The sequence below is a fragment of the Ursus arctos genome, unplaced genomic scaffold (genome assembly GCF_023065955.2).
Source record: "Ursus arctos isolate Adak ecotype North America unplaced genomic scaffold, UrsArc2.0 scaffold_9, whole genome shotgun sequence".
Lineage (NCBI taxonomy): Eukaryota > Metazoa > Chordata > Mammalia > Carnivora > Ursidae > Ursus > Ursus arctos.
The window spans coordinates 24,788,241-24,860,329 of record NW_026623111.1 but is presented as its reverse complement, the minus strand read 5'-3'; the positions used below and the strand labels follow the sequence as shown (position 1 = coordinate 24,860,329).

Sequence of the window (72,089 nt, the reverse complement as noted above, 5' to 3'; positions counted from 1 at the left end):
TGGATCACGCCCTGAGCTGAAGGCAGACACTTAACGACTGAGCCACCCAGGCGCCCCATGTACATATAATTTCTCACTTGGTTTTACATATCCTAATGTTATACTCAAATCTCCTTCATGAGAAAGCATGGTCTCCTTTATCTTACCACCCTTTCAAGGGAACTCAGTAAGTTTATTTATTTATTTATTTATTTATTTATTTATTCGACAGAGATAGAAACAGCCAGCGAGAGAGGGAACACAAGCAGGGGGAGTGGGAGAGGAAGAAGCAGGCTCATAGTGGAAGAGCCCGATGCGGGGCTCGATCCCACAACGCCAGGATCATGCCCTGAGCCGAAGGCAGACGTTTAACCGCTGTGCCACCCAGGCGCCCTATCAGTAAGTTTAGATACTGTAATATGAAGTAAGGATCAAAGGTTTATTCCCTAAATACTCTGGAATATGTAATAATAATAGCTGATTAGACACCTAACATGTGCTAATAAGCACATAGGTCCACATACTTTCAACCACTCTTCAATTCTCAGAAAACTTTATGAAATTTAAATTGTTTTTATGTTTGGGTCTTGGGTTAGATTGATGTTATTTAAATACATTATTCAAAATGCATTACTTAAAACTATGCTTGACAATGAAGCAAATAGAGTCTTCAGGATTTCTACATGCAAAAAAATGAATGTAGATACTAATCTTACATCTGCCACAAAAATTAACTCAAAAGGGATCATAAACTAAACTCAAAAGTATAAAACTTCTAGAAAATAACAAAAAATCTAGATGGTCATGGGCATGGTGTTGCCTTTCTGATACAACACCAAAGACACAATTCATGAAAGAAATAACTGATAAACTGCACTTAATTAAATTTAAAAACTTTCACAAAAGAGGATATCAAGAGAATGAGATAAGTGGTTGACTGGGAGAAAAAATTCGCAAAAGACATGTCCGATAAGGGACTGTTATCCAAAATACAGGAAGAACTCTTAAAACTCAATAGTAAGAAAACAAACAACCTAATTAAAAAACAGACGAAAGAACTTCACAGGTAACTCACCAAAGAAGATATACAGGTGGCAAGTAAGCATGTGTAAAGATGTTCCACACCATCTGTGATCAAGGAAAGCAAATAAAACAACAGGGAGATACCACTACACACATATTTGAATGGTCAAAATCCAGCACACTGACAACACCAAATGTTGGCAAGAATGTGGGGCAGTGGGAACCCCCATCTACAACGAGAGCTCTCTTCAACAGGAATTCTTATTGCTGGTGGAAATCAGAAATTGCTTCCACCACTTCGGAAGACAGTTTAGCAATTTGTTACAAAACAAAACATACCCTTCCCATAGATCCAGCAATCGTGTTTCTTGCTGCTTACCCAAAGAAGTTGAAAACACGCATCCACACAAAACCTACATGCACATGTTTATAGCACCTTTATTTATAATTGTCAAAACTTGGAGGCAACCAAGATGTCCTTCAGTAAGTGAATGCATAAATCAACTGTGGAAAACCCAAACAATGGAATATTATTCAGCACTAAAAAGAAATGAGCTACGGAGCCAAGAAAAGACACGGAGGAATATTAAATACATATTGCTAACTGAAAAAAGCCCAATCTGAAAATGCCACATACTGTATGATTCCATCTATATGACATTCTAGAAAAGGTAAAACTATGGAGAAAATAAAAAGATCAGTGGTTGGGGGGAACAGGGGCTGGTGAGGAGGAGAGTTGAATAGATGGAACATAGAGGATTTATAGAATGGTGAAAATAATCTTTGATATTATAATGATGGATAAATGTAGTTATACTTTTGTCCTAGAATGTACAACACCAAGAATGAACTGTAATGCAAACTATGAACTTGAGGATGATTATGATACGTCAATGTAGGTTCATCCCAAAGTACCGTTCTGGTGAATAATGTTGGTAATGGTGAAGTCTATATGCATGTGTGGGGGCAAGGAATATATGGGGAGTCTCTACACCATCCTGTCAGTTTACTTGCAAACCTTAAACTGCTCTAAAAAATAAAGTTAACTTAAAAAAAAATCCTCCATTCTTGGAAATGTATGTTAAAAAGGTTTTACAGTGGTACTAAACAAGATTGGTATGTCATGATTTTGTATATATATATTTTTTAATTAACTAAATTAAGCCTAGGTTACAAAGTTTGAGAGCTAACTTGCAGATAAGAAAATAAAACAGCAATAAAAACAACACAACAATTGACATGTCTTGGAATATTGAATGAGAAAGAAAGGAAAACTAGAATATTAAGGGACTGGTAGGAAACAGATTGGTCCAGAAACAAAAAGTCTCTATGAAGTAAAAAGGTAGATGTTTGCATTTAAAAGGGGAAACGGAGGGCCAAAAAAGTATGAGATCAGATGATGCAATTTTATAGTATTTTATTTGTGGTAATTTCTGGATTATGACAAAGTTTTAAGTTGTGGCCATGAAGTATATTAGGATGTATGTGGTATGAAGCTTAAAGCTATTGGGGTTGAGGAAAAAACATTACCAAACCTGTGAATTAAATATTAATTATAAAAAATAATTAAACCTAGGATAATGGTAGAACTAACGGTAGCTATAAAGCAAGGACTTAGTCTTCAGTGAGTAACTGAGAGTTGATAACAAAGAATGGAAGAAAGTAGTATGACCAGATGATCTGAATTCGATATTGTTTTTATTCAAGAATGAAAAATTAATAGTTGGGAATAATAACTGTCATGGACATCTGTTTTTGATGGTTTCATCCCTGACATCAGTGGGGAGTACAGTGGATTTTGCAGAGGCTTGGATTGCATAAGAAAAGGGTGGACAGAATATTCATTGTAGTTAATTTGCAGTGGAGTTTGCTGACCAATCAAAAAGTGTGGATTTCAGAGAGGGAACAGCAGTGAGAGTAAAAATTAAAGGAATATAAGGTATGGCTTCAAAGACAATAGATTGTTAAATTGTTTTAGCATCTCAGTGTAGTGACAGTTGACAGAGGTAATAAGTGTGTTGGAATTAGTGAATATCAAAATATTTATAGGAACTTGGTACAAAAGTCCATGCAAGCTGATAACAACACAACCAGAGGCATTGGTGCTGTTGGAGGGTAAATAATGGTTTGTGCTTATTAACCAGTTGCTTACACTTTCATGTAAAAGTCAATCTCCTTTTAACTATTTTTTTTAAAATACATTTATTTTGGGGGTGCCTGGCTGGCTCAGTTGGTAGAGCATTGGACTCTTGATCTCAGGGTTGGGAGTTCAAGTCCCACGCTGGATGTAGAGATTTCTTAAAAATAAGATGTTTAAAAAAATAAAATAAAATACATTTATTCCAAGAGGAAGAGTGCTCAGAGAACAATAATCTTTAATTTTTCTTGTTTTGTCTATAAGATATCCTTAAAAAAATTTTTTTCAGGAGGAAGCATATTTTTCTTTATCGTTTTCATTCTGCCATAGCTGTTTTAAAACATTGATTTCTCTACTGGTCCTGTAAATCACCCAGAAGCAGCTTATATTTGTGTGACTCTAAGCTACATATGTTTCTCATTATTATGTAGTAACCCTGATCTGACTTTTTCTGATAAGACTAAATTGAATTGATGTGATAAAAACATGCTCCTTTCCTGGAAATAGTCATTATTCATAGACAGCATTCCAGTATCACATACCAAACAAATGTGGAAACAAACCCTGTATTCCACACTAGGCAATTTTGGGGAAAACAACACTCACAGTTACAGTATTGTTGCTAGTCAGAAATATCAGCAGTTTTTTCTTCTTTTTTCTCTGGTGCTGTTTTATTTGTTCTCATAGACATCCTTTGGTAAGGCCATGGAAGTTTAGAGTGGGACAGACATGGGCTTTTCAGTTGAGCAGCCTCAACTCCTCTTGCTTGTCATTGATTGGCATTTATCGGTGGTTTGGGGCTGTCATCAGACCCTTGACTGTTAACTACCTGGCTGTAGCACCTCTCATAGTACCAGCTCACATGGCCAGAATGAGGAGTAAATCAAATATCTACCTTTCCTCCTATCTTCTTCCTTCATTTTCCAGTGTAGGACAGTGAAGCTGTTTTTCCAGAGTCATAACTATCAGGTCATAGAACTGAGATTTAAAAAAACAAAACAAAATCTACATCCAATGCACTTTCCAATATAATATAGATTTTTTCATCTTTTCAGAAAATGTTTAGGGGCAGCTGGGTGGCGCAGTCCTTAAGCATCTGCCTTCAGCTCAGGGCATGATCCCAGCGTTCTGGGATCAAGCCCCACATCAGCCTCCTCTGCTAGGAGCCTGCTTCTTCCTCTCCCACTCCCCCTGCCTGTGTTCCCTCTCTCGCTGGCTGTCTCTCTCTGTCAAATAAATAAATAAAATCTTTAAAAAAATGTTTAAAATATAATTGCTTTACTTAAGAAAATAAAAAGAAATCTGATGAGAGCTATAATCATTCAGTTTTTAATCTTAGAAAATTTTTTAAATTAAATAATAGGAGAAATTAGCAATCTTGAGAATGGTATTATCCTTACTCTGCCGTTTTATAGTATTTATGTACATTGCAAATATCAATTTCCCTTTCCCTCTCTTTCCTATATATGATTAAATAATATTCAAGAAACACAGAGGTATGTTCTTGCTGTTGCTAAGATTTAAAGATCAGCTGTTGAAATGATTACTTATTAATTTATTCATCCTTTATTTTCTTAATTTGTGTATTTTTCTTTATTTTTTGCTAAAGATTGGATATATTTAAGATGTACAACATGATGATTTGATATACATATTCATGGTGAAATGATTACTATAGTCAAGCTAATTAACGTATCATATCCTCACGTAGTTGCTATTATGTGTGTGTGATGAGAGCACCAGAAATCTACTCTCTTGGCAAATTTCCAGTATTCAGTACAGTATTAACTATCGTCATCATGCTGTATAAAAGTTCTATAGATTTAACCATCCTATATTACTGCAACTTTATACCCTTTGACCAACATCTCCCCATTTCTCCCATCTCCCTGGCCCACTTCTGCTCTCAGCTTCTATGTATTCAAGGAAATTCTGCCATTTGCAACAACATGAATGAAGGTGTTGGGGGACATTATGCTAAGTGAGATAAACCAGCCACAAAAAGAAAAACAACAACAACAGTAACAACAAAAACCCTTCATGATCTCACTTATACACGTTCACAAAAGTTCATTTTCTTTATCCAAAACTAAATTGAGTGCTAAGGGAGTGCCTAGGTGGCTTAGGTGGTTAAGCCTCTGCCTTTGGCTCAGGTATGACCTCCTGGTCCTGGGAGCATGCTTCACATTGTCGTGAAGGTCCCAGCTCAGCAGGGAGCCTGCTTCTCCCTCTCCCTCTGCCTCCCCTCCTGCTTGTGCGCGCGCTCTCTCTCAAATGAATAAATAAAAAATCTTAAAAAAAATAAACTGAGGGATAGAATAAGAGGAAGACACTGATTTCTAAGATATATGGTAAAAAAAAAAAGGTAAGAGTATGTATGTATTGGGAAATTTATGCCCATTACAAATACAATTTGTTTTCTATTCTTGTCTAGGTGTCTAGGATCTAAATCCTTTATTCTCTTGCATCTTAGAATAGTAGGAAACTGAAAGCAGTTACTAGAGGGAATTCAAGTGATACGTTTTATAGAATTGTAACCAGTAAAAACTCTTTCTAAATCCTTCTGAAAGGACTGCTTTTGCACATCCTAGGGAGCAGTGAGGGAGGAAGATGAAGGGGACACGGAGTAGTGGGAGGCTGCACTCTGTAGGAAGAGCTGCTTGTAGAGTCCACCCAGATGACCTCTCTTCAATTGTTCCTATTTGGGATTCACTGAATGTTAGACTGCTTATATACCATCTAGAGGGGAGACATACAGTTGGGACAGTGGTGCTAAGAAGTACCTTGCAAACTTATTTTGCTAAAAGTGAAATAAAGAATTTCCTATTGGGGTGGGTGGTGGAAGAATAGTAGGAAACAGAAATTGCAAAGGTAATTTGCAATTGTTCCTTGTTCCTTCTATTACTATAACCAATGTCTATTGGCCTGTCTCCTAGTCAGTTTCTCCAGATTCCAATTTGTCTTATTTTCTCTACTCTAACAATAACCTGCATTTACACTTTGATAAATAATCTTCTAGAAATGAGAGTAAGGCACTAGAAGAGATTCCTGCACCAGCATACAATTAACTACTTGAATATCTTCAATTCTAAAGAGATCCTTGCCGAGTATAATCAGAGAAATGTAAAGCTCTTTTATCATGTGGTGACAATTTTTTAAGTGCTCACTGGGTTACAGGCATATGTTCCTGAAATGAGCAATTCATCGTTAAGAATTAATCGTCTAAATGATTCTGCATTGGTTCATTCCCAGTTAGCTGCAGCCTTTCCTCTCCACAGAGAGGATACAAACTCCACTTGGTTTTATTTACTTCAGAGGTAACAAAGACTGAAGTGTCTCTGTTTTGAAGTTTTGTACCCATGTATTCAATTCCAACCATGTGATTGTCATTTTGTGTTAACTAAAGAAATTTATGCCATAAAGTTATAGGACTTTTAAACAAGTAATTAATTGGCGAAATGCCACTTGCATGTGCATACCCTAATTTCGTGAAGTCGATCTGAAAACTTCATTTGCCTTGAAACCATTTCAAGACTCATTAATAATGAGCTTTCATGAATATGTGAAGATGATACATTGGAGCCTGCTGCAGCTCTGCACTGGTTATGGAGTTTTACCACACATCCTCATTGACAATGGAGATCTTTTAATTTATTCTTAGTCTTTTTTGTGTTGAACATTAACTATTTAACATGCAGTTTATTAGATACATTATTATTTTTGATTTTTAAAAGTATATGTGTATATTCATATGCATATGTGTATATAGAAATATAATGTACATCAAAAACTATCAATACTTTTATCAGCATACACCGATCAGAGATAATTATTTTCTGTATTTCTGTATTTTGTTATCTTTACAAAACTAAAAGATTCACCTGTGTACTGATTGTTAGAAATGTGGCAAGGATTCAGAAACACGAATTGTTATCACCCTTGAGGTTACAAGATAAGGAAGATGCCCTGAAATAACAGTAATAAGATGGTAGAAATAATAAATGTGTGTTTCTCTATTGCTTTTGAATTGACAGGTTTACTCATAAAAGCATTTAGAAAGGCAGCGTTGTCACCATTTTGCAGATAAGGACCCTCATCTTGATTTTCTTATATGAATAAGTGATAAGATTGAACCCATACATTCCAACTATAAATCCACTGTAATTAATTTTAACAACCCTAAATGCTTACCTTTTTAAGACTGAGAATAAATGTCTAAGAGCAGGTAAAAAAAAAAAAAATGTTAGAAGCTCAATCATCAGAGAAGAATATTTGGGCAAATTGACACTCAACCCCTAGCACAGCCAGGATCCAGATAGCTTGGAATTCAGAAGGGTGGGCTTTCTGGGCAAGAGACAGGACACCAGGAAAAGCAAAAAACTATGGGGAAAAAAGATGATCATGGAACAGCTAAAGATGTAGGAAAGTGTAGAAAATAAAATTTGGTTAAATAAGTGTCTAAATCATACTCACCTGACTATGCTTTTCATATTTGTTTGTTAAACAAACCAGGATAAAAAAAAGGAAAAAAATGATGAAAACTGAAGAGAAATGTGGTTAGATAACTAAGATAGAGCATCTGTTTCTTCAACAATACATTTGCATAATTTATGATGAAAAATTAGTAGATTTTTATTGTGTATTTACTATTTGCTTGTCAGTGTGCTAAGAACTTTACACACATTGTTTTATTTAAATACTGTAACACCTCATGGAAGTACATATTATTGTCTCCATTTTTAGATGACAAAAATAAATTTCAGAGCTTAAGTAACCTGAGAATAGTGTCATTTAGGTAGTGGCAGAGCCAGACTTTGACACTGAATCCCCAAATTCAAAGCCCAAATGGTTATTATTCCTTTAACTTTTAGTATAAGGACCCTAACATTCAGGAAGTTTGAACCAATGAGCTAATCCTTTCATAGTTACAAAATCTCATTGCTCAGGGGTGCCTGTGTGGCTCAGTTGGTTAAGCGGCTGGCTCTTGATTTCAGCTCAGGTCATGATCTCAGGGTCATAGGACAGAGCCCCTCGTCAGGCATCAGGCTCCCCGCTCCAAGGGGAGTCTGCTTGAGGATTCTCTCTCTCCCTCTCCCTTTACCCCTCCCATGTTCACACTTGCTCGCTCTCACTGTATAAAATAAATAAATCTTAAAAAAAACAAGATTCTTTCCCCCTCCCCCTGCTTGAAGAAGCTCTCTCTGTCTCAAAAAAGGGAGTACTTATTACTAGCTCAACTTTGTAAATGTCATCTGTGTATATGCTAATGAAGCAAGCTATATATCACCTTTCTTGCTATGCAATCCTGACAAAAACCTTAATTAGAAAGACATACAAATGTTCTCTCTTACTAATTATCCAAAATTTGCTCTCTCACAAGCATTTGCTAGTCATACTTGCTATTACATGGAAGTCAGATATCTTGGTTTGTGAAAATTCAATTACTGCTGTGTTACTCAGGATGAGGAAATTTTTTTGTTTTTGTGTTTCCAACATGCACCGTCTACTTCAGTCATAGCTATAGAAATCTAATGCCTTCAAGCTATGGCAAAAGAGCCTGCACAGGGGATACTAGAAAAGAGCAGTTGTGGTCTCTGTTCTTTGGTCAACATACAGAGCCCTCTGACGTCATGCGACTGGGAACAGTTTGCATGTTATGTATCGCACAAAATAATGGCAGCTTGAAATTAAAACACATTCTGAACATTGTAATTTCAAGTTTATGAATGTTAAATTACTACCGTTATAAAAGTACTAATCTCTACATTTGAAAATGATGCTTAATAACATTAAAAAAAAAAATCCTGTCTGGTTATATTATTTTCCAGTGATCAGGAAGTTTAAACTTTTCTGATATATAGAATTTTACAAATTACAGAAGCCTTCACCACACCTTATCGATCCAACTTTTTTGTACTAAACAAGGCAGGCAATAACATACAACTTCTTATTTGACCATTTACTACTAAAGGAAGAAGAAAAGGGTGGTATATTTTAGTGCATTAAGAAATACAGCCCAGGAAAATAACAGAAGAGATAGGGATGTATAGGAGGCTGCCAGCTTAAATAAGGTGGTCAGGGAGGCACTGTTTATAAAGGAAGATTTAAGGGCAGACCTGAAGGAGGGAGAGGACAAGCCAAGAGCCCTGGGGGGAAGATTCCAGACCATAAACAGCCACGATGCTAGTGTGGTTACCAAGGAGTAAGTAAGGGGTTTTCTGTAGATGATGACAGACACATGGGGCAGGACAGTCAGGTAAGGGCTGGGAATAAGTTTGAGGGATCTTGGTTTTTAATCTGTATAATGTAGCCACAAATCAGAGGACTCCGAATGGGTGGCAAGCATGTTAAAACACTTTTAAAAGAAACTGCTGGGAGCTGTGTCGTGAATTGCCTGTAGAGGGCAGATAAAAGGCGGACACAGTAAATCAGTTCTGAGCCAATTACAAAATACCTGGCAAAAGATAAAAGCCACCTTGAAACATAATTTGATGATTTTAAGTGTTAATCTTTGCACTTAAAAATGAGAAATGGGTGGACTCTGGCTTTATTTCCTTGGTAGAACAAAAAAGCTTTTCTGACAGATTGGATACAAAGACACTAAAAGAAAAACCAAGAACGCCACCAAGGATTTGAGTAACTGGATGTGAAGGTCTTTATTGAGAAGGATAAAACTGCAGAGTTTAGGTTTGTTGGTGGAATAAGTTTGATCTGCCTATCAGACATGTATGAGAAGATGGTAAGTGAGCAGTCAGAGATAGGAGACTGAAGTTTAGGATTGTGTTTCTGGGATCGGGATGGAAATTTGGAAATAGTCATTGTATAAATTGAATTTAATGTAATATGACTACAATTATCATATGGTTTCACTCATCTATGGAACATAAGAAATAGGAAGATTGGTAGGAGAAGGAAGGGAAGAATGAAGGGGGGGTAAACAGAAGGGGGAATGAAGCATGAGCGACTGTGGACTCTGGGAAACAAACTGAGGGCTTCAGAGGGGAGGGGGTGGGGGAATGGGATAGACCGGTGATGGGTATTAAGGAGGGCACATATTGCATGGTGCACTGGGTGTTATATGCAAATAATGAATCATGGAACATTGCATCAAAAACTGGGGATGTACTGTATGGTGACTAATATAACAGAATAAAAATTATTAAAAAAATGTAATATGACTAGATGAAATCACCAAGGGACTGAGGGAAAATAGAGGTGGGGTGAGTAAAAAGAAGAATTAGCTAAGGATAGTGAGAAGAATAACTTAGGAGAGTATTTTTTCCTTAAAGCCAAACAAAGAGAAAATGTGGCATTTTGTATTTCGTTATAGAAATAGGATCTAGCAAATGCCATAACTTGAGACATCTTAAAAACATCTATATTTTTATCCAACTGTGTATATTTGACATTTCAAAGATAGTGATTGATGTCTCAATGATATTTTGATAATTTTCCTTTCATCATTAAGAAATTGATAGTATAATTTGGTTGGGTATTTAACAGTTTTTATAATCTACTCACCACATTGGTTGGTACTTTTCTACTAGAATTTAACAACAACAACAACAACAACAACAACAACAACAACAACAACAAAAACCTACCAAAAATGCCACCAAAAAAACCTGAGTAAAACATATTAAAAATTGTAATTACAGCATTCTGTATTATTAAAACATTAATGCTATTTATTCAGTTTGATAGCTTTCCTACTTGGATTATTTTTTAAAAATAATACAGTTTAGTTAGTTAACTTTAGCAGACAAGTCTATCCACTTCTTAGATAATATTAGAAACCTAACACAGTTCAGTAAATTTTGACAGGCTTGCCCATTTACTTATTTTATCACTCATTTGCAAAATTTATAAAACAGTGGAAACATTAGTTTGTCGCAGACGAACTTGATTTAAATATTAATACATTTGATTTTTGTGAGTAAAAATCAGTTCTATTAAATTATGGGTGTGCTTTTCAGGACTAAAGCAATTGCTAATGTATTTCAAGTAGAGGGTGTTTTTGCTTTTTAACTGTTTTTCCTTATTCAGATTGGAATAAAGTGATACGTACAGGTTGATGCTTATCTATGGAAAGACCCTTCCTTTTTTTGGAAAATTTAAAGTTGATAATAGGTTTAATTAGTAGTTAAAGTCAAGAGAGTACAGTCAAAGCAGAGACTCCCCACTATAGGAAGACATTCAAAAATACTATGACAAAGGGGCACCTGGGTGGCACAGTGGTTAGGCGTCTGCCTTCGGCTCAGGGCGTGATCCCGGCATTATGGGATCGAGCCCCACATCAGGCTCTTCTGCTATGAGCCTGCTTCTTCCTCTCCCACTCCCCCTGCTTGTGTTCCCTCTCTCGCTGGCTGTCTCTATCTCTGTCAAATAAATAAATAAAATCTTAAAAAAAAAAAATACTATGACAAAGATCAATTCTGAGTACAGCAATTTTAAAGTAAACTTTTACCTTGGAATGTACTTAGATTTACAAAAATATTGCAAAAAATAATGCAATCAGTCCCCATATACCCTGCGCCATTTTTACAAAAGTTATTGCCTCACGTAACTATAGTTAGCTTGTCATAACTGAGCAACTAACATTGGTATATTAACATTAACTAGACCCCGGATTTCATTCAGACTTCAGCAATGTGTTTCTTTTTCTTTTCTTTTTTTTTTTTTTTTTAAGATTTATTTATTTATTTGAGAGAGAGTGGGAGCATGGGTTTGGGGCGGGCGGGAAGGGGCAGAGGACGAGGAGAGAGAATTTCAAGCAGATTCCCTCCTGAGCACAGAACCCAACTCTGATCTCACAACCCTGAGACCACAACCTCAGTCAAAACAGGAGTCAGATGCTCCGCCAACTGAGTCAGCCAGGGGCCCCAGCTACGTATTTTCTACTCCAGGATTCAGTCCAGTACACCAGATTGCACTTAGTCATCCAATTTTTAGTAGTCTGTGGTCTGTTAGAGTTTCTCAATCTTGCCTTGTAAAATATGCTTTAAAGCAAACTACTGAGAATTCTCCAATGTGGAGATCTCTCTCACTGGTTAATTAATAACTTTATTAAGCAGTTGAGCCTTGACAAATCTTATTTCTTTACACAACCAGACTTTTCTGCATTGTTTGTAGCCAGAAGTATAATGTGAATTCAAAAGTTGTGAAAAATATGTAAACTTCTAGCCTGGTGTTCAAAACCGTTGGTGAGAATAGTTATAATTATGAAACACAAAAACATGCAAAAACGTAGCATCTGAGGCATTTACATCAAACTATAATTTTGCTGGAAAAAAATGATGAAAGAATGGGGGCCTGGGTGGCTCAGTCCGTTAAGCGTCTGCCTTTGGCTCAGGTCATGATCCCAGGGTCCTGGGATCAAGCCCCATGTCAGGCTCCCTGCTCACTGGGGAGTCTGCTTCTCCCTCCCCTCTGCCCCACCCCTCACGTGCTCTCTCTCATGCACTGCTCTCTCTCTCTCTCAAACAAATTTTTTAAAAAATCTTAAAAAAAAAGATGAAAAGGAAGGTGCTATGTCCTAAGGGAGATTATAATATTAAGACAACTTTCAATAAGGTCTTTACTTTCCCCCTCAGGAAATAAATCTAGAAAAGCCCAAATTGGCTTGCTTCAGAAAGGATGAAAACTATAGGTTTTTACAAGGAATCGCTGTTATTTAAAAAAATAGACCTTTCATAAATACAGATTAACAGAGTATTTATTTTTTCTTGAGAATTTGTTTTGAAAGAAGCAAGCAATTACAATAATTTTAATTTATAAAATTTATTTTGAGGTGATATTGAAGGAGAGATATAGAAGTGTAGAATTGGAAAGAATTGTAAGTATCATTAAATATAATTTGTTTATTTTATAGATAAGGAAACTGAGACCCTATGAGGCTTATTGACATTACCAGGAGCACGAAAGTACTTGGTAAGGACGTATCAGGGACCATCCAGTTTTCCTTACCAGGAAAGAGGAAGTGCTGTTTTCCTGTTTAGTGAATTACTAGCTCGGCAAGTTTTGAGAACACAGGGCTAGTAAAATAAATAGACTCAGTTGTTAGGAATAATATTACAGGATGCGTGGAGACTAAGAGAACTAGCTGAATGTAAAAAGAGATTACTCACGTCCACAGAGAATGGGTAGCAGTTTTTGATGGTTGAGCAATAGAAGAAGTGAGACTTTGCTTGTGTGAAACAAACTATACTAGATGTACACTCAGCACAGAGTTTTTTTCTTCAGCATTTGAGATTGTTGTAAAATGTGACTTTTGCTGGGATGAAACTGTTTTTGTTTAACTATGTGAGGAAAATGGTTTACAGCTTCCCATGTTAGTGGACTTTCTATGCTATCCATTTAAGTCAGTCTTAGGTTGATGGATTGATGTTTGGATCATGGGAACCCCTGAGAAAGTCAAAGATAGAACAATGGAAGTATTTCAGGACAGACATTGTGGAGGCATGACAATCTCAAAATCTGAAGTAGAAGATGTTTGAGACTAATGCAGTCACTCTTGCCACCAAATGCCTGGATTGGAAGGATGGAAATAAACCAACAGGCTTGTAATTATTCTGAGATCCTTTTTTTCCCCCTTTCTCTCTAAATGAAGAGTAAAACTAAAGAAGAAAGGCTGAGAGAAAAGGTACATGCAGCCAAATACTCCAGTTAAGTCATGAGCAAGGGAAGGTAAAGAAAACGGATAAATCTTAATTTGGGTTTATCCATAAGGAAGCTCACATCCCAATTCAATCCAGAAGAGGTGTTATCACTCTCTACATCCTGTATCCAATTATAAGGACACTGCAGACTCAGGACAAACCTCCCAGAAAGATACCCCCAAAAAAATTTGTTCATGCAAATCAGCAGTTTTTTGTGGAGAGAAAACATGGTATGATTCAGAAATAACTTAACACTGTATTTCTTACCCTGAAGACAAATGAATATTCTGTTGGTGTTTTCTTAAGAATAACTATGAAATTGAAACATTTTGTCATATTTGCTTGAAAATTTCTCAGGAAAAAGATATTTACAAATGTAGTTGCAGCTGGTCTGGAAGGACGCACTGAATCTACTTTTCCCTCTTCACTAGGGATTGTCATTTTTGTGTGTGTGTTTATCATATTACACACTATGCACGCTCACGAACAACATGTAATTGTTTTCACATTATTCAATATATATATATAGGTAAATGGTATTATACTGTGTAAATCCTTTTGATACTTGTAAAGTGAAAACAGCATTATGTTTCTGTAGTTTAATTAGGTTGATAAATGTAGGCCTAGTTGATTTGATTTCAATGCTGAGAAGGTATAGCACTTTTTTTTGCATTATCTTGTTTAAGAAATTTAGATTATTTCAAATTTCCTATTACAAATACTGAACATTATTTCATTGTGTTTTTCTACGTACTCATAAGCATTTGGAATTTGAAATGTATGAAATACTATAAATGTTAATGGGTAGAAAGTTATATTTCATTCTTTTTATATCCAACCCTTAAATAGTCATAAATATAGGTGTATTTTGATATATTTATCCACGAGCAGTTACCCTCTTATGTGAATAATTTGTTCATGTCTTTACTGGTTCAGTTATCTATCTATCTCTGTAACAAACCATTCCAAAACTCAGTGACTTAAAACAACATTTATTATTTCTCAGGCTTCTGTGGGTAGACCGGACTCAGCCAGAGGAGTCTTTTGTTCCCTGAGATATAGTTGAGGTTACTACTCATGCAGCTGCATTCAGCTGGGAGTTTTCTGGATGGAGAGTTAGGGAAGAGTTCTTTGGAAAAAGATGAGACATTTGTGTCCAGACGTATCAAAGGTCTGAGATTTTACTGTACTTGTAAACTAACAAGTTTGCCCTACCAGTTTTCAAATTCTAAAATAATGTGTAATAGTTTTAACTTCACTTTCTTTCATGTAGTTAAACAAGAAATATTTTCAATTATACAAGCTTTTCCCCAAAAGTTAAATAACCAAAGGGAAAGGAGGAGAGGGAGGGAGGAAAGAAGGGAGAGGGAGACAGAAGAGAAAGAAAAAGGAAGGAAAGAAAGAAAGGAAGAGGATAGGAGAGAGAAAAAATAAGGAAAGAAAAGGAAATAAAAAGAAAGAAAAAAAGATAAACTTACGTTACAATGAATTGGCATTGATCCATTATTAGTAACTAAGTCCATATTCATTCAGATTTCCTCATTCCTATCCAGAGTGTCATCAGGGATATCTCATGGCTGTGACCACCACCAGAATTTTCTCAGATTTTCTTTGTTCTTGATTACTTCGACTTTTTTGAGGATTACTGGTTAGGCATTTCGTAGAATGCCCCTTCCTTGGGATTTAGGTGTCATCATGTTTTAGATTAATCGTGATTATACTGGGGTAACATGTGTTTGAGAGGAAGATCACAGAGGCAAAGTGTCATTCTCATCGTATATCAAGGCTATATCAATTGCACATACAGTTAATATGACTTCTTGTTGTTGAAGTTAAACTTGATCACCTGGCTTGAGGTAGTGTTTGCCAGTTTTTTTCAACGTAAAGTTAACTCTATATGTCTCTATTTCCATACTGAATTCTTTGGAAGAAAGCAACTGTTTGCAGACCAGACTTAAAGAGTAGAGAATGATGTTCCACTTCTTTCAGGGTATCTACAAAAATTATTTGGATTTCTACACCAGAGAATTCTCTGTTCTTGATTATTTATTTATTTAATAATTTAACTATCTCAGTGTGGACCCAAAGTTTTGTTTTGTTTTGTTTTTTTACTTTGGGCTGTAATTCAATGCTTTTTTTTGTTTTCTTGCCCACATTGTCACAGCTTTAGCTATTGGGAACCTTTTCATTTGGCTCCTGTATCCCTTTGACAAACGGTACCATTGGTAGGAAGATGGGGGGTGGGGTGGGGGAGACAAGATGTGTTTGGATTTCCTTATTTTCTGCCAGTGTGAAATGTCACAGGCTTATGTTGTATAGTTCTTGTCCTGTTCCTGGAACCAGCACATTCTCCAGGGAACCCTGGTTTTTTGTTGGTGGATGGTATTAGATAGCAACTCCTAGATGGTTGGTGGACTCATTGCCCCTGGGGTGTGATTTACTCTAGGTTCTTTTGATACATATATGTATATAATTTCTATATATGAAAACTGTATCCATATTAATCAAAATATGAATTCAAATGGTAATCCATTGCCACATGTATTATTGTATCCCTTGTCTTTTACCTCCCCATGCAACAATGAGAAACCTGTCTCCCATCAGTCACCAGCCATCTACTTCATTGTTCACTTGCAACATACATGTATAGTAGTATCAGAAATGTATCAGAAATGTTAACACTTCTCCTCATAGGAAACAGTTTTATCAACTAGATGCAGTGATCATGTATAGTTCTATTAACCTTTTGTCTTACACACCCAATTCATTTTGAAAGTAAAATCAGCACCTTCCCCACCCCAATCCCTTTCTGTGAGGTGGTTTCATCACATTTAAATATAGTTAGAATCTTTTTTTTTTAAATATAGTTAGAATCTTTTGTCACATTCTGCATTCCAAACAGGGAGTCTCCAAATTCTTTTTTTTTTTAATTTGCATGCATTAAGGCTTAATTATTTGTGCTGTAAAGTTCTATGGATATTGACAAATGCTTAATGTCTTGTGTACATCCTTACAGTATCATACAAAACAGTTTCAACACCGTAAAACATCCCTTGCTTCATCTCTTCAGCCTACCCCATCCTCTGTCCTGATCTGCGTGCATGCCATCTTTACAGTTTGTCCTTTTCAGAATATCATATGTTTGCAGGGATTTAGTGAATTCAAGAAACAGTTGGTTTTCAGTTCATTCAGTTTTTTCTTGGTGTAAGAACAGGATTGACAACAACCAAGTTCTTTACAAGTTGAAACTAAGACTGGAAGCAAATTGTATGTATCTGTATTTACAGTTCTAAACAATGTAATTTTTTTTTTCTTCTTCTTTTCTTTTTTTTTTTTTTTTTGTGGTAAGAGGTCTTGACAAATTAGGGAGGAGGTGATTTTTTTTTTTTTTTTTTTTTTTTTTTTTAGAATATGAAGTTCTAATACTAACTCTGGCATTCTTAGGAAAAAATAACACTATTTGATATGGTCTGGGTTTGAGTGTTGGTACAGAAGCTACACTGATTCATACCCATTTTGAATTTCTTTCTTTGGAGCATTAAGGACCTGCCTTTCTTCTATACTAAAATTTTACCCTGGATTATTTGCTGAATATGTGTTTACCTGCCCATGGATGTATGACGATTCTTGCATCCCATTTATCACCATTTATCCCTTTTTTAAAAAATTTTTATTTATTTATTAGAAAGAGTGAGTGAGAGACAGAGAGCACACAAGCAGGGGCAGAGGGAGAGGGAGAAGCACACTCCCCACTGAGCAGGGAGCCCAATGTAGGGCTTGATCCCAGAACCCTGGGATCATGACCTGAGCTGAAGGCAGACACTGAACCAACTGAGCCACCCAGGCTCCCCCACAGTATTCCCTTTCATGTATATTTGTTGATGTATAAAAATTATTACTTATTTAAACTCCTAGATTTGTCTTCATGAAGATTTAAAACTGAAGCTGTGCTATGAAATTAACATGTTCTCAATCTCTAAGAAGATTTATAGTCAAGTTTCATATGTAAATTACAAATTTATTTACTCAATATGTGTGCCTTCTGTATACCAGGAAGTGTCTGATAAGAATATAGAAAAAGCTTCGTAAGATTTTAGTAACAGAGATAATGCACTATATCACCCAATCCTTCTAAACAAATAGTTCTGTAGTGATCAAAATTAGAGTGAAGTATCTCTAATTGTCACAAAAGAATTGTTATGAGTAATAATAGGAAAACCATTCTGCAGATATTTTAATATTATAATACATAGTTCATATAATCCTATATAACTTTTTGAACAAAGTAGGACACTCTGGAGAGTGAAAGGGGACACTTTTCAATAATTATGCTGTTACAACAGGCATAATTTGAGAATAACCCAAGTAAATTGGGTTATATTTTCATTCTATGTAGAGTACCATCATAGCTCCTTCCTTAACTCTGTAGTTCATCGTTTTAAATCTCATTTATGCAACATGTTTATTGGGTCTATCATGTACTGATCACTGTTTGAGAGTTAAACTTTTATATTTAAAAATGAAACGGAACACCAGATAAGCATGTATTTATTTTTGTAGCAATTGAGCAGTGTGACTAAGTACCATTGGATACCTGAACCTGGCACAGAGAAATGATTTCTCAGGGTAGATGTGCCATGTCTAACTACACACATAGACATCCACATAACTGGTGTTTTCCCAGCATAGTTACAGAAAAAGCTTTTTATACACTTTTATTTTTCCTTATGTTTAATGTGCTAAGGAAATAGAATGCTTCTAAGTTGATCTCTGTATTAATGATAGGGGTAAAGATGACATTTATTCAGTCATGATCTAGTAATGAAGGTAATTTCAGGACTGAGTCAGGTGCTAGACATGTTTCATTAAATACCACAAGGATAGTTTCTTCTTTCACTGAAGAGAATTCATTAATGTTTATCTTTGGAGGGTTTCATTTATAATACTATTAAATAGTTTTCCTTTTGAAACTTTCTTGATTAGAAAAATCATACTTTACCAAAATTAGCAAACTGATTCTGCTCTACAAAAATATCATTGTAAAATAGCAATCCCCCACTTTAAAACAGTTTCTGGCACATATTAGGAAATGAGTAGATAATTATTCAGTGAATGAATGAATGAATAAAATTCAGTGAGTCTTTGGAAGGGCACCTCTGTGGGTTAGTCTGTTAAGTATATGACTTTGACTCAGGTCATGTTCCCAGGGTCCTGGGATTGGACCCTTGCCCAATGTCAGGACCCACATTAGGACCCCCCACCCACTGGGTCACTCAGTGGGGAATCTACTTCTCCCTCTCCTTCTCTCCCTCTAACCCCCACAACCCCCGCTCCTGCTCTTACTTATTCTGTAAGTATTTGAATATTTGTGAACAAGGATTTCAGATTTATAAGTAATTAAACACATTGCTACTTTAAATCTCTTAACTAGGTAAATAATATTAACCACCTGACTATACTTAGAAGCAGAGTTTCAGATATTTCATGCCATCCAACCCTTTCCACCCTTAGTAAACTGGCTAATGTGGAAACAAAATAATGTAAAGTTAGAAATTACATGGAATGTAGTCTTAATAATTAACAGCTACAATAACATTCTCAGTAGAAATGCCACTAGAACATGCCTTTCATGCTGCAATTTAGAAAACCACAGTCAACACCATCACACTTGATGAAATACAAATGTCAGCAACTATAAGTTGCACCTTATTTTATGTAACACTAAGAAAAAGTGCTAACAAGCTAACAAGTAATGTATTTATTACATATGGGTTTTTTTAAAAAAATATTCTTACCGATAAAGTTTAAGAATTGCTTTGATAGTTTTTAAATCTTGTATCATTCTTTTATATACACAGAAAGGAAAATCTGAGCAAAGGAAGTTGTTTCATGTGTTCTAAATCTTTTTTTTTTTTTTTTTTTGTATCCAGTGGTGATTTTTCTGAATTTATGTTTGATTCAGAGTTTTCACTGTATCACAACACACAATATTGGTCACTGTGTCATCAAGAGTGCTGATGGGGATGTCAGGCTGGCTAGGTCAGTTAGGAATCTGCCTGCTGCTCAGGTCATGATCCCAGGGGTCCTCAAATCAGGCTCCTTGCTGGGCAGGGAGCTTGCTTTTCCCTCTGCTTGCCACTCCCCCTGCTTATGCTTTCTTTCTCTCTGTCTCTGTCTTTTTCTCTTTCTCTTTCTCTGACAAATGGATGAGTGGAATCTTAAAAAAAAAAAAAGAAAGAAAGAAAAGAAAAATGCTGATGATGCAGTATTTCTTGACAGTATTCTACTCTTGTCTCCAACATTTTTTTTCCAAATCACTGATGCTTATTCTACAAAATTTTAATGTTGGTGTGTTTTTGATCTACTAAAGATATTTATTGAAGGTTGTCTTAGAACAGCAAGGGTTCTCATTCTTTTCTCAAATAATCTTTTCTTTTAAAAGATTTATTTATTTATTTGAGGGAGAGAACGCTCATGAGTATGAGGGGGGTGGGGGGGTAAAGGGAGAGGGGGAACAGACTGCCTTCTGAGCAGGGAGCCGGGCTTGATCTAAAGACCCTGAGATCATAACCTGAGTCTAAACCAAAAGTTGGAGGCCTAACCAAGTGAGCCACCCAGGCACCCCTCAAGTAATAGTTAAATGGTTTGTTGACTGAAATAATACAAGATTACGATTGGCTAGTTATGCCAGTAAGAACGACAACCAATTATATGCATAGGAAATGACAAAAGCTAACTATGTAATAGCAGTGATAGGTTTTCACCCAGGATAAAATGTCTAATTTTTCAGAGATATTTAAATGTTGTGTGTGAGGATGTGTTCTTGTCCATATATTTATGTATATGATAGTATATACATACATAGATACATGTACATGCTTTCTATCTCACCTTACTATAATGAAATCGATACAGTAAATGAAATAGAATACAGTAAATCTTTGCAGTTACTACTGCTGTGAATAGTGTGAGTAGGTATGAATTATTTGTTTCAAAAGTAAACTAGCTATTGTTTAATTGCACGTTTATATGCTTATTCGAAAAGCAATCGTTAGGGGGAAAAATCGAAACTTCCCTAAAATACATTGAAAGCATACTACGTTTTAGATTATTTAAAGGAAAGCTTAGGTATTGTGTTACTTGTTTAGCTATGTGGCATAATAAAACTGATTTTAATATAAGCTTACTGCAAAAAGAAAAAAGTCTCATTTTGTAGCATTGGCTTTCCATTTCCTATCTACTTGGCCACATGAATCTTGGGTGCCTGTAAAGGCAGGATAATAACTAATCCTCTTTGGTGTTTAGAGTCACTTAATCCTTTCTGGTACTTATCCTATTAACATTTTTTTTTTCCCTCTTGTATTTAAATGCCAGTGCAGAGCACTCCAATTACTTGCATTTATTTCTGGGCTTCCGAATTTCCCAGTTAGAGGAAGTACCTTCAGAAATGTTTGATTAAGTATATGCATTTATCTGAGTCTATATTCATTTTCAAGGGCTTATTCTAGCTTAATGACTTTTAGCTTGGATATTTAAAGCTGCCAGTTTATGTTTACCACTATTTTGTAACTGTAGAAGTCATCTGCAATGTAACATAAGCTCTTTAACTGGGTTATCAAAAAAATACATATAAAACTTTTGCATACTTTTAGATTTTAGTTAAAACCTTATTCGAGGTACATGAATCCTTAAAGCAGTTACTGGGTATTACTTACTTTAAAGGTGTATAAACCAATATATCTTATCCTTTGAAGAACTCTTAAGGGCAGGCTAAGCTATGCTGCATTAACTAGCGTGCATAAAATCACAGTGATTTTGAAAAACAAGTTGATTTCTCACTCATAACCTGTCCATTGTAGGTTGGCAGGAGAGTTTGTTTCAGATAGACTTGTGTTTCTGGATCACCAGCACAAAGAGAGTCAGTTGTGGCAAATCAGGCTTGGCTTTTAAAACTTTAGTTTCAAAGTATCACATTTTATTCCCTTGTTTCCTTAGGCAAAGCAAGTCATGGAGGTAGCGGGGAACCTTACTATGAGTCGAAAAGGGAACTGGAAACATTTGTAACCAGCCCTAATGACTATTCCATTCACTTTAATGTAGCTTCCCTTTAAAGGAACACTGAGAGACTTAATAATATAAAACCAAGACACTGAGGTGCTAATACATGTTTAACTATCTTTTGAAGAAATAGTGAAGAGTAGAGAATTTTTATTTTTTTTATTTTTATTTTTTATTTATTTTATTTTTTTAAATGATTTTATTTATTTATTCGACAGAGATAGAGACAGCCAGCGAGAGAGGGGATACAAGCAGGGGGAGTGGGAGAGGAAGAAGCAGGCTCATAGCAGAGGAGCCTGATGTGGGGCTCGATCCCATAACGCCGGGATCACACCCTGAGCCGAAGGCAGACACTTAACCGCTGTGCCACCCGGGTGCCCCGAGAATTTTTAGTATTATACATTTTTTAGTTTATATATAAGAAATGATTACATATATGCATATGTTGTCTGTGTGTAATAGCATACATGTATTACCACCGTGCATTTGTATAAGGTATTTAATTTAATACTTCAAATTCCATGTATAAATATCTTTATTCTCCTCTATGATTGAAGAAGAAAGTTAGAGAATTTAAGTAAACCTTTCTAAATTACATATCTAATGAATCATCACACTAAAATCTAGTTTCATTAGTCCCTGGTTTTCCCACTAAAAAACGCTAACTCTAAGGAAAAGTAGAAAGTACCATTTAGATAAATGAGAAAATATCTGTTTTGTAGGTATGACTTTTAAAATTATACTCAGTCTTTTTTTCTAAATTTATTTAAGATTTTATTTATTTAAGAGAGAGCACAAGTGGGGATTGGGGGTACAGAGGGAGAGAGAGAAGCAGACTTCCCGCTGAACATGGAGCCCAACAAAGGGCTCAATCCCAGAACCCTGAGATCATGACCTGAGCTGAAGGCAGATGCTTAGCCGACTGAGCCACCCAGGACCCCAAAATTGTACTCAGTCTTGTACTTGTCTGCCTTTAAGTGGGATTCAAATATAAAATAGTATAAATTGGACACTTTTAATACAGTGAAATGAAAGTTTTGGGAAATCCTCTCCCTGTGAAAAAATTATAAAACTGGACACACTTACCAAAAACAAATGGGCAAATAGCATACAGCAAATTAACAAGTGTTTATTCTTGAAAATAGACTTAACTGCAGGTTAAGAAGAGTGAGTCTGCTGTTCTTACCCAGTAATTTCTCATCATTCACCTGGCCCCCAGTTTGGTCAGAGCTCTAACTCTATTATGGAAAGACAAGCTCTAAAAACCACAAGTTTTCCTGATGGTGACAGCTCACTGGACTTGGAGGAAAAGCAAAGGTGCCATACCAGCTGTATTATATGCAAAAGTAGCAAGTCAGGTGGCTAGAGAGAGAGAGAGGGAGGACAGTGGCTCTGATAGTCTGAGTTTGGAGTCTGGTTGGTTCTCAGTGCTCACCACAACTACCCAAAATTGTACTGGAGGTCCTCGCTAGTGAAATAATATATGTGTATCACCCATATGAGAAAGAAAGTTGTAAAACTATCTTAATTCACAGATTATATGATATGATCCAGTATGTAGGAAATTGTAAAGAATCTACAAAAAAAACACAAAAAAACCACAAAAAAAAAAAAAACCAAAAAACCCAAAACCAGAAAACAAACAAAAACAAAACAAAAAGCAAAACAAAAAACACCTAGAGAAACTAATAAAAAATTTTTAGTAGGCCTGGTAGGGGACTCCAAAATAAGTTCACATCTGAATCCCTTGTACCTGTCAATGTTACATTATATGGCAAAGAGTTAATCACATCTTTTGTAATATAAGATAATAATATTAAGTTAAATTTTGAGAAGAGGAGCTTATCCTTGATTTTCTAGGTGGATTTAAGTGCAATAATGTGCAACCTTATGAGGAACGCAGAGGGAGATTAGAAGAAAGAGATGGGAGAGGAGAAGGTGAAGTGAGGATGAAGGCGGTGATTGAAGTGATAACTGACACAAATCATGGAATGCCAAGGAGTTTAAGGCAGCCTCCAGAAGCTAGAAGCAAGAAGTGGATTCTCCCCTGAGAACCCGCAGAGGGAGCACAGCCTTGCTATACCTTGATTTCAGAGTCTTGGCATCCAGAACTCTGGGAGAATTCATTTCTGTTGTTTTAAGCCACCAGGTTTGCAGTTATTTGTTCCAGTAGTTCAGGAAATTAAGGCAAATGTTAACATAAATAATCTATTGTATTTGTAATCTAGAAAGGAATAATCCACAAGTAAAATCAAGCATCTAGTTCCATTCACAATAGGATGCAGAAGAACAAAACACTTAGGAATGAATTTAATAAAAGCAGTGCAGAATTGCAAAATGAAAACTACAACACATTGCTAAGAAAAATTAAATATCAAATAAATTGAGAGATCTCCTATGTTAATGGGAATAAACAACTCAAGATGGCAATTCTCCCCAAATTGATATATAGATTTAAAAATTATCTCCATCAAAATTCCAGATTTTTAAAATATAAATCAGCACCTGGATCCTAAAATGTAAATGAAAGTCAAAGGATCTAGAATAACCAAAATAATTTTGGAAAATAAAAACAAAGTTTAGATGACTACACTAACCATTTAAAAAATACACTGTAAAGCTACTGTAATGAAAACATGGTATTGGTGTAAGGAATGTTAGATTATATAAATCTATGTAACAGAATTAGAGTCCAGAAATGAACACTTCTATGTATTATAACTTATTTTTTTATTAAGATGACAAGGCAGATATCTTCAATAAATGGTATTAAGACCATTGGAAATCTGTATTTACATATAACTTACACTATCCCCATAAATTAACTAGTGTATCTGATAAAAGACTTGTTTCCAAGTTATATAAAGAACACTTAATAATTCAGTAATAAGATAACAACCTAATTAAAATAAATGTAACAGACAAATAGATACTTCACCAAAAGAAATCTTTAACAGAAGATATGTGAATGGAAAATAAACCCCCAGAAAATGTTTATTACTATTATTCATTAGTTAAATGAGAATTAGAAACATTGTAACATACCACTACAAGCCCTCTCGAGTAACTGTAATTAAAAAGAGATGATAATGAGTTTTGGCAAAGAGGTTGAGAAACTAGAACCTTCATACTTTGCTGGTGGGAATGTAAAATGGTTGTATTGGTTTTCTATTACTGCTGTAACAAAATTACTAAAAACTTAGTGACCTAACACATTTCTCATCTTACAGTTCTGTTTTTTCCTTAAATATTTATTTATTTATTTATTTTAATTAAAATTCAAATAACATATAATGTATTATTGGTTTCAGCGGTAGAGGTCAGTGATTCGTCAGTCCATATAACACCCAGGGCTCATTCCATCAAGTGCCCTCCTCAATGCCTGTCACCCAGTTACCCCATCCGCCCACCCACCTCACCTCCAGCAGTGCTTGGTTTGTTTCCGATGCTTACGAGTCTTATAGTTTGTCTTCCTCTCTGATTTCCTCTCGTATGTGCAGCAGCTTCTTAGGTATACATGAAAATCATGAACCTCGTTGCGCTTTGTTTTTCTCCCTGTGAGTTTCTGCTACATTAAGTGGGAAGTGATGCCGGTGGGGGGGGCAAAGTCTGAGAATCAAAGAAACACTTTTTTTTTTATTTCTTATGCCTTTTACTAGAGGTCTTCAGAAATATAAAGGTAAAGAATATATTTTTAAAATTAATATAGTGTTTACTATATACTAGGCATTTACATTTGACTTCAATCTACAAAATACAACTAATGGAATTGATATACAGAAAATTAAATGATTAGTCCAATGTCAAAGTCACATGGTTAGTAAATACTAGAATTCAAATTCACACACAGACTGTCTTGAGTTTCTTCTCTTAACCATTTTATACACTAAATATATATGTAAGTTCATGCATATTTCTCTGTTTATCCGTTTGAGGTCAGTGGATTTATATTTTCCTTTCTCAGCATTGAGAAGTTACTGACCTACTATTTATTGATTTAAAGCATGTGCCTTTTGTTGATTTGTAATTATTTTAAAGTTGCATGCATTTTGCTTCTGTCTTTTACTTTGTTAAGCCCAGATGAGGAGTTAATAATAGGATCCCCTCTGTAGAGGTTAGTATCACCCCAATGCTTCTGATGATTAAATTGTTTGAGTAATCTTTAATAGCTGTCCTTCATTGTATTTCACTAAAGAAAAAAAATGTGTTTCTCTATTATTTCCCCCAACATAGCAGGTCTGTAACTCATTTTCCCCCCTAAGGTATTTATTACTAAAACTTCCAGAACAAGTAAGAAACTTGAAATGCCATTCATATCCTCATTTACTCCCATATTAAGCACAAAATTCTTAACTGGTTTTTGACCAAGATCTCTTACCTAAATATTGTTCTAGTGTTCTCTCCTTAACATCTATTTTTCCAGTAGCTTTCAAAGAGATTTTCGTATGAGGTTATGTTCCAATGGCACAATTTTGTTTGACAGTTTAACACTTGTGAAGTTCATATTGCTTTTTTCAGACTTAAACAAAAGTTTATTAATGTTATATATTGTGATAAGCATTTAATACAAGGAAAATATCATTTAAAAAATATCTAGTCACTTGTTCAGGCCAAAAGATTATGTGGCAGAATGTTTCACACATCAATAACATGGTAGAACTGACAGTACATCTTTCCATTTGCTTTTTTTACTTAAAAAATGAAAATCTATCACTTATAAATAATGTCACAAATACTTTAGACATAAAAGTACCTCTTAAATTCATAGATGTATTGACAAATTATTTTGATAGAATATCAAATATGAAAGACATTTTAGCCTAGCTTTGTGTTTTGAGTGAAAATGTTCTAACTAGTATTCAAAATTTTAAGACAACTTGCAACTGAACTTGAAGTATAAGCATGTGGTTAATCCCAAGTGACAGCGTTAAAATTGGATGTTTGGCAGATAAAAAATATTGCTGAATATCAAGTTCGTATTAGCCTAGAGGAAGAGTAAAATTGGGAGAAAAAAAGTATATATTGGTTTGATATGTAGCTTGCTCCCATAAAACCATAAATTGTACAGTTAATTTTAAAGATACTTATATAAGAAACCTTGGTATTCTTACCTTCCTTTAGTTGTGTTTTCATATTTAAACCCTGCATACATAATTTGTGTTACCCTTTCAATGAACTATGAACTTTTCATAAAAGCTAATTCTCCAATCCAAATAAAACATATATCTATATAGAGAAACTTTATGTGCCAATCTAAATTTAAAAATATTCTCTGTAGCAGACTTCTGATAATGCAAATGTTTGTTAAGAATAATGCTTGTTAGTAGGAAAACCATAGAAACACATTTTTCTAATCATTTTCTGGATAGTTTATGACTTAGTGAAAGTAGAAAAATTGGAAGCAGAAAACTTTTGGACTTAAGAAGTGTGGGGCCATGTGTGGCTCTCCAGGACACATAAGGCTAAAATGTGCAGAAGGAATATGGTGGTTTCAAAGAGGGCCACCCTGTGGCCAATAAAGGTAAAAAACTGTCTTCGTTTCAACCATAGGTCAAGAGAAAGTGAAGTCAAAGAAATCCAATTTAAGAGAAAAAGCGTAACTTTATATGTTGGATTGGCAATTTGATAGCGACCTCCTTCAGGTTTCTTAAATCTTAGGACTACTCTTAACATAATAGAAATGGTAGCCTCAAATTTTTGTTTAAATTAATTTTATCAATTTTCGTACACCAGAGACAAGCACTAGCACAGAGTATGTACTGGTTGGAACACCAGACTTTTTTCTAATAGATTGGTCCTTTCTATAGTAATGTTCACTCTCTACTACTAATTTCACAGAATTGATCATGGGAACTTCTATTTGGTGTAATATCATCCCACCCATTGTCAACAGTTGATTTGTCCTATAGTAAGCACCTGAGCCAACCTGTCCAATAAAGATTTTCCTGGGGATTTTTAGATTTCAAAAGGAATCATAACATTCTCTTTATTGCCACTGAAATTGTAAGATGTCATGTTCAGGAACTGTCAGCAAATATATTTTATGACATGGAGAAAAAGTAAAAACTAACTTCCATAGAGGGTAAAGATGAGCAATAAAAATTTCCATTCTAGGCTTCGTCCTTGACTTCCAGGGGCTTAGTTGTTAAGCTCTTTTTGAATTTCTAGAGATGCCCTAGTTTCATTCCCATGAAGCTCCCCTTTACCTTAAATTCGTTCCATTTGGGCTTTTTGTTAAATTCAACATAAATTTTTCTGAATTGCTAATTATGAGTAGGAGTGTACACAACAAAGTTTTTATTTTCTTGACTCATAAATAACAGAATTAAATATAACTTCCAAAAAAGTGTCTTTCCATAGGGAAATCAGGGCAACAAAACTGAGACAAAAGGAGAGGCTTCTTATTCTGTAAAAGCAAGAGAGTCGTTTTAGAAATACTTATAGTCATCCTTACTTTGATATTTCTTACCTCATATTCATACATGAATTTGCCTACATTGAATTTGAGAGACTGAAAGAAAGGAGGTAATAAGAAAGATACATGGGTTATAATCAATAGGATGGGGAGACTAAAACATAGGGAAGTCCCATATCTGCCTGGTAGCTGCATATAAGCCATGAGGATATCAGCCAGAATGCTAAGACTTGTATTTTATGATATGTATCAATAATTATTACCTCTGGGATCCAAAAAAGTTACCTAGCAAGGAGTGCTTTCACCTTTAATGAGCTGGAGTAATGCAGCCAGGCTAGATTCATCTAGAATTTCCTCAAAATAAATAACATTTGGGTCACATAACACATGATTAGGAAATAAAGCCTTTCTCTTCTATGAAATTACAAGGAATGTGGAATAACACCAGTTCTAAGCCTACTCAAATTTTCTTCATTATTTTTAGGAGTCCTCAGGTGTGTCTCACATGGGCTTCTGAACATACATGGTCTTCGTCTGCACAAACTACAAAGCCTTTCATTGTCTGTAAAGATAGAAAGTTGTCCAAAGACTGTCATTAAAACCGGATATTAAGAAACCAGTTGCTGGTATTTGGGATGAGAACTGTAACCTCTTATAAATGCTATTGCTGTTTAGAAGTGTCCTCTGTTCTTAAAGCTGTTACCTAATCTGATGCCCCTGTCAGATCTGATTGTAACTACACATAGGGGCATCAGGGATAATCATTCTCAGTATGTTGGTTGGATATATGCTTCATATCTGGAATCAAACTCAATATAGGGTTAACACCCAGCTCTGTCACTAACTAGTTGTTTTACTTTGGGCAAGTCATATACTCTCCATTCCATAGGTGTTTTCATATTTAAAACAAAAGTAATAGCAACTTGGTTTTTATTGAGTATTAGAGCAAGTAATGTGGTATAGTGGACTAACCCATTCCGTGTTCCAAACAGAAGTGAGAGTATTAGGTTAAATTTTCTTCGGTTAAACAATTATCATGTTGTGTGAAATTGCCCATTTTAACTTGCTTTCATTCATTTATATATGTCCCATATTTATTGAAGCAGATACAGGTGCAGCTCCCATGAAAGTAGAGTACATGTGAGTGACAAACACCGTGTGTGTTCAGAATTGATTTTGCCCACTGATGACTTAGCCACTATATTTAGCCTATATTTCTCTCTCCTTAGGACTAGTTATTTCCCAGATTGATTATTTGTCCTTCACATCAAAGCCTTATGGATACCCTTTAATCTAATAAGACATTTATAACCACAGCCACTATCTCACCCACTACGTTCTTCACACACATCTGACATCTGCATCTCAAGCAAAGAACAGTCTACCAGAGGTTCCTTTAACACACCTAAAACTCAGTATGAAAGGATCACATTAAGTCAAGGTGGGACACACATGCAAACATACATGTAGTTATTTACATACACATTATGTACGAAGTCCTGAATTGCCTTATCTTCAACCACAAACAAAAATATCCTTCATGACAAATATCATCTCAAGTTTGTGAAAGATCTATAAGGATAAGAACATTCAATCAAGTAGTTTTATCAGTGCTTATAACTTTCAACCTGATAGCTCTTTGGGTCTTCTTTACAATAAGATTGCAGTCTTAAAATCCTTAAGTTATTTTTTTGTCTCATATGGTTTGCTATCTTAATAAATTTTGCTATCTGGCTGCAGATTACAAGTGGGATGCATCTAAAAATTCCACAGATAAGCAAATTGAAACCTGCTGTCTGAAATGTTAACTACTGCCTTTGCTTAGAAACAATGACTTGGTTTTCTACACTTTAAAAAAAAATGTAGTACAAATATGCATATATCTCAGTTGAAAGCTGGAAATTATGGGATTTTCTATGACTAAAAGATTTGTGACTTAAATGGAAAAGCCGTGCGTTCACGTGTGTTCCTCCCATGGCTTACCACAGGGACCGTTTGGAGTAGATTCAGTAACCTTTCCCATGCCTTCTTTCAGTTCTTTTGTCTATGCTAATCATTCTGAACCAGAAAGTCCCAAATTCCTTGTTAAGTTTGTTGCTGACAGAATTGAGGAAGAGCATAAGCTGATGAAGAGGGACAGAAACAGGGTATGAGGTGATTATCGTCTCTAATTTTGTTGTCAAATTATTACCAATTTGGGTAATAAAATCCCAGTTGGTGCTGAACCTCAGCTCTGCCACATAACTAGCTGTTTGATGTTGGACAAAGCACTGAACCCCTCTGATCCTTTCATAAATAAAATAGACATCATAATGGTGGGGGTTATGTGGAGTTATGAGTATCACAGAAAAAAAATGTAATAAATGTAGTATGATGACTCAATGCCATGCTAATATGGCACAGAACCGAATGAGGAAAGATGGTGGATCTTTTAGTTTGGTGACTAGTCAATGTAAAGACAATTAAGTCTGAATATGTCAGATAATCACAGTTTCAACATCTCTTAACTTTTTTTATTTTAGAAATTGATGTTCTTTCCATTCCTATTTTTTCTAGTTAAGGTATTTACCCATAAGCCATTTTTTGGCAAGCATTTCATTGACAAACAACTATTAAATACCTCAGTAAATTTGCATTCACTGTCGAGTGTGCTTGAGTGCTAAACTGGAAATTGAAGACACTGTGTCATATTCAGTTAAATAGCCAGACCCTGCCCTTAGGGAACTTTCAGGTTAATGGAGGAAGAAATACATTTTTTTAAAAAAATTATTACATCAGCAAACCAAAACCATACACTGATACAAGTGCTATGAAGGAAAAAGTACAGAGTGCCAAAGAAGGATATAACAAGAAGACCTAATTTCATTTGAGAGATTAGGAAAGGTTTTTCTGTACAGCTTTTCTTCACAGTTTATACATTTTAAAATAATTGAAAACACACTCAGAAGAAAGATAATATTTTGTGACACATGAAAAACATTAACAAATTCAAATTGTATTGCTCAAAAATAAAATGTTATTGGAACCAGACATGCTCATTTATTTACATAGTATCCATACGGTTGCTTTCATGCTACAAGAGACTTGCATAGTTGAAGCAGAGACTGTCTGGCCCACAAAGCCTAACATGTTTAGTAGATGGCCTTTTACAAAAAACATTTGCTGACTCCTGATGCAGAACCTTGCAAGCCTCCATAGGATTCTTCTTTTTTGTAAGTTAAAATGAAATGCTGTCAAAGGGTGTTATTGAAATATTTTAAAGCTATTGCAGAGCGATATTAGATTTACATTTTTAAGATCTCTCTGACTGATAAATATCAGGTTTATTTTCATCTTAATATGAGAAAGTAAGGATTCAAAATCACAGCTCTTTATAAAATTTTGGAAATGGGTCCTGGGACCAAGTAATGAAACTCAGGCAAGCTCATTCCTACTTGATCTGATAAACATCTTTGAGAACTTACGGTATCCAGACAGTGTTAGGTGCTCCGTAAACCAAGGTAAATCAAATATAGCTGTTGCCCTCAACTTGCTTGCAGTCTATTCAGTAAAAGGTCTTAACAGCCTGTTAGCAGATTTAGATATTAGGTTGTTCTAACTCCTTTCTCTCCATACTTTTTAGAGACTATAAAGAAAAAGAAAATCACGGTAACTCAAGAGAGACTTCCAACTTCCAAGATTTAAATAATAATTCATTAGCTATTTTTTATTGAATGCATATATTATGCATATAACTCTCAAGTGGTTATATTAGTTCAGCATTTTGAAAAAAACACTAGGATATAGAAAAATTAAGTAACTTACCCAAGGTCTCAGAATAATAGCAGTGGAATCTAAATTTGAATCAAGATCTGTCTTAGTAAGTTTGGGCTGCTACAATAGAGTAGCACAGGTTATGTAGTTTACAAACAACAGAAATTTATTTCTCACAGTTCTGGAGACCTCCAAGTCTAAGATCAAAGAGTACAGGTGCCAACAGATTCAGTGTCTGGTAAAGACATGCTTTTTACTCTGTCCTTACATAGTAGAGGAGACAAGGAAACTCTCTGGGGCCTCTTTTTAAAAGGCCTCTAATCCCATCACCTCTCAGAGATCCCCACCTCCCAATACCTTCACCTTGGGTGTTAGAAGTCATCATATGAGTTTGGGATGGGGGACAAAAGTATCCAGGCTGTAGCACTATCCAGCTGCAAATTTTGTGTTTTCTCACCATGCCAATATTTACTAAAGTATGGGTCATTAACGACAGCAGAGACTCAAGATGAATATAGATATCATTCAACACATTGTCTTAATGAGAAAGCTGTTGTCATCTTGTCTTACCATTCCTTTTCAATACAGTACTGGAAATTCAAGCTAATGCACTAAGACATGAAAAGAAATATAGTATATAAATAAGGAAAGAACACATAAAACTGTCTTTGTTCATAGATGATTGATCATCTATGTAGCAAATAGAAAAGAAACAACCAAAAACTCCTGGAACTAATTAGTGATAGAGCAGCCTTGCTGTGTCCTAGTTAACACACAAAAGCCAATCACTTTCCCATATACCAGCAATAAACAAACGGATTTGAAATTAAAAACACTTTTACATTAAATCCCATTTACATTAAAATCCCCAAAATGAGATACTTAGGTATAAGTCCAGCAAAATATGTGTAAGTACAAAACTGATGAACAAAATCACAGAACTAAATAAATGGATAGAGATTCCATGTTCAAGTATAGGAAAACAACAATTCTTCCCAACTTCATCAATAGATTCAGTACAATACTAATTAAAATAAAAATCCCAGCAGTTATTTTGTGGTTATTAACCAACTGATTCTAAGCTTCTATGGAGAGAAGAAATACACGGAATTGCCAACACAATATTGAAGAAGAACAAATTTAAAGGATTAACATAATCTGAAATCAATACTTAGTATAAAGCTACAGTAATCAAATATGGTGGTATTGGTGAAAGAATACACAGAGATGGATAGGAAAGAATAGAGAGCCAAGAAATAGACCCCCATAAATACAGTCGGCTAATCTTTGACAAAAGAGCAAAAGCAATGTGACAGAGCAAAGATAATATCTTCAAAAATGGTGCTGGAACAGCTGGATGTCCACACGCCATCATCATCATCGTCGTCATCATCTAGACACTGACCTTATATCCTTCACTAAAATTAACTCAAAATTGATCATAGACCTAAATGTAAAACTCAAAATTATAAAGCACATAGGAGAAAACCTAGATGATTTTGGGTATGACTTTTTCAAGTCATACCAAAGGCATGATCTATGAGAGAAACAATTGATAAGCAATTATTAAAATTAAAAAGTATGTGAAAGACAATGTCAAGAGAATAAGACAAGCCACAGACAGGGAAAAAAATGCTTGCAAAAGACACATCTGATAAAAGACCATTATCCAAAATATATGAGGTACTCTTAAAAATCAATAAAAAAACAAAACAAAAACCCAAAATCTGATTTAAAAATGGAGCAGAGACCTTAACAGACACCTCATCAAAAAAGAGCTACAGATGGCAAATGGGCATGTGAGAAGAAGCTCCACTTCATATATCTCTACTCCAAAAAAGGTGACAAGCTTCCCCTAGCAGTAGGAGATTGGGAGTGTGATCTGGAAAACATGATAAAGCTCTCTGGGATAATAGTTTGCTATTGAAATCCTTTAAGTGTTGTTGCTTCTTTTGGCCAACACTGAATCGTGACATCTGCATTTTATGTAACAGCCAGTCATACTCTGACTCTTCTGTTGGGCACATGTGAGAATTCCAGGCAAGATTCTGTAGGGAGCTTCTCCACTGGCCTCGATAGCACTTTGAAGAAACATATAGAAGAAAACAAGTCATAAAAATAAATAATACTGTGCTGCCAAATGCGTCCTTCCAATGTCCTTGACAGTCATGGAGAAAGTTTGTTTTACATCTATATATCATTGTCTGTCTAGCAACAAATCCAGTACCGGAAACCCAATAGAAGAATAAACTTTTGGTAAATGAATGTATTGTCTTATATTTTTTGTCTTTTGCTTGATATCATTTTACTGAGTTTCATGTCTACCAAGATATGTGAAAGGAAGGCTGCTTTTAAACTAAAAAACAATTAGGCCATAGCTGCAGTAATGCATCTATTAGAAAAACTAATTTGTTATTTATTTTTTGTTAAAAGTACTAGACAGAAAACTGCCTTAACACCAAAAAAAACAATGTCTGCATATTTATATTTACTGAGTTATAAGTTTCCGATGAAATTTGGAAAGCCATCAATTATCACATTAAATTCTTGTAAGAATCTCATGCCATTAATATTATTGATTCCATTTCAGAGTTGAGAAAACTGAGGTCCAGAAAAGTCACATAATATGCCTAATGTGACAGAACTTACAAATGATAAAAACAGTATTTCAACTCAGGCCCATCTGTTGTCAAGTAAATGGATCCTTAGAAGTCTCTGCTTTTTGAATAAGAATGAAAATCACACACTCCCACACTTAACTTTCCTAAAGAAACTTCTTCTTCGTTAGTATGCATTCACAGACTTTCAATTAAGCATTTGAAACACATTTTTGACAATTCTTCTTTTTTTATTTTGCATTATAAAAATAATAGTTTTTCAATTATTTAAATATAAATAGAACATGTCATTTCAAACCATTCCCTACCTAAGTTTCGGATGTATGACTTTTCCACTGCAAAGTTGAGAAATACATTAAGCAAATTTCCATGGTCATTAGATAATATTGGATGGGTGGATGAATGAAAGAAAATGCATAATTATTCATAGTGCCTGGAAAATCATCATAAATGCATGCTACTTAATAAAATTTAGGATGACGTTTATTATACACTACAGATAATTAAAGCTTTTTTTTTTTTTTTTTTTTTGCCATGAATGATCTTTTAAGAAGATCCCGGACACTTTAGTTTTTTGTTGTACTTTCCACAGCTCTGACTACAAAACTAGAAACCTAATTTCCAGTTGATAATAAAACTGACTTGAGTTTGTTTTCCAGATAAAGATATTTTGTGAAAACATGCATGTCTCTTCAAATCATATTACTTTTTTTAATGTCTGGAAAAAACACAAGTTTCTTTGGGAACAGAATAGGACATCCTATATAAGAGCCCTCAACAATATTGTCCTTTCATTATCATCTGCTAATTAGTCTCCTGAATTTGTCTATCTTCATTACTTAGCACTTTTGAATGATGTGGAAAAAATCAAGTGGGAAATATATATCATATATCTGATTTTTCTAATTACCTAATAATGTCTTTTCTTCCACAGAATAATTATTTTGGAAAGACATCATCATCATTTATAAATTTGACACAGATATTTGAGCAGAGTGTAAAATGATAATTTACTTTTCCTTATGCATATAAATAATCCTTACATATTAAAATCTAACTCCACAATGCATTAGCAAATCCAGCTAGAGCTATCTGAATATATTATTTCACATTTTCTTCACTACTACTAACTTAGACCAATCCACCATCATCTCTTGCTGGGACTACTGACCCGCCTTCCTAACTGGTCTTCCCAACTTTCCCCTTGCCCATCTGCAGGTGTTTCTCCATGTAGCAGTTAGAGAGTTTCTTTGAAAACATGACTTATCATTTCCTCTTCTTAGCTCGATACCTCTAATGGATTCTTACCTCACTCTAAGTAAAATTCAGTGTTTTTATCATCAATTACAAGCTTCAGTGTAACCAGGACCCTGTCTGCTATCTCTTATTTTGTGTCCTGCTTCTATCAAAGATAAACTGGCAAAAGCACAATTTATTTAGTTAACTATTAAAAATAGGCAAAGAACTCTAAGCCCCATTCTAATCTGTGCAGAGGTGACTGGCATTTTAAAGGGAAAATGGGGGCATAAAGAGGAGTAATTAAGAGTTGGGGCACAAAAGTTACAAAAAAATGGGAAGGAGGGTACATGTGAAACCCATCTAGGTTTGCTCACTGGCACTTACAAGAGGGAGGTTCCTGTCCTGCCACCTAACATCCGGTCTTGGCTAGGACAAAACAGTAAATTATTTTGGGAGCCCTGAATTTTCTTAGGGAGGAATTTTAAATTAGGCTGGAATTATCCTAGAGATGTGTCTTTGAACTATTGGAGACTCTATGTTTGTTCAAGTCTTAATGGGCTGAAGTTGAGGCCCATTAGGGAAGATGGCTCAGAGGAGCCTGGTTGGAGTTTGCTCAAGGAGAGAATCTTTACCACAACACTATCTTCTTTCATTCCCCACTGGATTCCTCCTATTCCCCAAATGTGCCAAGCATGTAAGATGCTTCGAAGGTAGATTTTCCTCTTCCTTCCATCTGAAATACTTTACCCATAGATAACCACACAGCTTTTCTCCACTCTTATTCAAATCTCTGCTTATTTTTCATCTTCTCAATTGAGCTCCTTGATTGTTCATACTGTTTTCCTCTACCCTCCTACCTCCGTCCTCCTTCAGATTGTACAAATGCCTTCTGGTTAGAGTAAATCTTATATACTGACGATTCTCATAGTGCTGTATTTCTGTCTTAGCATTATTTAATCACAGTAAAAATTTTACATTAATTTGCAATTTTCTGATTAAGATTTGCTTTGTTTTTTCTCCTGTAAGATCCATGAAGATGGGACGTTAACTAACTTTTATTATCACAAAGTCTCAGTACTGTGCCTAACATAAAATGTATATTCAATGTGTGTTTCTAATTAATTAATGGCTAAATATGTACAATTGTTACTAGAGAGTTAACAGCATTCAAAATACAGTCACCAAACCTCCATCTCATGTCTCAAATTAAGATGCAAGATCAGGAAGAATAAAAGGTTTTGGAGTGACCAAGGAGTCCTAACAATAACAACAAAAGATGCACACACATAGATAGTGTGTGTGTGTGTGTGTGTGTGTGTGTGTGTGTGTGTATTGAAATGTGTTCGGGGTCTTCTAATAAAAAGGAATATCATGGTTTAATTCTGTCTGATTACTGTTTTTATATGTAGCTAGGAAACCATCCTACTTCAAAAGGTGCATATGTAAACTAGGGAAAAATGTTAAAGCCATTTACAGATTTCATTTTATGTAATAACTAAACAATAAAGACATCAAATGGTTCGTTTTTCCATTATTTACTTTGATAGGCAGTGAGTTCCTGAGGACCAGTCACCTTGCAACTTGTTACCTTGGTTTTCCCCACTGGAGGGGGGAGGCGGAGTGTCCTCATGCCCTGATAATTGGCTCATCCTGTCCTATCAAATTAATTCTAGTATTTGCCTGAGGCATTTTCACACTTCTCCTTTTCTCAGCCAATAGAAGCCATATATAGATATTTGCCTAAAACAGGCAGTTAAGTACTACATCTAGAGGAAGAAATGGGGCAGTGTATAGAGCTAGTATAAGAAAAATAGGAGAGAACACCTTCCCACCCCCCAGTTAACTCCAAGTCTTATCAAAATCCATGGAATATATTATGATACTGAAAGTTTACATGTGCCTCAAGTAATACCTAAATGAATGTAGAATTGGCAAACTGAAAATGTTTCAAATTGATGGGAAACACAGTCAGCTAGATTTTCCCACTTAATATACTTGCTTCAAAACATCACCTAAGACAGAGGGCAAGGGGACCAAGAGCCTGGCTCTATAGCCAAGCATGGTGATGAGCCTCACTTTATACCTGAATAGAAAGTAGAATTTTCCTGAGGACCCAAAGCAGCAAGGAGGAAACATGATAATGCAAGCCAAGAAAGGACAATGAACTCTGTTTTGGTCTCAGTGCCCAGTTTCTATTGTTACAGTTTCTGTGCTTTCACAGTAGGTCTGAGCATCTACTCCAGAGTCTACTGTGTAACCTTAGGCAAAACACTTAACTCCAGCATGCTCCTTGCTTCCTAATTTGTAAAATGAGTATAATAACTTTACCTACCTCACTGGGTAGTTGTGAAGACTGAAAAATATATAGGGTTATTTTCTGGATTAATATATTATGTAAAGCACATAGAATTATATCTGACAGCATTTTAAGTTTATAGAAGAGTTATTACTATTATTCTCAATTCATAATCTTAGCAAAGCATATTAGAGATGCATATAATTTTATAGTGTCCAGTCCTAGTCTGTCCTCACATTTCCTCATTTTACAGGTCTGAAAGGTTAAGGAGAGAATCCGTGTATGTCAGTTTTCTAGAAAGCTTGTTCAATCTACTTCTAAAATTTAACAACAGAAAACCAAATGCAAAACCAAAAACGAGGCTGATGAGACCTAAGAAAGAGAATGTGTTTTGTTTGTTTGCTTTGCGTGTGTATATGTGTCTGTGTGTGTGTTTAAATAAAACTTTTAAGTGAAATAGAGTATAAAAAAGAAGTAAATACATAGCATATGAAGAAGACATATGCAAAGAATATTCTTATTTAAGGTGAACATCCTAGAAATAACGTCAGACTTCCAAGTTACATTTTCAACCTCAATATCATTAGGAGATACTAAAAGCAGAATATATACATATGTTGGGGATTGCAAAAGTGTTATGTTCATTTGATAAAATAGGGCAATATTAAAGAAAATATCACCTTTACCCAATAAATGCCAAAGTCACTTTTGAGAGAAATCAATTCCAGATTGATAATTAAAATAAAGCATACTAAATAGATTTACAGGTTACTGGAGAAACATCTAGATGCTTTGGTTAAAGTTATACTATTTATATGTTACATGAGATATGGTATACTTCTTCGCCACACAGATTGTTATCATATATACATAAATATAGCATAAATGTAACAAAAGTCAGGAACTCTTGATGAATAAGTCAAGATTTCTTACCATACTACCCTGTCTCCTAGTCTATGTATTAAAGGATTTTTGTGTTAAGTGCGTCATAAGCGGTTCAAGGACAGTGACACAGATATTGGTAGGACTCAAATCATGAAAGGGGCCACTAATTTGGAAATACAAGAATAGGTAAGCTAGTTTGAAAAACGTAATCAAAACCCACATTGTAAGTTTGTTTTTAATGTTATTTCTGTTTAATCTAATCTAAAGAATATACACACAGGCCTACAGTAGCCACGTACTCTCTCATCTAAAGCTACAGCAGCAGCCCCATTTCTGAATAGTATTTCTACTTTATTTGGTGTCATTCGAACTTAAAGTTCACTGTTCAAGGCAAAAATAAAAATATCGAAAAGTGGCAACATTTTGACAAGCTCTATGCTGTTCATTGTCATTCTAGTATGGATATCTGTCAATATTTCCCTCAAGAATTTAGTGACATGAAAAATCATATTATCTGTTATTCTCAGTACTAACAAGTCTTTTCATAACTAAAATAAATATCATTGATATCTTTATTGGATTTCTGAACAGTAACAGCACTTTTAAAAATCGTTTCCTACCTCAGGTTGAGATCTAGCTCCACAGCCTTGCACCTATGGTAGCTATGGAAACCAGCCACCTAGCAGCTACTGAAGTGAACACAATAAGTTTGGAGTCCCCAAAATTCCATTGCTACAAGATTGTAGCTATTATCCCTGAACAGAAGCTCCCTGTAAAGTTTCATTCCCAGGGTTTGTGTTTATTTCTTCTCAGAGCTCACTCTGTGTAAACCTCCAAATCCCTAAGTGTTTTTTTGTTTGTTTGTTTGTCTTTATGATTTTATTTATTTATTTGAGAGAGAAGGGGAGAGAGCATGAGTGGGGGGGGGGTGGCAAAGGGAGAAGCAGACTCCCTGTTGATCAGGGAACCCTGATGTGGGGCTCCATTCCAGGTCCCCGGGGTTCATGACCTGAGCCGAAGGCAGCTGCTTAACCATCTGAGCCACCCAGGCACCGCCCCCCCCTGCCAAGTTTGCTTAAAAATATCAGTGGTGACTGTTTAACATCACAGCTTCCTGAGGTGGTAACACGACTGCCACTAAGAAGAGATTGACCAAAGTACGCAAGAGAAAAAAAATGGTAGATGATATGTACACATGGAGAATGAAAATCTCCATCATATCCCTGGGTATTTAGAAGAGCAGACACATGTACAAGGCTGTGTGCATGTCAATGAAAGACATGCAAAGACCCTAATTTCTCACCTTTCAGTGACATTGAGGCTCTTCACAGTAGGAAGTGAAGGCTAAGACGAGACTATAAACTTCCTGCTGGAGTATTGAAAACCTATTGCAACATGCACAGCACCTTGGCAAGAGCTGAGAGATTTATTGGTTCAAGGTATTTAATGACATCTCTGCCAATCATTAAATGACCACTGAGACAACTGATGAGAGAACTCAGTGGTTGCACATAACAAGGAACACAGCCATTGAGATTCATTCAGGAAAACAGTAAACAAAGCAAAACAACAAGAAGAAACAAATGACAACCAAACCATAGGGAGCGATCTCATTTCCAGGGTAACCACATAATATTAAAGATGTCTAATTTTCAATAATAACAACAAATTTGATACACAAAAGAAATAAAATGTGGGTCCTATACAAGAAAAAGCAGTCCATAAAAACTGTCTCTAAAGAAATGCAGACATTGGATTTACTAAAGAAAGACTTTGGCCATTACAAATAGGTTCAAAGAACCTAAGCTAATCATGTCTAAAGAACTAAAAAGAAATTTCAAAAACAATGGTTCATTAAATTAGGACCATCAATATACTATATACAAATTCTGGAGTCAAACAATGCAATAACAGAAATGAAAATTTCACTAGTGGGACTTAAAAGCATATTTGAACTGGCAAAAGAAAGAATCAGCAATCTTGAAGATAAATCCATTAAGATGATCCAGTCTGAAGAACAACAAAAAATTAAAATGAATGGAACTTAGAGATCTGTGGAATACAAACAAGTGTACCGATACACACATAATGGGGGACCCGGAAGGAAAGAGAAAGGAGAAGTCAGGATGAATACATAAAGCAAAATAGCCCAAAACTTCCCAAAAATGCATATCCAAGAAGCTCAGCAAACATTAAGAAAGACAAATTCAAAGAGATCTCCATCTATGCATTATTATAGTCAAACTGACAAAAGACAAAGAGGATCTGAAGCAACAAAAGAAAAGAGACTCATAAACAAAGAATCCTCAGTACGCTTAACAGTACTTTTCATCAGAAATCGTGGAAGCCAAAACGCAGTGGAGTGCCATAATCAAAGGGCTGAAAGATGAAGATCGTCAACCAAGAATCCTACATACCTCAAAGCTATCATTCAGAAAAAAAAGGATAAATTGAGATAGTCTCAGATAAACACAATCTGACAGCATTCATCATTAGTGTACTGGTCTACAAGAAATACTAACGACTATCCATCCATCAGATTGAAATAAAAGACATTAAATATTAACCAAAATCTGCATGAAGAAATAATACCAGTAAAGGTAACTGCATAAGAAAACATAAAAGACAGCATCAATATATACTGTTTGTAACACATTTCTTCTCCTATCTGATTTAAAGACCATTTCATAAAACAATAATTATAAAACTGTTGATGAACATATATCATATAAATGATTTATGTAACAATAATAGCAAAAAGGTGGTGTAAGGGAGCGAAATATTATTGAAGCAAAGATTTGCTATACTATTGGTATTAATCTGAATTAGTTTGTTTAAGGGGTTAATTGTAATCTCCAGGACTACTATTAAAAAATAACTTAAAAAATAGAACAGAAATGACAAGGCTATTAAAATTATATACCAGACAGTATTGCTCTAACATAAATATGCCAGTAAGGAAGAAATAGAACAATAGAATATAAGAGATATAGAAAACAAATAGCAAAATGGCAGGCATAAATCCTAATTTATTAGTAATTATAGTAATGTAAGTGGACTAAACACTCCAATCAAAAAACAGAGCTTGGTCGAATGGATATTAAAACAATAACAAAAAATATCAACTATTTGCTGTCATCAAGAAACACACATTAGATTCAAAGACACAAAGAGATTGAAAATAATAAAAAACATAGACCATGCAGACAACCCAAAGACAATTGAAGTGGCTATATTAATATCTGATACAGTGGATTAATTTGTTATTAGAGACAAATAAGGGAATTGTCAGTGATCAAAGTAATGACATAAAACATTTGTATGTACCTAACAAAAGAGCACTAAGATACATGAAATAAAAGCTGTCAGTGTTGGAAGAAGTAGACAATTTGACAAAAATAGTTGGTGACTTCAGTTCCCCACTTTTATTAATGAATAGAAAAACCAGGGAGAGTATTAATATGAAATGGAAAATGTAAGCAACACTGTAAACCAAGTAGACCTAACATTTCTATAGAACCTTCCACCCAGAGCAGGATACACATTCTTCTCAAGGGCACATGGAACATTATCAAGAACAGACCGTATATTAGGCCATAAAACATTTTAAAGGATTGAAATCATTAAGAAAAGTTCGTTTCAGATTTTGGCAATATTGAATAATAATTTTCTAAGGAAATGTTATGACTAAAAATACTGTCTAAGATACATTGTTCTGAGAAGTTATCTGACCGGCTTGAGGAACTTTCCAGTCATTCATTTTGTGAGTTTCAGTAAGCTTTGATGCATTTGTGTTTATTGAAATTTAAAGGTATAAAGGAAAGATCACATTATTGAAAGGAAAATAATCCTTGACAAATTACAGGTTTCCCTTGCTATCCAAAAGTTTGCTTTATGACACTTCGCTTTTACAAATAATCTGTAATAGTACCTGCTTACACTAACCAAAAGAAATCCAAAAAGATTCTCACTTTTATGAAATAGTTATTGTTTCCATGCTTTATGCCATTTGAGCTTATGAAAGGGAATGCTCTATTTTTGGATAGCAAGGGACACCTGTATACCTCTTCTTGTGGAGCTTATTTCCATTTAAAAAACATCAACTTCATAGAATCTCGCTTAAAGGAAACCAAGCATAATATTGTTAGTGATAATCCACAAAACATTCAGAGAGAGGATTATTTGCTCAGGGGTAAAAATTCTGAGTGCCTAACCCTGCATTATAAACTCTTTAATACAAATTTAAACTTTGTCAAGGATAAAATTGTTTCCCACATTGAAGTTTTATTTATAAGCCTTAGGTCAATCTGTTTTTATTTTCCATCAACAGATTAATAAGGAAAAAAAATTGACCAATAAAATTGTTATTAGAATGCAGATGGTTTTGTTCTAATGGGTTATAAGGTGGTTCTTTTTCCAGATGGAAGAAATATATTACATGAAATCACTAAGTTTGAAACTTTTAATAAATGTCTAACCATGAAACCGGCTAAAAATTCACTTTGATTCCAGATCTGAATATTTCCTCTCCCTCTTTACAGTTTTGCCTCAGGAAAGACCTACATATCAGATTCAGATATGGGCAATCTTTGCCCCACATCCTTGTTTTCGTTTTTCTTTTTGTTTTCAATGTAGCATAAAGAGAGGATATTGAGCAAAGCAGACTGTGAATTTTAATTTAACAGCTCTGTATTATTTATAAATATGATACCATTTGAAATAGTAAATGTCATCTACATAGATAACTGCTCCAACAGAAAAACCACTAAGATATTTCTTAGGTGATTCTGTCTAAAGAAATTTTTTGTTACAAGAAATGTTATATTTTTTAAAAAATCTTCCAAATTGGTAAAGTTTTGCATTTGTTGCATAACTTTCCACTTTAGTGTGCTTTTTTAGGGCTATGATTACATTATCCTTCTATATCTCACATCATGGATTTTATCCCTTTTGTTGCTTCAGAAACAGTTACAGTGGAGAAGATAAGAGAAAGTCTGAGATAAACGGTAATCAGAATATTAAACTCCTATTAAAGTAATTGAGTTGCCATGTTTATAGAAGGTCTGGCCATTTGGCAGAATCCATGTGTACTTGGACTGTTTTGTTGGTTATTCTTCAAATAGGTTTTGCGAACCCATCCAGAGACTTTAATTTCCTTTGTAAAAGAATCAAAACGCCTTTTGCAGCCCTTCAAGGTTCTTAAATACCTGGCTTAGTGTAACTCTCAGCTTCCAGAGCTCCAGCCACAGGTCTGCTCACACGTGGCAAAGCAGACCATGAATACTCTGCATTCTTCCTCTTCCCCTCTCCTCCTCCTGCTGCTGCTGCTTTTAATTGTGGTATAATTTACATACAATATTATGTTAGTTTCAGATGTACAATATAATGATTTGACATTTTATACATTGTGACATGGTCACCACAGTAAGTCTAGTTATCATCTGTCACCTTAACACAATTAACACAATTCTATTGACTATATTACCCAGGATGTGTATTATATCCCCATGATTAGTGTATAGCTGGAAGTTTGTACTTCTTAATCTCTTTCACCTTTTCACTGCTCCCCCCCTAATTTCCACCGTTCTGGCCACCACCAGTCTGTTCTATCTATGAGTTTAAGAATGGTTTTGTTTTTTAGATTCTATATGTAAGTAGAATTATGCAATATTTTTCTTTCTCTGACTTTTTTCACTTAGCACAATACCATCAAGTTTTATCCATGTTGTTGCAAATGGTGACTTCATTTTGTTCTTTTTTTATGGCTGAATAGTATTAAAGAAGTAGTACCTTCTTTGTCCATTCATCTATAGATGGACACTTATGTTGCTTCCATATATTAGCTATTGTGAGTAATGCTACAGTAAACATCGGGGTGCAAAATTACTATTTTCATTTTCTTCAGGTAAATATTGAGAAGTGGAGTTACTGGATCTTATGGTATTTCTATTTTTAGTTTTTTGAGGAAACTCCGTACTGTATTCCATTGTGGCTGGGCCATTTACATTCCCACTAACAGTGTATGAGGGTTTTCTTTTCTCCACATCCTTGCCAACATTGATATTTCTTGTCTTTTTGTTACTAGCTATTCTGGGTGGTGTGAAATGATATCTCATTGTAGTTTTGATTTGCATTTCCCCGATGATTAGTGATATTTCACATTTTTTGTGTGTCTGTTGGCCATCTGTATGTCTTCTTCAAAAAAATGTCTATTCAGATCCTTTGCCCATTTTTAAATTGGATTATTTGGCTTTTTGGTGTTGAGTATTCTGTGTATCATTTGCATATACCTTCTGTCTTCAGTAGATTGCCTTTTTGCTTTGTTGATGATTTCCCTTGCTGTGCAGATGACTTTTAGTTTGATGTAGTCTGATCTGGGTTTTTGTTTGTTTTTGTTTTTTATTGTGTTTTTTTTTTTTTCTTCTTCTCTTATTTCCTTTGCTTTTGGAGTCAGAGCCAAAAAAAAAAAAAACCTCTAAGACTGATGTTAAGGATCTTACCACTTATGTTTTCTTCTATGAGTTTTATGATTTCAAGTCTTACATTCAAGTTTTGATCCATTTTGATTTGATTTTCACATATGGTGCAAAATAGTGGTCCAGATTCATTCTTTTGCATGTAGCTGTCCAGTTTTCTCAACACCGTTTATTGAAGAGACTATCCTTTCTCCAGTTTATATTACTGTCTCCTTTGTTGGATTTAATTAATTGACCACAGAAGTGTAGGTTTATATCTGGGCTCTTTATTCTGTTCCATTGATCTTTGAGTCTGTTTTTATGTCAACACCATAGGGTTTTGTTGCTGCTGTTGTTGTTTTGTGTACGTATTTGGTTTTGTTTTTGTTTTTTAGAGGGAGGGGCAGAAGGAGAGGGTGAGAGAGAAAATCTTAAGCAGGCTCCACACTCGTGTGGGCCCTGATGTGGGGCTCGATCTCACCACCCTCAGGTCATGAGCCAAAATCAAGAGTTGGATGCTTAACCAACTGAACCACCCATGGCCAGGGTTTTGATTAGTATAGCATTGCAGTATTGTTTGAAATCAGGGAGTGTGATACCCCTGGCTTTTTTTCCTCTTTCTCAAGATTGTTTTAGTTATTCAGGGTCTTTTGTCATTCTATACAAATTTTATAATTATTTGTTCTAGTTTTGTGGAAAATTTCATTGGAATTTTGATAGGGATTGCATTGAATCTGCAGATGACTTTGGATAGTGTAGACATTTTAATAATGTTAATTCTCCCAATCGATGAGCAAAAAATAGCTTTCCATGTATTTGTGTCTTCCTCAGTTTCTTTCGTCAACGTCTTATACTTTTCAGAGTACATGTCCTTTACCTCTTTAGCTGAATTTATTCCTGGGTTTTTTTTTTTTTTTTTTTATAAAATTTTAAATGGAAATGTTTGTTTGGTTTGTCCCTCTAATAGTTTATTTTTGTGTATGGAAATGTAAGAAATTTTTCTCTACTGTTTTTGTATCCTATAACTTTTTTTTTTTAAAGAGCTTTTTTTTTTTTTTTTAAGATTTTATTTATTTATTTGACAGAGATAGAGACAGCCAGTGAGAGAGGGAACACAAGCAGGGGGAGTGGGAGAGGAAGAAGCAGGCTCATAGCGGAGGAGCCTGATGTGGGGCTCGATCTCATAACGCCGGGATCACGCCCTGAGCGGAAGGCAGACGCTTAACCGCTGTGCCACCCAGGCGCCCCTGTATCCTATAACTTAATTGAATTCTTCATTTAGTTCTAACAGTTTCTTGGTGGAGTCTTTAGGGTTTTCTCATTAAGCATGCCATCATTTGGTAGGATTCACCAGTGAAGTTGTCTGGTCCTGGACTTTTGTTGGGAGGTTTTTGATTACTGATCAATCTCCTTACTAGTAATTGTTTTATTCAGATTTTCTATTTCTTCATGATTCAGTCCTGGCAGGTTGTATGTTTCTCAGAATTTATCCATTTCTTTTAGGTTGTTCAATTTTATTTGTTTAATCCATTCAGCCACTCTACATCCTTTGATTGGAGAATCTAGTCCATTTACATTTAAAGTAATCATCAGTAGGTATGTACTAATTACCATTTTTTTCATGGTGTCCTGGCTGATTTTGTAGTTCTTCTCTATTACTTTCTTTTCTTTCTCTCTCCCTTATGGCTTTGATGTCTTTTTTTAGTGTTATATTTAGGTTCCTTTCTTATTTTCTTTTATATTTACTATAATTTTTTGCTTTTTTGTTACCCTGAGGTTCATATATTTCATCCTATGTATATAACAGTCTAAGTTGACAGTAATTTAAACTTGAATACATTCCAAAATTCTACATTTTTACTAGCCTCATGTTTTATATTTTTGGTGTCACTTTTTGCTTTTATATATCCCTTAACCAACTATTATAGTTTAGTTAACTTTAGTTAGTTAGTTAACTTCAGTTTTAGTTAACTTTACTATTTTTATCTTTTAACCTTTTTAGTAGCTTTATAAGTGATTAACCCACTACCTTTACTATATAGTTACCTTTTCCAGTGAAATTTTTGCTTTTATATTTTTGTTGTTGTTGTTGTCGTTATTAATTAGTGCTATTTCTTTTCATCTTAAAAAAGTCCTTTTAATGTTTCTTGTAAGGCTGTTTTAGTAGTAATGAACTCTTTTAGCTTTTGCTTATCTGGAAAACTCTGTGTCTCTCTTTCAGGTTTGATTGATAACCTTGCCAGGTAGAGTATTCTTGGTTTTAAGCTTTTTTCCCTTCAGGTCTGTGAGTATGTCATACCCCTCCCTTGTGACTTGCAAATTTCCTGCCAAGAAATCTTCTATTAGTCTTACGGGGTTTCCCTGATATTTTAACTTTTGTCATTTTAATTATAATATGTCTTGGCGTGGCCCTCCTTGTGTTCATTGTATTTCAAATTCTCTAGGCTTCCTGGATTTGGATCTCTGTTTCTGTCTTTAGGTTTCAGCCATTATTTCTTCAAATAAGTTTTCTGCCCCTTTACCGCTTCTCTTCTGGGATCTGTATAATGTGAATGTTATTCTGCTTGATGCATTCCATAGGTCTTTAAAGTTACCTTCTTTTTTAAAATGATTTTTTTTCCTTTTTGCTGCTCTGAGTTCCACTGCTTTATCTTCCAGTTTGTTGATCTGTATTTCTACTTTATGCAGTCTGCTGTTGAACCACTCTAGTGTATTTTTCAGTTCTGGTTTTGTGTTGTTTAGCTCTGTGACTTCTGTTTGGTATTATCTTACCTTTTGTATCTTTTTGTTGAATTCTGACTGTGCTCATCTATTCTTCTCCTGAGTTCAGTGAGTATCTTTGTGGCCTTTATTTTGAATTCTTTATCAGGTAGATTACTTATCTCCATACCATTAAGGCCTTTTTCTGAATTTTTGTCTTCTTCTTTCATTTGGAACCTACATCTCTCTGTTTTCTCATCTGTTGACTCTCCGTGTTTGTTTTTATGTCGTAGGTAAACAGCTAACTCAGTCTTGAAGGAGTGGCCTTGTGTAGGTTATCATCCTTCATGTTCAGATTACCTCGGTTCTTGTTTGTCTCTTGAAGTTTTGTGATTGTCTAAGCCTCCTGATTTATACTTAGCTTATACCAGTTGTTGAGGGTGTGCCAAAACTGGTCAGTGATCCAAGGGGAGGAATTTCATTTGGTACCAGTTTCAGGCTGATTGGAAGCAGCTTTTAAAGTATGCAATATATACAATCCTGTGGGGCCACAGTTGTAATCCCTATTGGCTTTCAGACCAAAAGAGTTGTCCCCTTGGGGACCATTCTCTCTGGGAAATTTCGTAGTTATAAAAAGGCCAAGTGGATGCACAAGGATTGTCTCCTTGTTTGTGGTCATTGGGTATGCCCTTTTGCCTCTAGGGAAAAGAGAAACCTGCAGCCTGTCCCTCAGGCTGAAGGTGCATGCTAATAGGCCTTTGTCACCAGTAGACTGGAATTATGTTTCAGTCTGATGTTTGGGCAGTGCCTTGGTGGTTGTGGCCTGCCAAGAGCTATCTTTCCAATTGTTACAGTCCCATGGAGCTCTGAAATTCCAGCCCTCTTGACTTTAGCAAAGCAGCTGGAGAGGTCTGGTACACATGTTAGCTTCAGAAAGGCAGTGGGAAAATGTCTTGTATGTACATGGCCATATGCTTCAGCACTGCAGCAAATTTGCCTAGCTACAATTGTATTCTGGCTTTAGGTTGGGAGAGGGAGGATGCTGTAATTGCTAATGCTCACCAGTCCCAGCCACGGGGCAAGGGAGTGTTGCAACCCCCATGTTCACCAACTTAACTAGGGAGCAGGAGAACCCCATGATTGTTCATGCTTGCTTATCCCAAGGAATGGGGAGGGTGCAACTGCCGGTGGTCTCCAGTGTCAGCAAGTGCTATAATCAGTAGTCCCTGTTCATCCCAGAAAGGTGGTATGAGGTGTCACATTTGAACTGTCCATCTGTCCTAGTGGGCTACATGAAAAATGAAGCAAGTGCATCTGCCAGTGCCTCTACCACCAGGGAGGGTCTCAGCTCTCCCCCACCCCTCCAGCCAGTGTTTCTGGATTAGCAAGTGAATCTCCCTCACATATAATCTCAATTTCCTATTGCACTTTGGGACCCTTGTATATCAGTCTTGTTGGTTTTCCAAGCTAGACTTTATGGGGTTTTGTCTTTCTAGTACATATCCCAAGGGCTGGGTACCTGATGTGGGACACCAACCCCTTACTACTCTGAGAGAAGTGCCTGACTGGTGAGATCCTTCCATTTTGTGTGTCACCAGGCCAATCCAGAGAAACCATGTATCTGCCCTTTTTACCCATCTTGATGTAGTTCTTTTATCCTTTGTTGTATTAAACAGTTCATCTAGTTCTCACATCTTTTTCAGAGGGAAATGATCCATATGTAGCCATGGATTTGGTATGTCCATTTGAAGAGTAAGTTCAGGATTTTCCTATGCAGCCATTTTGGACAAATCCACCTCACCCCACAACCACTCCAGTTTTTATCTCGGCATTCTTAAATTTGCATATAACATTCCCTCTTCATGGATCATTCTTCCTTATTCTCTGTCCTGCAATCTTGCTCATTTTCAAGGCTTAGCTCAAATTCTCTGTGCTCTGAATCCTTTCCCATCCCATTCCAGGCAGAATTAATCAATTCCTCCTTTATATGTTTCCACCACACTTCCAGTGGTGAATTGAAGCCAGCTATTATCACTGGTGAGAGCCGATTATTAAATATTCAGGAATTTTCAAGCTGATATTTAAACTCCTGTGAGCTTTAAATCAACCATGGTGAAAATACTTACACTATAGTAATGGGCAAATCAAGGCTCTTACCTTCACTCCCCAGCCCCCAGCCACCTCCCAAGAGAGCTGGTTTCCAGCACACCATTGCTTGTGCATAAATTTACTATAATATATATCCTTTTTCCACTTGTGTTACAGTTAAAATATCAGTACCTCCTATGAAGTAATGAGCTCGCCAAGAGAGGGTCAGTATCTTAATTAATTTTTCTACCTTCCAGAACTCAGGAATATGCTTGGCAAATGGTAGGTGATATATAAATAACAGTTCAAATGAAAAAATATGCATTAAAAAATTACACAAAGTTTTTTTTTCCTAACTTGTTTCTTATGAGAACATTAGGCACATTGTATAACCACTTAAATATATTTCTAGTTCTGCAATATGTAGAGAAATATATTTATGTGACCAGTTGTTGTGGGGATTAAACAAGATAATGGTTAGAGAGATGATTTATAAATAATAACAAATCTATTTAAAAAGCCATATCTATTGTTAACTTTATTACAATTGAGACATTTTATCCATGCTGTCAGTGTCCACAAAGTGTTAAAATTTTCTTAAAATGCCCTTTTTCGTGGAGCCTCGGAGGTGGTAGGCTGCTTCAGGATGAAGCTGAACATCTGTTTCCCAGCTACTGGCTTCCAGAAACTCATTGAACTGTACGATGAACACAAACTTTGTACCATTTATGAGAAGCATATGGCCACAGAAGTTGCTGCTGATGCTTTGGGTGAAGAATGGAGGGGTTATGTGGTCTGAATCAGTGGTGGCAATGACAAACAAGGCTACCCAGTGAAGCAGAGTGTCTTGACCCATGGCCGTGTCCACCTGCTGCTGACTAAGTGGCATTCCTGCTGTAGACCAAGGAGGACTGGAGAGAGAAAGGGCAAATCTGTACGGGGTTGCATTGTGGATGCCAATCTCAGTGTTCTTAACACGGTCATTGTAAAAAAAGGGGAGAAGGATATTCCTGACTTGCTGATACTACTGTGCCTTGTCACCTGGGGCCCAAAAGAGCCAGCAGAATCCGCAAACTTTTCAAACTCTAGATCTAAAGAAGATGATGTCCGCCAGTATGTTGTGAGAAAGCCCCTAAACAAAGAAGGTAAGAAACCTAGAACCAAAGTGTCCTCCAACACAAATGTTGGGTATTGCTTTGAAGAAACAGCGCACTAAGAAAAATAAAGAAGAGGCTGCGGAATATGCTAACCTTTTGGCCAAGAAAATGAAGGATGCCAAAGAAAAATGCCAGGAACAGATTACCATGAGACAGAGGCTGTCCTCTCTGAGAGCTTTTACCTCTAAGTCTGAGTCCAGTCAAATCTGAGATTTTCTAAGGGTGGCAAATAAGTAAGATCAGACATCAAAAAAAATTTTTTTCTTAAATTACTCATGAAAACAAATTAATAAGCAACATTGAAATTAATAACCTATTTATACATTCATTAATAAAATAATTATCTTTGTGAAGGAAACACTATTATTTAGCTTTTTTTTTTTTTTTAATAAACTCAAATTCTATCACCTACATAAAACTTGCTTGTGCCACTGGATGAGAAAGGCACCATGGAAAGGAAAAGAGTGAGTAAATTATATAATTTCATTTTCCAAACTTGCAGCTCAGTTTTATCTGGTTCTTAAAATAGATGTTTGTGTATGCTTTCCTTCAAATATTGTTTTCCACGGTCCAATTAAATTTTTTAAAGTTTAAGTTAGTTGGAACATACATATTAGTTATAATATTGTTTTATTATGTATTCTAAATGATTGCAGCTAGATAGACTATTCTAGGAGTTGATTTGGAGTGATTTTACACTAAATTTGGGTACATCTACTTTAGAAATGTCTACATTGGATTTCTGATCAGATTAAAAATAGTAATTCCAGTTCCAATTGGAACATGAGTCAATGGGTTTATTCAATATGAATCCAACATTTGAGGGAAAAATAAGAATTCTTTTTTAACGAATTCTCACTGACAGTTTGTTAAATTAGGACAGGTTTGCCAACATAGGGAAACATCTCTGTCTTTTTTATGAAACAAATAGAAAAACTAATACTGACACTCAGATTTCAAATTGTGTAAATGAAATGCAGGGAGAAACTAGGCAATAAAGAGAAGTAAAAAAGTTAAATGTGGATTAATAGCTGTGACCTTATCTAATAACTTTTTGTTGATACCTAAATTTTTAAAAAATACATATTTTAGAACTGTGAACTAAAGAATCATATATATTTATGTCTATTTTTGATACTTCACTACTTCCTGTTAGCACTTCCATGGCGATGAGTAGGAAACTTCCCATTCTGTACAGAATCTTAGAACCAGCTTTTCCTTATGGTATAAAAACAATGATATAACAGTAGTTCAAACAGAAGAGTACCAGATCAATATAAGACAATTCATTAAATATTAGGCTAAATTATTTTTTTCTGTGAAGCAGGAGAAAAATTAAGTGCAGATGAACAGTTTTGTGAGTCACACCTTTTATTTGCTGAAAAAAACTTTGAATCAAGAGCTATGTGGATGAAAGAATGTAAGCAAGAGATAACATGAATGCATGTATGTAAATGCACTTGGCTTTTAACATGAGCAGTAGATTTATAATGATGCTATAAAGCTATGGACATAAAAGCTTTAAACTTCTTTTCTTTAAATATGTATAGAGAATCAATATCATTCAGAAGTTTTGCAGAATTCTTTCTAGGAGCTGGGTTTTGAATGGCCTACATGGCCCTACAAAATGGGGCTACAACCAGGAAGATCCAACACTCTGTTCCAGAGAAAGTGCTATTGACCAGCATGTTCATTCTTCCAAAGAAGCTGGAAATTTGTACTTCTAAGTGAAACATTCTGATTTTTAAATTTTGCAACTAAAATCAACAAACAAAAAAACCACCTAAAGGAACCCAAAGCATATATATGAGCTTACTATATCATGAAGCCTGCAGTCTCCGACTTTCTTCAAATTTCCTATATAGAAAACTGTACGATTTTCTCAAATATTTTTAAACTATTGAATGAGCAAAATGACCATTTAAAACTAAATAATTGATTCTTTTCATATCTGTGTCCCAAGTTATTTATAGGACTGATGCTTTTTTGAGGAAATAATTTCCAACTCCAGGTGTCCCCGGGTCTTTGGGTTTAAAGGCCAGGCCTTACTTACTTACTTACATATTTACTTGTTTAGAGTTAAAGGGAATTAGGATGAAGGACAAAGGAGTAGCAGACCTATAATAAGCAAAGGGTTAAAGATCTGATGATGTGTTAAACACTTCCAACAACTCTGTCAAAAATAATTCAGATTAAAACAAAGCAAAGCAAACAGAAGCTCCCATATGTGGTCCTAATCATAAACATATATATTTTTTAACTGTACATGATTGTTTATTCTTACCTAAAAGCATTTGAAGTGACCTGTCAATTTGGCATTTTCCAAAACGAGGGACTTTAAGGATTCATCAGAGATGTACTGACTCTAAGAATGCTTTTTAACTATCAGGAATCAACCTTAACCTGACCATTTTAGTGGACATTTTAAAAACCTGCTAGCAATGCAAGAAACATTGAAAATTAATCTGAAGGGCAAAATGACCCATTTAAATATATTTTTAAATCAGTTCAAATGAGAGAACTTTTGGATAGACTTCATCCAAATTACCATTTTGACCAAGTTAGCAGCATATAAAACAGGGGGTTGTTATGTGAAGGAAGACTTAAAATTAATGCCCCAGATCTGTGTGGAGCCCAAGAAATGTAATAGCATAGTTTGGTTTTTTTAACCTCATCTCATTAATTTGAATATATAAATATATATTTCTCCAAAGAGTCCACTCATCATATTTGTGCCATTAGTCAGACTGTAAAGACCTTAAAAAGTAGATATGTAATCTCCTGGTTATTGAAATTTAGGCAGTTTCAGGAATGTCCCAAATAGTTTAAGACAAGCCAGTATTTCACAATGCTCACTTAAAATATTTTCTTTGTTTTCTGTATTTTGGCCCTGGTTTTGGAGATTGACCCAATATATTTTAAATTGCACTTTAACTTTACATGAGAAATAATTCTTTAAAATTAATAAATGTATGTATATTTTGGAATCCCAAAGATTTTTTTAATGCTTTTCAGATATGCCCCTATCATTCTAATTACAAAATACCATGTATTCTGGGGCATGCTCTTTGGACAATTAAGATTAGCTTGTTAATTATATACATTATAGTGTTTTATTTGGTCTAATTTTACAACAAAATGAGGCAGAGATTTGTTCATGAGCATTGGTGTGTTGAATGTTATCTATCATAGTGAAACTAACAATACATTTTAAATAAATCACTTTGAATATTTGCTTTTTTATCATAGATTAAATGCTAAGTAAGTTTCACATGTTATATTTTTAGTAACTTTGTATTTTAAATAGTTTAAGATTTATAAGAAAGTTGCAGAGAACATTGAGAGTTCCCACAAACCTCACAACAAGTTCCCGCTAACATCTTGCACTAGTATGGTATATTTGTGATAGTTAATGGAAAATATTGACATATTAATATGAAGATTATATTTTATTGAATTTTGTTAGTTTTCATCCAGGATCCTTTTTCTGTTCCAGGACCTTATCCAGCATGACTTTCAGTCATCATGTCTAACTTAGGCTCCTCTTGGCTATGATAATTTCTCAAGCTTTTCTTTTTTTTATGACATTGACACATGGAGGGGTATCAGTCAGGTATTTCATAGACTGTCCTTCATTCGGGACTTCTCTAAATTTTTTTCTCATAATTACACTGCGGATATGGGTTTGGGGAAGGAAAACCACAGGGTAAATACCATTTTTATCATGTCATATCAAGGCTACATGCTACTAACATGACTCATCACAATTGATGGGCTCATTCATCCCCTGGCTGAGGTAATGTTTCTCAGATATCTGCATTCTAAAGTTGATCTTTTATCCTCCTTTACAAAGTATACTTTATGGAGGGAAGTCATTAGGAGCAATCTATACTTAAGGCGGGGGAGTTATGTTCCACCTGCATAGGAGTGGAGTACCTGCATAAATTATTTGTACTTCTGCTGCAAAAGAGATTTGTCTGTTTTTTCAATTTGTTTACTCAATAATTTATTTACATCATGGATGTTTATTTTCCACGTTGGGCCAGAATTTAGAATTACTTTATTTTTGCGATACGAAGTTTTCCAGCTTTGACTTTTGGAAGCTCTTTCAGTTGGCTCCTACATCAAATTGACACTCTTCCTCATCTCTCCCACACCAATTACATAATTCTCAGTGTGTGTGTGTGTGTGTGTGTGTGTGTGTGTGTGTATTCAATCCTTTCCTTACTTTCTGTCAATATGGGACATTCCAGGTTCAACTTGGAGTCGCTTGTCCCTGTCCTGCTCTTCCCCCTGCTCGCTCTCTTGCACATAAATAAATAAAATCTTAAAAAAAAAAAAAAAAAAAGAGCCAGATGCGAGGTTCTAGGACCTCTCAGTTTATCTCCTCTTCTTAGCATAATCATTCTTTCACAAAATTTAGTTGTCTCCCTAGAATTTACGATGTACACTTTCAAGGAATTTAAATCCACTTTCAAATACCCTATACCACTTGCCCTGCTGTGCGGAGTATTATGACAGAGTATTCCCAGTTCCTCCTAAGCTTTGTGACATTGATGTCTTCCATTTTACTTCTTCATATGTTATAATCAACTGCTACATTGCTACTATTATTATTTGTTTAAACAAGTGAGAATGAGAAAAATAAAAGATTTCTTTCTTTCTATTTCATTTAACCATCTTTAAACTTACTGATCTTTTCCTTAGCCATGTTATGTCTACTGTTGAATCTGTCAAAGGCATTTTTTTCTCTTTCTTACAGTGTTTTTTATTGCTAGCGTTTTCTTTTAATTTTTTTTTTCAAATTTGTATTTAAATTCTAGGTAGTTAACATATAGTGCAATATTAGCTTCAGCAGTAGAGTTTAGTGATTCATCACTTACATATAATACCCAATGCTCAACACAGCAAATGCCCTCCTTAATAATATCTTAGAATTGCCATATCCCTGGTTATAATACTCATCTATTCTTACAGTACTGCCCTTAACATATTTACTTTTTCCAACAGTGCCCTTAACGTATTAATCAAAGTTATTTTAAATTCCCTCTGTGATAATTCCCACATGCTCATTATATATGGGTTTGCTTATGATGATAATGTTTCCTTTTCAGACTTTTTTTTAATTGCCTTTTGACCTGTTTTGTAATTGATTTGTTGAAAGCCAGACATGTTGTATCAGATAATAGGAACTGAGGTACATAGGCTTTATTGTGAGACTTTATGTTAATCTGGCTGGGAGCTGGGGTGTGTTTAATGTTTGCTGGAGCTGTAGGTGACAGAGGGTTCCTTTGATGCTCCTGTTTTGGTCTGCCCTGCTGACTTTGGATTTCCGTAAATATTCCTTCTCAGAGTCTGTATCTTACAGACCTTTCTTTTTTCTTTTTCTTTTTCTTTAAGATTTTATTTATTTATTTGACAGAGAGCACAAGCTGGGGGAGCAGCAACAGTGGGAGAGGGAGAAGCAGGCTCCCCACCAAGCAGGGAGCCCAATGTGGGGCTCCATCCCAGGACCCTGGGACCATGTCTCTTCTCTGGGTAAAGAATTCCCAAGTATGCTCAATCTATTTCCTCGAAACTCTGTCCCCTGTTGACTTTTTTGTTTTGTTTTGTTTTTCTTTTAGGTGATATGAGGAAGGGTGGGATTGACTAGAGTGGGAGGAATCCCCCCCCTTAGTTGGAATAAGGCCTAGGCAAAGTCCTTCCCCTTGGAGAATATTTATGCGTTCTTCAGAGACTTTTGGTAGATTTCACAAGGATTACTCTTCCCCTTTTCACTGCTAGAGTCATGAAGGACTCTCTCAGATACTCTCTATAAGAGCCTGATGTGGTTTCTGGGAGTTAAACACATACAAGGAGTTTCTCCCTGTCCAGCCAGTCCACTCTTCAGCCTCCAGTAATTACACAACATTACAATTTAAGTGTTTCTATTAGTTTAGGTCTCCAGTGGTTTCCTGTACCACCTTAGCAGATTTAGGCTATCTTTCAATGGATGGGTCTGTCTCTCTAGATTTCACGGTGGCGGTTTGCACTGCAACCTCAGGTCTGTAATGGGTGCAAGAAAAATTATTATCTGCTCAGCTTTTTGTTGTTGTTTTAAGGATAGGAATGACAACTTACAAGCTCTTCCTACATTGGAGCTTAAAATGGCAAAGTAATTACTTTTTAAATATAAAATACTATTAAACATATTGTGGGTCATTCAGTTCACAGTATTCGTAGGAACAAAAATATAATAATAGGTTATTTCCTGAATCAGGTAAAATATAACACATTGGATTATCAATTTAATAAAAATACCTCCTAAGAAGCTAAGGTGACAAGTTTTCTGAAAAGACAATATGTTTTTGAGTACTTGCTTAAAAAAAGAGAACACATTTTTTAATAATTAAGTTTCTTTCAAAAGTATGTAAATACGTTTATTCACGTAGCACCAATCTGCAGAAGTCTCCACACCTCGGGAATATTGAGTCTGATAATTTCTACGGTAATTGCATTTATACTTAGGCTAAGGAAAGGACAATTCAATTTTAGCTTTTAGGACATTAGCTGATTTATTCAGGGGTCAAAATAGGAATGTTCTCCTGAAAAGCAATGAATCGACTCAGTGCATTCCATACACCATATATTATTTTTTATAGCTAAGGAGTCCTTGGTATTTTTAGGATTGCTTTTAGTTTCTACATGTGTGTGCCTCTACCCCAGAAATTAGCAAAGGAAAAAAAAAAAAAAAACAAGCATGGTACCTGGCACTTCAGCCGTTTTTCCATCGTGTGTGTGTACACTACATTTTTTACAAACGACTCTTTCAAGATTTAAAAGGATTTCTCATAGTGTTTCTGCAACATAAGTAAAATGGGTCAGACGGTATGGGAGCTCAAATGAAAATAACTAAGGAAGACTGCCCATAGACACACTTCTCTGCTTCAGCTTTCTAAATGTATCCATCCTGCTGAATAGAGACTTTCAATAGGGGAATGAAAATACAGGCTATTGTGTAGGTGTTTAAATTGTGTGCACTGACCTAAACCAAAATTGTTAACATAATTCAGAGTCATAAGTTTTCGCAGATGAGTGTGTGACTGAAAAATGCACACTATGTGGAATGCAGGGTGACATATTTATTCTCAACTGCCTGGCTAATGCAGCTGTGTCCTGTCTGTCCTATATAACTCCATGTTAATATTTCAAAGAGGACATTTCCTTAAAACAGCATGATACATCTTTTGATATAATATGACTTTATATTATACTAAGATAGTATAATGTAGCATACACTTTCTGTTACTTTGGAAAGGAAAAATCAAGACGGAATGCATTATGGACTAAGTCAATCACTAAAGACTTGTGTATTTTAAACATTGTGTAACTGGTGAAAAATGAACAGCTAATAGAAGAAAGAGGATGCAGTCACAGAATGGAATGTGAAGGTCGGCTAAATTAAGCACTCACAACAATGCAAATTTAAGAGTAAAATTGATAATCATGATTATGTTTACACAAGCAGTATATCTTTTATACTTTTTATAGGGAACATGATGCAGAAGTGGGATGGTGATCAGTTGGTCGGTGAAATGGGCCTGAGTTTTATATTCAGTGACAGGAAAATTTTGTAAATTATCCCAAATGCTGCAAAAACCCTAATTTTCAATGTCATTTGGTCTCCCTGCTCATGTTTAAGTTTGATTTAGACTGTGAAAGAAATGGCAAATACCCTAGTTGCTATGTAAAGGTCACATTTAAGAGAGAAGTATTTTTTGAGCCCGATTTTTTTTTCCTTTTTTTCCAAATTGAAATTTAGGAGGGGAGTGTTTTGGAGAAGGCCCTGGCCTGCTGACTTCAAAGAATAGATTGGGCTGGGGAGGGGGAAGGCTATAAAAAGAGAAAAAGGCTTAAATGCCTCTTTACTCCTTTAAACTGTAGCCAGCCGTTAGAAATGGAAGGGAACCTAGAAGATAATTACGATAAATCACATCCTGAAAACTTTTAATATTTTTTGCCCTAGGATTTAGAACTTGAGATTTTAAGGTTTTTTTTTTTTTTTTAAAAAAAAAAAACATTTCAATGATGTCTGTCATTTAAATAATTGTTTTAAGAGAAGAAAATAACTGTGACAGTAAAAGATGAACTGAACCGTGCTCTGGACATGAAGGACTGTAAGTGGGAATATGCAGTTGTAAAGCAGTACACATCAAAACACTGTGGTGACAAATAATAAGCAGACTAAGTGACTTTCAAACTATGAAACTAGGTCAGATATCAGATAAAGTGTGTATCTGTAACAGCAGCATTTTGTTATCTGAATTGTTCAAGTTTGAATATTGAAGTTCAGTGTGTTGACTTTTGTTTAACTCTGGGTGGTTCAGAATTTCATTTATAAGCTAACTTTATATCCCTAAAGGACCTGACAAAAGCAAGATAAAAGCACAGATCAGCAGCAGTTCCTAGAGTCACGACTTAATCTAATGTTATTCACGTTGGATGATAATCACAGCTCATTTGCTCATTTGAGAGTCCTCCCTTTGGATCTTAAAAATAGCCTAATATAAGTCAGTCCCCTGAGAGGAATATCCACAAAAAGCACTGTTCATCTTCCCCAACCTTAGTTAATAATAAATCCCTGTCAAAGAACCCTTGGAAAAAGGTTAGATTGGGAGATAAGAAGTCTTGCAAAAATTAGTGACTTCAGGAAGGCAAAAAGAAGAGATGGAGGGAAGAGAGGTTTATGAAAGGAGTTAGTATCTGGGGAAAAAAATACATACATACACACATATACATACTTACTATGGGCATATATACACTACACCATTAGCTCATGTTTAGACATTACTAAATATCTTGGAGGTGACCTCAAAGTAATCTATCATCAAAGGTTAGTGTTAGTCACAAACATGGGAGGTTTGTATGCACCTTGTGTACACCTGCTTATATACACCTTTCATAGCAGATTTTTCTAGAGAAAATCTGAATTTAAGTAGTCTCTTGCACTTTCCCTTTTCGTTATGCCCTTGCCCCCTTTTCATGCAATTGGTCGGCATGACCATGTGTTGCTCTTTATGTCCAATTCCTTCACCAGGTTTGTCCCCCTTGCCCAGTGAACCCGTTGCTCCTACATCTGAGAATCCTCTTGCTTCAATCTCTGTGCAGCTTGTTTCTCTTCAGGCCTCTTGTGGTTTAAGAAGACGTTTTAGACTCTACTGTATCTTCCTGAATTAAGGTCCCCCTTTCAATTACTCCTCCCTCCTTGAAGTCTGATTTTCTTCAACTCCTTTGACCAGAACTAGTACTTACAGGGCTGACCAAGAGACATTTGTTCCTGTAGCCTCTGTTCTTAGACACCTCATAAGCATTCCCTTCTTAAACTCTATATTCTTTGCTTCCTACCCTGCCCCCACACATTTGCAGGCACCTAGTAAGGAAATTAAGATAACACCCATGTTTATACATACCACATTGTCCTGAATTTTTACTTGAAAAATATGGTCTTTCATGCTTTGAGGATTTGAGTAGCCATCAGAATGCACCGCTTAGATCTCCTGCTGCAAGAAGTGTAACTGACATCCCTACCATTTTCAAACCGAGACTCTGTTCTTTCAAGATGCTTTTAGCCAGGGACTGAGCATGGCTGGCCCATTCTTACAACATGAAACAACTTTGGCTAAAGCACACACTCACCTGTATGCCCTCATGAGCCTTTCTTGGAACTACACTATAGTTCAAGACTCTTAATATGCATTCCCCTTTCTTTCCCTCTTTATTCTTTATGGGTGTTTAACCAGTCATGTTTTTTTCCATGTCTAATCCAGGTTGGAAGACCCAAACTGACGTAAGAATATAGAAAAACTTTTTTTAAAAGAATACAGAATATGTGGTCTCCATTCCAAGTATCATGTCCATTAATGAATTTTAATGTAAAGTAGTAAACAATTTCATGGCTACTTAAGTTGGAAGCATTTGGAATGAAATACCAATTCTGTAGAGTACCAGTTATGATTTTAGACTATCCCTTCAAGCCATTGTTTTCTATATTCTGAAATAAAAATATCAATAATTATCTCGTATAGGGCTGTTGTCTAGAAGAGGTTTCCTACATATAGTAAACATCCATTAAGTGGTAAATTTAAAAGTAATGATTGAAGAATCAGGCATCTTCAGGAAATTCATTTTGGATACTTGAAAGAATGGCTTTGAAATGCAAATTTTATATTACTCTCTGGGACTGGGGAAATGGCAATTTGATAGACAGAAGAAAGATTGTCATGGTTGGCAAGATCTCCTGGAATTACCTCTTCAGCGTTAAGATTTCCTGAAAACCTTGGGTGGCTGAAGTCCTGACTTGCTCTCAGGGATTTCACTAGGTCTCACTTTTTAATAGGAAAGAATCACAATCTCATGAAAAATTTATCATTAGGACCCCTACAGACCTGTGGAAACTGAACTTTTGAAATTTTAACTTTGTGGTTTTTGCTTGCACTTGAAGGATTATAGAAATGACCTTGTTTTTATTTTTTTATTGTTTTTTAAAGATTTATTTATTTATTTTTATTTTAGAGAGAGAGAGAGCAGAGGGAAGGGGCAGAGGGAGAGGGAGAGAATCTCAAACAGATTCCCTGCTGAGCATGGAGCCAGAAGTGGGGGTCAGTTGGCCCACCCCAAAATCATGACCTGAGCCCAAATCAAGAGGCAAACATTTAACTGAGCCACCAAGGTGCCCCAGAAATGACCTCATTTTTAAGTAGTCCCAGTCTTAAGCATGATAATTTGGGGTAATTAGTGCTGTGTCCTCAGGTTAACCCTCAGATAACCTGACTTAGGTGAAAGGAAATAAACACATGGCAGTTCAGAATTTTTGCAAAGGGTTAAATATAATGAAACAACATTTAAAAGAAACTACAGTTCTTCGAGATAGAACTTTGATTTGCAAAAGTCTCTGTTACATGAAAGAAATAATAATTTGCATTTTGTTTTATTATTCCAGCAGAACTTTAATACATATAGAACTTTAATATTTGATGCGAATATTTAATTATTGCAAATTCTTAGTCATATATGTGAAGAATGAGATATAGCAAACATGAAATGTCCTTCTAGTTTAAGAACACCGTGATATGCATGACAGAAGTGAGGTTTTGAGGTCAAGTCTGTCATTTCATATAATGTGACTTCCTTAAAGATTAGATGGTAGTGCAGGTCAGTGATAAGAAAATAATGGGCCATGTCCATTCAGACAAGAAGTTAACACTTAAAGAACTAATTTCGCTTCTTTTTAAGTATCAGAATTTAGCCACACCTTGATTAAGGAGTAAAGAATGTTGCCGATGGGAGGAGTCTGTGTTGTGTGAATGGAAGCCTCAGTTCTTGGATTCCCAATGAAAAAATTTATATGGGGATCCACACTCGAATAAAGACAGCCAGGAAGTAGCAAGCACTAAGCCATTTATTAAAGCAAAAGTATCCCTTCAAGGTGGAAAAGTGGGCAGGTTCCCTGAGGTGGAACTGGACCGTAGGTGGTTTTGGGATTGGATATTCGTTGGGTCTTTCTGGGCTGGAAGGAGCTGTGACAAACAGTGGGGTGGTCTCTAACGGAGGGTGCTTCTAGTCAACTCCCACAGGTTGGGAGGGGGAGTCTTTGACCCTAGAAGGTTTGTACCAGAACCATCATGGGGGCCTTTCCCTATGGCAGGAGTGGTGGTGGAAGAGAAAAGTGTATGCTCTGCACGTCTGGCTCTTTATCTGTTAGCCCCAAGGTCTTGGAAACCAGGAGGTCAGAATGTTGAGCCCCCTGGGCTTCTAAGGTGTAAGCCATATAACACAGTCTTGGCCTCTAGCTCCTGTTTCTATCATTCGCCCTTCAAGGGCCTGGGCCTGTGTCTTAGGGTGTTCCTTCCACTGCTCATGTCTCGCTTCTACTTAACAAAAACAAGATGTTACCTCCTAGAGTACTGGTGCTATCTAAGATGATAATTCACAAATGAAAACAACACTGAAAAGAAAGTGGACAAATTCTTTAACAGATATATCAGTAATTATATTCTGAAGAATACAAACAGTGATGCTGACTGAACAAACACATATTATTTTAGTAGATTTAATAAATAAGAAGTTCCCTGGAATACTGACAGAAATCAGTTTCAATCGACTAAAAAGCATGAACTTTCTGAGAAAATGGATTAGTAGCAACATAATCATACTGTGTATGAATACACAGCAAGTTGCTGAGATTAAGAGAATAAACAGGAAAAAAGTAAGTAGCTTTTTATTAAAAATTTTTGGAAACTCATGATCAAATAGTACAGTTGAGGGCTAGGCATTAGACACTATACCCAAGAATAATATTGACAATTTAGAAGGATTTTTTTTCCCTCATAAACCAGATACTGGAAGACCTTTCTGTAGATGCGCAGATAGTAAATAATTTAGGCTTTTCAGGCCCCTTATGGTCTTTGTTCCACACTACTGTGTTTCTTTTCTTTAACAGCCTTAAATACTTTTTTTTCTTAGCTGGAGGTGGAGCATACAATGACCAAGGCCTAGATTTGGCTCGAGGGCTGTAGTTTGCTGACCCTTGATTAGTATTCCTGAAATACAGATACTCACACCCTCCACAGAAGGGGTGCAGCACATGACATAGGATAAATGAACTGTCCTGAGATACTGAGTTCAAAATAACAGAAAACTCTTATCACCAGGTTCTAGGATATCACACATCTTTGTAGAGAGGACTGGAGCATCTATGAATGAGAAACTTACCTGATTGGACAATCATATGGAAATGCAATCAATACTGTACACCCACTTCCACCTTCTAGCTGATACATTTGATTCTAGGTTTCTGTTCTTTCCTTTGCCTCCTTGCCCCTTTCTTTCATAGATACAAAACGGTTTGTGATTTTTAACAGAGATGACCGAATACATTTCCCCTGATCTTATTTAACATAACAGATGAAGGAAAAAAATTGGTAAAGAATTTGTAGTTATGATGCAATTTTCATTTCTTATTTTCCATTGAGAATAATTTGACATGGCTTAAATTGAATATAGCAGAATTGTCTACACTAACTTGAAATTAGAAGACTGCTTTACTTTGAGATATCTTAACAAACATAGAATTATCTACATTACATTCATAGAAAAGATGGCAAAAGCCTTAATTGCTTTTAGTGTTTCCACCCCACAAATCAAGGGAAAGATTTTAAAAGAGCATAAAAGAACATATTTTTGTGGCATTCTGAAATACCCCTATTTGGAATGCTAATTATAATCAGCACACATATTACAGTGTTTCATCTAGAGAATAATATATTTCACTTTTGACCTTGTAGCCTTCTATGATGTCCTTATGCAGAATTCACATTTCCCTGACAAAGGAGGCCAGAAAAGAAGTCTGTTGATGGATGTTGAGAGCTTCCTGTGGATACACAGCATAATACTTTTTGATCAGTCTGGATGACACATTTTATGCAAGATACTCCACTTAAATAGATGCGATTCTAATCCTTAAATGATTGCAGTTTCCAAACAAAATAAGAAAGAAAGAAAAAGGAAGGGAGATGACATGTAAGAAGTGAAAAAGAGAATTAAATTATAACTCAACAGAAGAAAAGAGAAAGCACAAAGAAGGAAGTGTCTTCACTTCTTAAGATGGGTTTCAGAATGTATGAACTAAACATTAACAATACAAAAGTAATACAAAATGACAAGCAAAGGCACAAGAAACAGGATAAAAGCAATTTAAATTTTTCTGCTTGCTTGATGACTTGAGCAAACCATGCATTTTATAGTTTCTTTTTCTGTTTGAGAGTGACAATGATGGTTGAATTGAACCTGTGTGTTCGACAAATACACTTGGATGTTTCTGACATTTTAGCAAATTTATGTTGCGTTGATAGCACCAATTTTATGGAATATGATAGGACCATCTGGAACAGGCCTAGTACCGTAGCCAGTAGTCACATGCAGCTAGTGCAACTAAAGAACTAAAATTTTAATTAAGTTTATTTTAGTTTAAAGTTAAAAATTGAAGCACTGATAATGTTTTTGTGGCACAACATTGCTCTTGTGGCCAGATTACATTTCACTTTAACCATCGCATTATGTAAAATGACATCACGGTATTGTAGTGCCCATGTTGAACTCAGGCATTGTTTCTAGGATTACAAAAAAACATATCACCAATCTAGTTAGTGTCCACAAATTCAATTGAATTGTTTTTTAGATGCAAGGGTAGAGTATTGTAATGTGTTTTTTAAATATTTTATGAGACAGCATTGAGTTACAGTGCTACCTATATAAATTATAATCAGTAATCAAATGGAAAAATTGGGGCCCCTGCTGGCTCAGTCAGAAGAGCATGCAACTCTTAATCTCAGGGTCGTGAGCTGGAGCCCCACATTGGGTGTAGAGATTACAAAAAATAAATAAACTTTAAATGGAAAGATTATTCTAATTATAAAAAAAAAAATCTCCAAAGTAAAAAAAAAAGTATGACCAAACTTTAAATTTTAAAACAAAGTCATAGTACTTATGCAGAATAGACCAGCGTTTGTACTATGACCCCTCTAACAGTAATGAAAAACACGATCAGAAGAAGGTTTGATGCATATTTCACGATTAGTGGCCATTGCAATTTGCTGTGACAGAACAAAATGAAAAAAACTCTTGGGGGAGATAATATTAAAAATAATAAGGTGTGCAATAGTAATAGATGTTTTAAGCAAAAAGGTAAATTCCTTGAGACATTGCTTCTCAACATTCAAAAAATTAATAAAATTGATAACCTGAATTCAAAATTAAATGTCCAAAAAAAGTTTTGAATGATTTTGATAGGGTATGAACTTACACTTTTGGCCAGCCATAAAATAGATAATATGTAGGTTTAAAAAAGTCATTTTTGAGTGATGGTATAAGAAGTTGCTATTTCAGTTGTGGTTAATGTGAAAGAAAATTATGGAAAGGTTAAAAAAGATAGCCTACAAAAAGGTTTTTTTTTTTTAAATTCGATGAAGCAACCAAGCAGTTGCCAGTGGAATGCATTTTTTTTATAATATGAAAAGTCAATTGATTCAAAATTCTAATAACTAATTTTAGCTTTAGATGAGTCATGTTTCATCTTAAAGGACTTCCAAGTATCAATGAGGACTATTAATAGAACTCATGGAATAGGGTTTTTAAAAATTTTTATATCTGCCAAACAAATTTTCAGTGAGATAAGAAATAATAGTTTCGACTATGACACAAGACACTTTATTATATTAGGTCAAATGTCCAGATTTATGGAATTTTAAGACAAGAGACTGATGTTTTCCTTATTGCTTCATTTCACTCTTCAAGGCATATGGAAAATATCTGTGCTCATTGAATGGAAGCAGACTCTATGAAAATAGTCACAGCCTTAATGGTTAATATCGTTGCATAGATACATGCAAATGTATGAATCGTCACCAGTTAATGAAACTGTTGAAAGAAATAAGATAATGATGACTTGTACTTTGCCAAAACTCAAAGTTTTAGAAAGATTCACCAGACTGTTCATTCCAATTCAAGATTTTCTTGAAACAAAAAGAATGCTTGTTAAATATTCCACAATGAAAGGCAATTAAAAAAATTGCAGTGTGATTTACATTTTCTCACCAACACCAAACAAATATGAATATTCTAAATTTGAAGTTCTGTGGAAAGAAAAACTTTGTGTTACCTAGCTAGACAGTTAGGATGATTTATGATTAAATCTCAACTTTTCCTACAGTAATAATAATTTTACATAATTTTATGACATGAATCAATAGAAAAGAATTTTCATTGACTGTAAAACTTCAAGAAAAATTCGAAGACTATTCTGTTGTTATTCATAAATTCAGAGCTGCTTTTCAATTTATGCAACATTCTTTGAATTGAATGTTAATACAGTAAGTTGACACAAGAATGAATTTATGTAATTAACTGAATAAATGTAATTTTAAAATTGATGGTTTTGCTTCAAGCCAAATCAATTATTTTTTTTAAAAGACCAGCTTTCTCAAATAAATGCAAATATTAAAGGGAAATTATTTCTGATAGTCAATTCTTTATCAGAAAACTATATATTTTATATATTTAGATGCCTAAGTTTATATATTCATCTGTAAATTCTGTGAAATTTAAATAGAGGTAACATATTTCTGATGAAAATGTAGCATCTAAATTGAGATGTGCTGTAACTATAAAATGTACACTGGATTTCAATGACAATACAAAAAAAGAATGTAAGATATCTCATTTTTATATTGATTCTTGATGAAATGATAACCCTTTGAATATGTTGGGTTATAAAACATACGTTAATAAAATTAATTTCATTTGTTCCTTTTTAATTTTATATGAAATGATTAAAATTACACTCTTGATTCACATTTTATTTCTATTGGATAGCGCTAATGTTGAGCATATAAGAAAATCAATGCACAACATAGGCTGCAGTCTTTGTCACAGCATTGCTCAAAGATCAATAACAGGAACAAAAACACTCCAACTGTTTTCTCACTGTTTAACCATTGATTTTTGCTTATAGAGCATTGAAGATATTTGTTCACAGGTGTGTATATTTATTTGTTTTGTTTAACAAGCAGTGAACAAAATAAGACTTTGAAAATCACAGTTTAAATCTTGGCCTTTTCACTTAAAACTCTTCCACACTGAAAACAGTACTTCTCTGATTAACATTATGGAATTCATAATATCTACCCTATAAGGTACTTCCACAACTACCAAGGGGGAGAATTAAGAATATGTAGTTCTAACCGTTAAATTTTTCTATGAGCTTCATAAAGATTTTATTGGGCAGCTGGATTTCCTGCCTGCATAGATATATACTTCATGAAACTTCTGCTAGCCAAGGTGATGTAACATATAATCAAATGCTATCTCTATCTTTATCAGCAAAGGAAAATTAAGGCATATATTTTGAACAGTAAAATCAAATATGTATATATATATATAGAAACATTATCCTTAATGATAATTCATTTTATTCATGGGTTTCAGAAGGAGAAAAATCCTAAAATATTCTTTTAAGATTTAGTAAAAATCTCCAAATACTTAGAAATTATACAGCATACTTCAGAATAACACGAGTCAAAGACGAAATCTCAGAAAATCTAAAAATATTTAACTAAATGACAATGAAAAACCAACTTGTCAAAATTTGCTGTGAAAGCAGTCCTTAGAGGGAAATATATACCATTGAGTGCATATATTAGAAAAGAAGAAAGGTCTAAAATCAATCATCCAAGCTCCCATTTTTAGGAAACTTCTGTTTTAGGAAGCTTAGGAATCAGGAGCAAATTAAATCCAAAGTGAGCAAAAGAAAAGAAGTAATAAAAATTAGAGTGGACATTAATGAATTTAAAAGTAGGAAATCAATAGAAAAAAAATCAACAAAACCAAAAGCTGGTTCTTTGAAAAGATCTCTAAAATCAATAAGTATCTAGCCAGGCTAACAAGGCCAAACAAACAAAATGACACAAATTACAAGCAGCAGAAATGAATGGGAAAAAAAAAAACCCACTACAGATTTCATGGACATCAAAAAGATAATAAAAGAACACTATGGGGGGCGCCTGGGTAGCGCAGTCGTTAAAGCGTCTGCCTTCGGCTCAGGGCGTGATCCCGGCGTTCCGGGATCGAGTCCCACATCGGGCTCTTCTGCTGGGAGCCTGCTTCTTCCTCTCCCACTCCCCCTGCTTGTGTTCCCTCTCTCGCTGGCTGTCTCTGTCAAATAAATAAATAAATAAAAATCTTTAAAAAGAACACTATGAATAACTGTTCACCAATTTGATAACCCAGGTAAAGTAGACTAATTCCTTGAAAGATATAATCTGACAAAGAAATAGATGACAATTGGAAAAGTCCTCCATCTATTGAAGAAATTTAATCACCAGTAAAACCTAATAAAAGTGAGTGAACCCTAATGTAAACTGCGGATTTGGGGTGCTAGTGATATGTTAATGTAGGTTCACAGATTGTAGCAAATGACCACTCTGATGTGCATATTATTTGGGGAGGCGATGCGTGTGTGGGAACGGGGTATATGGGACCTCTAAACTTCCTGCTTGATTTTGCTGTGAATCTGAAACTGCTCTAAAAAATAGCATATTTGAAAGGAAAATATGAAAGAATTAATTCTGAAAATCCAGGTTGATTGAGCTCAACATTTAAACTAGACACTTTTCTACAATATTGCATGTTGCCTGTTTTCTACCATATTCCATGTTGCCTGTTAATAGAACCTAAAAGGACAAACTGGAAAAAGAAGTATGTAGGAAGGTCATGGTGGAAGGTCAAAGGAAAAATAAAATTCTTAAGATTGAAAGTAGGAAATAGAAGAAATACCTTTGTGAAAATTTTTAATCATTTTCAAGATAAATGGACCTACCGTTCATAAAAAATTTCGTTGTTTCCAAAGAAATGTCTAAATCAAGCTCTTTATTTCAAAATAACCAAAAGACTGATGCAAAAATCAAATAAACAAATTGTATCTACCATCCTGCTGTGTGGAAGTGGAAAATTACAATTACAACCAAATTTCCCTTAGGGATTCCATCTATTAAGGACTTTGACACACCTGCTCTGCCAGCCAGCCTTAGCTTAAAAACCAAGTGTTGGGACATCTGGGTGCCTCAGTCGGTTAAGCGTCTAACTTCAGCTCAGGTCATGATCCCCGGGTCCTGGGATTGAGCCCCGCTTTGGGCTCCTTGCTCAGCAGGGAGTCTGCTTCTCCCTCTGCCTGTTACTCCCCCTGCTTGTGCTCGCTCGCTCTCTGACAAATAAAAAAACAAACAAACAAACAAAAACAAGTGTCCAGGGGTGTTTGCTCCTATGATAGGTAAGTCAGTTGTTTCTATCTGTAGTGAAGGGGTATCACAGAGACTGTCATATCACTTTCACTGTCTGTACACAGGAAGTTTATGTTACTGGGACCCAGCAAAATGGACCAATGACGAGTAATTAAAAAGAAAACAGAGACTTGGATTTGGGTTCCAGTACTCACTCTATCAGTTCTGTTTGGCCTTGACCAACTATTCGTTGGCTATTATGAGGATCAAATGATGTGTGTGAGTAGCAATTTTTAAAATGTTAATTTCTACAGTAAGTATAAAAGTTTATCTTTCGGACTTTAATGTTCGCCTGCAGTCATCATTGTGTCATCATGGTTTTTTTAGGAAGCTATATAAAAAGAAAGAACCCCTTTGGTTTTGGTTGACTTCAATTTTAACAAATTCTTTTACAGACAAGGACCTATTAGGCAAGTTATGATCTCTTATTGGCTGATATAAAAACAAATAATAAATCTAAACCCTGAGGCAGTCAGTTTGTGCTCTCTTACATAAGATCTAGTGTGTGTGTGTGTGTGTGTGCGTGTGTGTGTGTGTGTGTGTATTCTTAAGTATACATACTATACATACGTACAAACACACACCACACACTCTATAGGGAAGTGCTACTGTTTCCTTTTAAATGAAATAATGCAAAACTAACTAAGATATGCTAATTATTATTTGGTACATGTCAGACACTGGAATAACATTCTATGATGGATTGTCCCTTGTAATAAGAGGATCAATATTTTTTTTTACAAATAAATATCATTAGCCCCACTTTTACAAATACACATCATTAATCCGACTTTTAAAATGAGGAAACTGAGGCTCAGAATGTTTAAAGAACTTGCACAAAGGCCCTCTTGAACTAAGGTTGCTGTTTTGAGTCTTGGAAAACCTCACACTCCTTTTCAGCTGCATCCTTCAACAAAGTATTTTGTTTGTGGACTTTTTAATTGTTTCATATGGCCTTGGCTTTTGAGAGACAGGTATGGTGATACAGTTCAAAGAACTTTTGATGGGTCACTTCCTGCCTGTCTTCACTCTACTGACTGAGAAGTAGGAGGCACAGAAGTCTTGCTCATTTCTTTCATTGAGGGAAGAAATAATAAATCATACTACACCTCATTTTATGTTGCGAAACTGCCTAAGAGCATCATGTTTTCAGCATTATATTAAACCTAATGTAATTGCAAATATGTAGCTCGCTAGCAAAGGCGAGGTTTTCTTCAATTCTTTGCTCATCTTGTGGAAGCCGCTCAGCATTTGTGCAGCACAAATCATTATAATAGATTAGAGAAGCAGAGGATGGCTTAGCAGTGTTTTTAGTACAATAAATAATAAACACAAATAATAACTTAAATGAGTATTTGTGGTCATTAGACGGCCCATGGCTCAAAAAACAAATTATGCCAACAGCTTTAATTTGCATCATAAAACAAAATTATTTTTAAAATGTATAACGATGTTGAAAATAAGTATAATCTTGAATAATGATTTTTCACCTAAAAGTATAATCACAAATTTATGTAACCTAATCATTATGTATATTTTCAAGTATGTCTTTTCCCATAACCCATTTGTCTGACAAGCTATTTCTTAACACTGTAGGGAGATACCACAGAAAATTCAGTAAGAATTTTTTTTAAGAATTTATATAATAAAATGTAGGATTTTGTTAAGTCTTAAAACGTAGAGTTCCATTTTATGTTGTTCTTCTGCTGATGTCACTTTTTTTAAAAAAAACCCATGACTTTCTTCATATTTATCATGC

General features: G+C 35.1%; 1 pseudogene; it reads left to right on the top strand.

Moving 5' to 3' along the window:
- The first annotated feature begins 50,950 nt into the window (after window positions 1–50,950).
- On the top strand, window positions 50,951–51,671 carry LOC113262362 (40S ribosomal protein S6-like; annotated as a pseudogene).
- The last annotated feature ends 20,418 nt before the right edge of the window (window positions 51,672–72,089 follow it).